This window comes from Bos mutus, chromosome 12 (assembly GCF_027580195.1).
Source record: "Bos mutus isolate GX-2022 chromosome 12, NWIPB_WYAK_1.1, whole genome shotgun sequence".
In the NCBI taxonomy this organism is placed as follows: Eukaryota; Metazoa; Chordata; class Mammalia; order Artiodactyla; family Bovidae; genus Bos; species Bos mutus.
The window spans coordinates 413198-485286 of NC_091628.1; the positions used below are offsets into that span (position 1 = coordinate 413198).

Here is a 72089-nt window from a genome sequence, read left to right on the forward strand (position 1 = left end):
AATCTACTATGCTACTTTCCCTTAGTTTGTTGATTTTGTGAATTATTTGTTGATATTTAATGATGCTAAATGACTATTTAGACTTCCAAGAGTTATCACCCTCTCTTTACTCATAAATACATATATAAGGGTTTTTAATTACCAATTTTATTGTAACAAGATACTGTTGCCAAATAACATGTTTTCTTTGATTTGAATAATCTGAAAGTTGTTGAGATGATTTATGGACTATCACACATTTAATATTTGTAATTGTGTTCAGTGTGCTTAAAAAATATGTATTCTATAACTGTTGGGTGAAATACTCTATGTAAGCTATTAGGTAAAGTCATTTAAACATTTTTTAGATTTTCTATACACATTGAGCTTTTGGCTTTTTTTGTTGTTGTTGTTAATTGCTAGTAGATGTCAGCTTAAATAGAAGTATTTTGTATGTTACTCTCTTGGTCAGGTCCAAGTCTTTTGCACCCCCATGGACTACAGCTTGCCAGCCTCCTTTATCCATGGAATTCTTCATGAAAGAATACCAGACTGGGTAGTCAGTCCCTTCTTCAGGGGATCTTCCGAAACCAGAGATCAAACCTGTGTCTCCTCCATTGAAGGTGGATTCTTTACTGTCTGAACCACCAGGGAAGAGGTAAAATAATGCTTAAAAATATCTGTGAAACTAAAAAGATCTTAATTTAGGTAAAACAATCTTAAGCAAGAAGAACACAAGTAGAGGTATTATACTTCTTAAATTCAAACTATATTACAAAGCTATAGTAATCAAAATGTTATAACACTGGCTTTAAAAACAGGCACACAGATCAATGTGATAGAACAAAGATCCCAGAAATAAACTCATAGAAATACATCAACTAATTTTCAACAGCAGTGTTAAGAATAGATAATAGGGTTAAAGATAGACACTTCAATAAACAGTACTGGGAAAAACTGGATAGCTTCATGTGAAAGAATTTGTATCCTTATTTTAACAGTATACGTAACAATTAACTCAAAGTAGGTTAAAGATTAAATGTAAGACCTGAAACTAAAACTCCTGGAAGAAAACATAAGGAAGAACTTCTTGGCAAATGAGTTTTGGATACGCATAGGCAAAACAAAAGTACAGGCAAAAAATTAAAAAAAAACAAAGTTGAACTATATCAAACTAAAATATCTTCTGCACAGAAAAATAAATAATCAACATAATAAAAAGACATCTTGCATAATTGGAAAAAACAGTGTTCACTAACCACATATTCTGTAGTTGCTAAAATTTAAAAAATATAAATAACTCTTGCAAGCTCAATAGCAATAAACAAACAACAAAATTTAAAATGAATTAAAGACCTAAGTAAACAATTTAAATAATTTATTGAGCATAGTATTCTTGATTATGTACATTTCTTAAAAGCAAAGTTCTCGTTTTACTGTATTCTGTAAAAATATATTACAGAACATAGTAATAGCTATATAATACAACATTTCATAGTCTTTTGTGTCTCATTTCTTATTCTGCATTTCCATATTTTCTCTCTATATTCTTCAATAATTCTGCTCAATAAATCTCATTCAGTTGTGTATAATCTATAGTTTTTAATTTCAGATTTTGTATTTTCCATTTTTAGAATTTCTATTTGGTTGCTTTCCAAACTGGTATTTTATTTTTAATAGTTTCTTGCTGTCTATAAATATTTTCATAAGTTTTCCCATCTCTTTAAAAGTCTGATTATTTTACAGCCTATACCTGATAATTTCATTATCTCATGTTTTTGTACTATTGTATCTTTTATCTATTTTTTACTGATTTTAATTCATTATGTCTAATTTTCTTTTACATATGGTTATTTTAATCTGTAGCTTCAGTTCAGTTCAGTTAAGGTCAGTCGCTCAGTCGTGTCTGACTCTTTGCAACCCCATGAATCGCAGCACGCCAGGCCTCTCTGTCCATCACCAACTCCCGGAGTTCACCCAGACTCACGTCCATCGAGTCAGTGATGCCATCCAGCCATCTCATCCTCTGTTATCCCCTTCTCCTCCTGCCCCCAATCCCTCCCAGCATCAGAGTCTTTTCCGAGGAGTCAAATCTTCACATGAGGTGACCAAAGTACTGGAGTTTCAGCTTTAGCATCATTCCTTCCAAAGAAATCCCAGGGCTGATCTCCTTCTGAATGGACTGGTTGGATCTCCTTGCAGTCCAAGGGACTCTCAAGAGTCTTCTCCAACACCACAGTTCAAAAGCATCAATTCTTCAGCGCTCAGCCTTCTTCACAGTCCAACTCTCACATCCATACATGACCACAGGAAAAACCATAGCCTTGACTAGACGAACCTTTGTTGGCAAAGTAATGTCTCTGCTTTTCAGTATGCTATCTAGGTTGGTCATAACTTTCCTTCCAAGGAGTAAGCGTCTTTTAATTTCATGGCTGCAGTCACCATCTGCAGTGATTTTGGAGCCCCCAAAAACAACGTCTGACACCTTTTCCACTGTTTCCCCATCTATTTCCCATGAAGTGATGGGACCGGATGCCATGATCTTCATTTTCTGAACATTGAGCTTTAAGCCAACTTTTTCACTCTCCACTTTCACCTTCATCAAGAGGCTTTTTAGTTCCTCTTCACTTTCTACCATAAGGGTAGTGTCATCTGCATATCTGAGGTTATTGGCATTTCTCCCTGCAATCTTGATTCCAGCTTGTGTTTCTTCCAGTCTGGCGTTTCTCATGATATCCTCTGCATATAAGTTAAATAAGCAGGGTGACAATATACAGCCTTGATGTACTCCTTTTCCTATTTGGAACCAGTCTGTTGTTCCATGTCCAGTTCTAACTGTAACTTCCTGATCTGCATACAAATTTCTCAAGAGGCAGATCAGGTGGTCTGGTATTCACATCTCTTTCAGAATTTTCCACAGTTTATTGTGATCCACACAGTCAAAGGCTTTGGCATAGTCAATAAAGCAGAAATAGAAGTTTTTCTGGAACTCTCTTGCTTTTTCCATGATCCAGAGGATGTTGGCAATTTGATCTCTGGTTCCTCTGCCTTTTCTAAATCCTGCTTGAACATCAGGAAGTTCACGGTTCACATATTGCTGAAGCCTGGCTTGGAGAATTTTGAGCATTACTTTACTAGCGTGTGAGATCTGTAGCTTAGACTGCTGCTGCTGCTGCTAAGTCACTTCAGTCGTGTCCAACTCTGTGCGACCCCATAGATGGCAGCCCACCAGGCTCTGCCGTCCCTGGGATTTTCCAGGCAAGAGTACTGGAGTGGGGTGCCATTGCCTTTTCCAGTAGCTTAGACAGTGTATAAAAATTAGTTTTTGGTATAATTTGTAGCCTAGATTAGCAGAACTTTTCCCATAGAGGAATTTTAAGCTTCATTTGGAATCTTTTGGGCACTACATATCCAGGAGATACTGAGTCCATTTATATTATGCTAGGTTCCATGGACCATTCAGGTAACAGAAGACAACTATAATTATTGCTGAAGTTCTGATAATCCCGGTTATTTTTAACATGAAGCCAATCAGTGTCCCAGCTTAAAGTGGGAAATACTTCAAGACTATATCTTATGCAAAATCTGAGTTTTACTTCTTTTCTTCTTGATGTTGCTAAAAATATAGCTAGGTTTCAGAGCTGTTTGCAGTATATTGTCAAGTGCTTAGTCTATAGGGAGCTATACCTATATGGTGTTAAGTTTGAATGTCTTTGTTCTTACCTTTTCCTAGAATGTGGATGGATTTATACTGATATTTGTTAGCATTCCTATAGTTTTTCTGAATTTTTAAAAAGATAATTACTATATACCTTATATTATTTTTATACAAAGAGAAATGGAATACATTGATGTCATGTAACTTGTTTCTTGTTTTTTTTTTTTTTTTTCCTATCATTTATCTTGTCAGTTTGTGCTGATAAAAATACATTGCTGCTTATTATCTAAAGTGAAATACAAGAGTTGAAAGACACGTGTGTACCCCAATGTTCATCGCAGCACTGTTTATAATAGCTACGGCATGGAAGCAACCTAGATGTCCATCAGCAGACGAATTGATAAGAAAGCTGTGGTTCATATACACAATGGAGTATTACTCAGCCATTAAAAAGAATACATTTGAATCAGTTCTAATCAGGTGAGTGAAACTGGAGCCTATTATACAGAGTAAAGTAAGCCAGAAAGAAAAACATCAATACAGTATATTAATGCATATATATGGAATTTAGAAGGATTGTAATGATAACCCTGTATGTGAGACAGCAAAAGAGCCACAGATGTATAGAACATGCTTTTGGACTCTGTGGGAGAGAGCGAGGGTGGGATGATTTGGGAAAATGGCATTGAAACATGTATAATATCATATGTGAAATGAATCTCCAGTCCAGGTTTGATGCATGATACAGGATGCTCAGGGCTGGTGCATTGGGATGACCCAAAGGGATGGTATGAGGAGGGAGGTGGGAGGGGGGGTTCAGGATGAGGAACAAGTGTCCATCCATGGCAGATTCATGTTGATGTATGGCAAAACCAATACAATATTATAAAGTAATTAGCTTCCAATTAAAATAAATAAATTTATATTTAAAAAATACAAGAATATACTAATGTCAAGAAACAATGACAAAATTCACCAATTTTCTCATTTTTACACACAAGAAAGTCAAATAAGCCTAAATCAACAGTCACTATTAACTCAGTTCTAAAAGTAAACTAGTTCACAACTTGACTGCTAATACTAGAGAGACTAAATAGCAAACTGTGCCTAAACTTGTTATACAGAAAATTTATATTTGCAAAAATAATTGTTAATATCCATAAGTTTATAATCTTCTCCTTAAAATAAATAATTGTTTTCCCTAGAAAAAATGTAATATGAAGAATGGAAAACAAGATAACTTCACTGTTTTACCAAACAGAGTTGAAATAGGCATACTCAGATGGCCTTGAGTCTTGTCTCCTCTCCGCCTCCATTTCACCTACTACCTAAGCAATCCCCTATAGTTTCAGATATTTAAAAGTACGTTGTTATTCAGTCAAGTTGGCAGTTAAGGGGAAGTCAAAATATATACCTCAATTCTCACTTTTCATCAATTCAGATTTACTAGTTGGGCAAAATTTGAGTTGTGAAGTCAACCTGATTAAGTTTTCAACTTGCTACTGGTAAAACTATGTTTCTCATAAGAGAGAAATATTTCATATTTATTTTAGAAGATTCATCCTGAATAGGAAATTTGCATGCTTTACTTTGTCCTAAAATAATTTTTCTTATAGAACATTAACCTCTGAAACTTTGTCTGGCAGTATTATATACTCATTAGATATTTCATGTCACAAAATTATAAATTTCTTTATATTCGTCCTCATTTTTAATCACTTTTAAAAGTGCAATCAAATCCTTCTTCATGCTATAATTTTCAGAAACAAAAGCTAGTCACTCTTATAGTATAATTGAGACTTGTTTGTACTGTTATATGGAGGAAATGCAAACAGTAGTTTTAGATATGTAAAGGGAATACATTTACAGTTTTCTAAATGACTTGTAGGTTTAAAGGATATCACCCTAGTGCCCAATACTGGCACATCTACTTTTTGCCTTTTGTAATGAAGATAAACTCCAATACATTTAACTTAATGCAAATAAATATTTCCAGAGAACAGTAAGCCATATTCACCATACCAATGCTTCCAATAATTCGTATTATTTATGAGACAAAAATAAGAATTAAATATCATTAAGAGCAAAATGTATACATGAATTAAAAACACAGCTTCACAAATAAAATGATTAGAATAACAAAATATGGCATGCTACTATAAGTTACTCTAAATGACTCCAATATTTTTACAAATGGATATAAAATTATATTAAAATGCATGACAGAATTTATTGTCTTCACCATTTCTAAATGTTCAGTTCAGTAGTGTTACGAATGGTCACACTGTTGTATAACCAATCTCTAGAACATTTTCATTTTGCAGAAATTCTATACTCATTAAAAGTGACATTGGTTCTTACCACTCAGAATCTTTTTCTCCCTTCTTTTATCTCAGTAGAACCTAAATTTAAATCAAGTAGTCTCTCCATTACCAATCTCAGGATGAATACTATCATATTATATATGATACCATACCATAATACCATAAACCCATAATAAAATCCATATTCCCAGTGATTGTTTTAGGAACCCAGGCTTTGGTCGATCACCATATAATATTCTCTTGTTAATTATTTTTGTTCTTTAGGAGTAAGCATTCATACTGAATTACTGAACAGAGTCTAAGGAAGAACTTATAATCTATAGTTGGGAGATCAGTTTTTTTCTCTCTCTAATTAAACTCAAAGAAAGAAACAGATGGTCTTAATTGCTACTGGAAATCACATAATAACAGATCAAGATAGTCTTAATGTTTTTCTCAGTGTGACTAATCTTTAGACAGGCTTCTGCTTGACTCATGGCCCCTGACTTCCCTTTTCTTAGAACATTTACTTAATTGTTTTTTTTTAATTGAAAATCGCTTCTTTATCCTTTTGAAATCTAAATATTTTTAAAAGACACATGCTAGTTTTATAAACCAGGTTTGTAATTTTCCAGGGTTTATGCGGCCATATTTTTGAAATGTAATTATTCAGGATGCTGGATACCCCCTCTTCTGATTTCTGAGGTAGAGTAGGAGCCTAATTTCTGGGTCACCTGCTCCAATTGTAAAACTATCGATACTTCCTTTCATGGAAATATGACAAAGTTCAGTTTCATTTAGGTACAGACAATTAGCCAGTTAACAAACTCAGAAGGTCTACTATACATTTCACTCTAGCTCTTAAAAATTCTTTTTTCATCATAGTTGAGTTCAGACTGAGTTCTGGCCTCTCTCTCCTCTCTCACAACAGCTTCAGATGAAATCTTATTACTTATTTAAGAATGCCTACTGCAAATTTTGCTTTGGTATAGTTATGTGATCTGTTAGCCTGGGGGCAAGGGTGTTGGTGTAGGGTAGAAAGTAAAGGCAAGAAAATAAAAAAAAAGAAATGAAACCAGAGCCCTGATGATACCATGTCTATACTCTACCTTATTGGTAGGTTTCCTGTTATATGAGATAATAAATGTCATAAAAGTTGAAGTCACTCGATTGAGGATTTTGTTATAGACACAGATTTATTCATGATAATCTTATATTTTAACATCATATAATAGATACTAAATTACTATTGACCTATAACATATAATAAATGAAATTAGAAGTTGAAGTAATTCTTATTTTTACTTATTAAAGTTTGATGGGCTAAAGATTCAAGCTGTGAAACTTATATGGAAAACACTATATCAAAGCTCTGATATTTTTTCCAGTAAAGATAGCATATATGAACTTCTGTACATCTAAAATGGAAAGATCTAATTAATAAAATTTAAATATACTGATTTTATTGTATACTTAAGGCAGGGTCCAAAGTCTGTTATCACTGAAAAAATATTAATTAATTGAATAATTATTGCTATGGTGAATCCACTACCCTAATACAAAATAATTTTGCTTAAACCAAAACAATTGTTCAAAAAGTGTATTTTTAAAAGAAATTATATCTCAGCCTTTAAATGAGCATCAGCACTTTTTTCCATGTATTAAATGAGTGTCTTACCTGTCTATTTTGCAAAAAGAAAAACTTACAAATTAGAAGTCACAGTAGAATCCAGATTCATTCATTGCTATTTTTTTCTGTCAGTGAAAAGATGTCAGATATACAGAATCACATAGGCAAATACAGGAAATGGCCTAGTGCCATGCAAAGGACTTATGCAAAACTATCAGCTTTAGGAGATCAATAGTAAACTGCTAAATTACTACATCCACAACTGCAAGAAAGTCAGCAAGAAACTTGGCAATGAAGAAACATAAAACATACATACCTCTGCTTTTGCTGCCAGTATGCAGCCTATTGGCTCTGTGTAGTGACTGGATGACACAAGAAAATATCAGAACAGAGAATCCTTGCCTATGCTTTTCTCTCAGGTTTTGTGCTTCTCTGCAGGTGACAGAATCTTCTTGAGAAAATCCAACTTTTGGAGGAAAAAAAGCCAATCTTAGCTATTGAGTGATATCACAGAGTCAACATGCACTTATTTTCACAAGGTTTAAATATTCATGAATCTCCAATAGCTGCAGGCAATGAGAAACTAAGCTGGCCAGGAAAGACATGCTGTCCCTGTGTTAATGTGATAAGAAATAGTATGAAAGACTTATGGTATTAAGCATTCTAGCTGTATCATATTAGCAGTGTATCATAGAACTTACTTTTTCCCAGTACAGTACAGAAATCATTATTAAGACTTTCTTCCAAAGAAATATTGGAAAAAGAGCTAATGGGATAAAAGGTCTAAAATGCACTGTGATTTCAACTTTTTCTTTAAAAACAAAAACAAAAAAAGTGTATGTTTAAAACTCTTCCCAAATCACTATGTCTGAAAATGTTTGGTTTGTATTATCCTCTGAAAATAATAAAATATTTTTGTTATTAAATTTTTATTACTCCATATTCTTACTATCTTTTGTCAGAAATGGGCAAGTAGGTATTTGACATTTATGTGTGTGTATGTATATAACTTCATAAGTGTGAAGGCCTGTGTAGGGTGTGAGTGTAAGGGTATGTGTGTCCAGGCTTATAAAACAGGTAGAATTAGAATAGTATTAGGACTGAAAAGGGTCTATAAAGTTATATAAGATATTAACCTTTAAGTTTCCAAATGACTTTTGAAGAAATCTAGATGTCAGTATATGTATTGCAGAATTCTTATTCTTTGTCTTAGAAAAGTGGACAAATTTTAAAATAAAAAATCATTAGTAAATCAACATTTAATAACCACATCAAAATTATGTAAAGTGACTTGTCCATAAAATGGTTTGTCTACCTTGTTTCAGCAATTATGATTTCTATTTACTTATTTCATCTTGAAAGAATACAAATTATGCTTAATCAGAATTTGAAGGTGAAATTTTATATATACCTTTCATATTTAAAAAGACAGTATAATTTACTTATTTAATGGCCACCCTAGCAAATATATAGAATTTGATATTCTTCACCGAGCCCAGCTTTGCTCTCTGTGATGACCTGGAAGGGTTGGGATGGGGAGACGTGAAGGAAGATGAAGAGGGAGGAGATATGTGTATAATTATGGCTGATTCACATTGTTGCACAGCAGAAACCGATATGACATTGTAAAGCAATTTTCCTCCAATTAAAAAAAAAAAAGAAGAAGAATTTGGTGTTCTCCATTTTTGTGTGTATATCTTAGCTAAATTGAAAACATGCTTTGGTGTCACTTATGATTTCATCTTCAGTGTCAATCTTAGAATCTTGCTAGTAGTAAAACAGGTAATTAAATGAGAATTAATTAATGATTGATCATTGAAAACTGACATAGATGGTATAGTCTCCCGGAACTGAAGACTAAGTCCAGTTTAATTTTTCACCAGTTTGCCTGGACATGTTATATACATAGATTACAAGATGTTTAGTAGATTTCTAAATTAAATAATTCTAGGTTATATAGTTGATTTTTAAAGATGAAATATTTTATTTTAAAGGGTGAATATTAAGATAGTTTAGATACTCTTTTCTGCCTTTTTTTTTAAGGGAATCTTAGGTTTGTATATCATTAAAACATTAAAATAGATGATATGCTCATATTCAGTGATTTGCATTTGTTAAATATATTTTCTCAATATTGTATACAGTGCATATCTTCAGTATTTAATATTTGAAAATATTTTCTATGTTATTTGTATCTGAATAAAGTAGCGAATCCCAGTTAAGTAGTGGATAGTGGAAGAATAAGAACAGTGAGAAGGAAATAGCCTCTCTGGCTGATTTGGAAGAAAGGTAGAAAGAGAGAAAATCGGGAAGAAAGAAAATAATTTAAAAAGGGAAAGTAAAAAGGAAAAATGGAGAACAAGGAAGGAGGAAGGAAGAAAGAGAAAGAAAAAAATGGAACAGAGAATGAAAGCTCTGATCCTTGTAATAACCATAGGAATTTGGAGGAGATATAAATATTCAGTCCATAACAAAGACTGAGTGATTTGTTCAAAATCAAACTGCTAGTTGGTGACAGAAGGAGAAGACCCTGACTTAGGTATTCTGAAAATTGGTCTGAGGTCACTTTCACTGCACAATGACCTATAATTCCTGCTTTTCAAAGGGGTTAAAAATGAAAGAAACAAATCATCAGGGGAATCACTCAAATCCAATCTTTCTCAGGAATATGACTCAGCTTTATTCTATCAGTCCTTTTCTAAGGCATTGCTCCGTAAATATTTCTCCAAAGCATTGCTCCACAATTATTTCCATCTTCAGTTTCTCTCTCTAAATATTCCATGAAAGATTCCTCCCTTAATTTCCATCATTCTATTCAACCATGCCCCCAGTATAATTCTTATCACTGTCAAACATTTAGAAAATTATGCTCCCATTAATGGTCTCCACAACTATATTGCTGAGTCTGGTTTTATTCTTCACACTCTTCAAAAGTTTCAGAGTATAATCACAAATTAGGGATGGCAAATAATATTCCTATTTGAAGTTCTACATCATCCAAGTGACAGGAGATTTTATGAATATTACTTAATTTATCCATCTAAAATGATTTAAGGATTATTTACATTTCAGAGGAGAAAACTCGTTGATCTATGAAGTAACTCGTTCATTATTGTTCAAAGTTTGTCTAATTATACAGATCATTGCTGCCTATCACAGTCACCTTATAAATTCCTTCAAAACCTTCTTACTTTCAAGTTACATTAAATATTTTTCCAAGAATTTATTGATTTAATTGATTTTTTATTCTAACACACCAAATTTTCTCTAAATGCTACATCTAATGATCTTTTTAAAATCTTGGTTTCTGATTACTTTTCACCAGGTTATTTTCTGGCTTTGGGCATTATCAACTCTCCATCTATTCTGGTACAGAGTGGAATTTAAGAGTGTGATTTGCAGTCAGAGAGACCAGAGTTTGAACCTAACCTCTAACACTAGATATGTGTAGTATTAAGTGAATTCAACTATTTGCTGTTTCACTCATTTCATTTGTAAAGTTAGCAATATAACATAATATTTCATGAGCCTATTAGTGAGGAGGTGGGGGGAGTGGGGCATGGTGAAAGAAAGGATATAAGAACTTAGTACAGTGTTTAACACCTAAATACTTTACCAAAGTTACCCTTCATTTCCACAAAAATGTCTGCTCCCTTTGTCTAATCTTTCTGGCTTTAAAGCTATACCGCTCTCATTTCTTTTTCTCAGTCTCTAGTGCAGATTCCTGCTTTTGACTCCTCTTATGCCTTTGAATACTATCTCTAGATGATTTTTTAAAAGCCCAAGGTTTCACTTTCCATGGCTAAGTTGATTTAAAAAAAAATTTTTTTTTAGTTTATTTTTTATTGAAAGACAATTGCTTTACAGAATTTTGTTGTTTTCTGTCAAACCTCGACATAAATCAGCCATAGGTATACATATATTTCCTCCCTTTTGAACCTCCCTCCCATCTCCTCCCCATCCCACCCCTCTAGGCTGATACAGAGACCCTGTTTGAGTTTCCTGAGACATACAGCAAATTCCAGTTGGCTATCTATTTTACATACAGTAATGTAAGTTACCATGTTACTCTTTCCATACATCTTACCTTCTCCCCTCTCTCCATGTCCATAAGTCTATACATTTCTAATTTTCACCTCTGTCCAGAAATTAGCCTGTATGTCTAAATACTCATAATTATTTCTCAAATAAGGAATATTAAATACAATTTCAACACATAACTTGTCACTTTTCCCCCCATAAAAATATGCCTACAGTTATCAAAAATAGAAATCATGATCATGCAGACATTTTCTCAATTCCGTTCCAATTGCCATTCATACGTATTAAATGGAAGACTCAACTCCTCACATCTTAGTTTTCTTTTCTACTGTTAACCCATCCCTATCATTCTACCCATGGCCTCAAAATATCATCATACTGACCAATTTGTCTTTCCTGAAGTGTTTTGCTTTACTGTTCCTGGGCATCTTTAACCCTTCTGTTTGTGCTACATTATTTTTCTGTCTAATAAATTCCTTTGTAATACTCTTAACTTTTAAATGTTCTCTTTTATTTTCCTCCATAAATTCTCTAGGACTTAACGAATTTCTTTTATGTGCTTCTATTACCACTTTGCAAGTGACTCTTACATGGCATGGTATTATAATCATTTTTATGTCCCTTTGCTTTCAGAAAAGAAGCTGAATATTATTCATTTTTATTTACAAGTAGATTTCAAAAATCTTTAATACAAAGAAATTGAATATTAATTTATCCCCCAGCTATTTTTTTTTTTTTTTTTTTTCATTTGGAAAGAAAATAATTCACTCTTATACAAAATTTCTTATAGTCTTCAGGGGAAAAAATGGCAAAACACTGAGAGTCACTTTATGAAAGTACATATTTGCTATAACTACTTGTTAATGCCTACATTATATAATGCTTGATACAAAAACAATACATCACTTTAAAAATTCTGAATAAAAGCAGTAAATCAACTCACACTCACCCTAAGAACTAGACAAAGCAACTATTCATGAATTTCTATTCTTTCCCTATGCCACTTGCTGCCTTCCTCTCAGGTATAACTGTTAGTCAGAATTATATGTTTACAATTCCTTTTTTTCCCCCTAAAATCTATGGCTCTTTTACATATATAAGTATCTTTAAACAGTGCTAAGTTGTGTTCTCAAGTAGAGGGGCCAACTGATCTAGTGCCAGCAGACCAGCGTATATGAAAATCCCTACGTGTTCACACACACTTGGTTTTATTAGTCTTGCTAGTTTTCACCAATTTATCAAGTATAAAAGTGCCTCAATAAAGTCATGATTTTAATTTATCTGATTACTAATGAGCTTTATTCTGTTTCTTTTTTCTCCCTTTGATTAAACCAAGAACCAAAACATCCTACCTGTTGCTTCTTACTATCCAACGTGACTTTTCAACAAAGGATTAGGGTTTTGATACAGTGTAACGAGATTAGTTTGACCAAATAATTTCAAAGGCTATGAAAATTTAAGAATCATTTGTCATTTAATTAGTGGAATATAAGGAAAAAGGAGTAGATTTTTAAGACAAAGTGATTCTGTTTTTAACTGTTGTCTGCTTAAATCATAAAAGGTGTTATGTAGACTCAAAATTAAAATTTCTGAGATTCAAAATTTTAATGTAAGTAATGAAAGTTAGAGTCTACTTGATCCAACATATTTTTAAATAAATTATAAAATTGCAGCACATAAGAAAGTCAAATGACCTGATCAATGTCAAAGTCATGGTTAGAGATAATCAGAGCTAAAATATATCTTCTTACTTTTAAGGATTCTATGCCCTCTTATAGGATCTATGTCAGTCCAAACTGAGAATAGTTTGTAACAGTCTCAGATAAAGAAGAATAGAAATTTGTGAGCAGGTAAAGTTCAATTTGAAAAAAAAAATGTTTAATATGATAGAAGTTCAATATTCTAGATTTATTTTTCAATAAAACATTTTAAAAATTGTTATTTATTTATTTAGGTGTTCTGGGTCTTCATTGCTTAGTGCAGGCTTTCTCTAGTTGCGGTCAGCAGGGGTTACTCTTTGTTGTGGTGCAAGCACTTACTGTGGTGTCTTCTTTTGTTGTGGAGCACAGGCTCTAACTAAGCACATGGGCTGTAATAGTTGCAGCATGTGGGCTCAGTATTTGTGGTACATGGGTTTAGTTGCTCAGCCACTGTGGAATCTTTCTGGACCAGTGATTGAACTCTTGTCCTGTGCATTAGCAGGTGGATTCCTATGCACTGCACCACTAGGGAAGTACTAGATCTCTTTTAACTACTGTTACATATTCATTGCAGACTGATAAAACTTATAAAGTCTTCTTATTGTAGAGCATAGCTTTGCAGCAATAATAATAATTTCTCTGGAGGAATGTAAAAGATATTAAAATAAATATTAAGAAAAAACAGAACTCTAGACCTGCTGTTGAAAATTGCCTTGTTACAAAAACATACAACCTTATAGTTATAGTACAGTTTTTCATTAAAAAGCCACGTTATACAGCTGGTTCACATCATAATCTCATAGGTCCCACAAGAAGAAAGTATTTCTTCTTCTAGACAACTAAAATGGCATTGCAACATATGGAATAAGAATGTGAGAAGCCAGTCAAGCCTTCTAAAGTCACAGCTAAATTTATCATAATATCAAATTAATCAATGCACAATTCATTATATGCCTCTGTAAGTTCACTTTTGCTTTGCTTCAAAACTTCTGTTGTTTTTTCTATGAAATTCAAGGCATTTGTGGTAAGCTTCTTCATGTTTAATTGTAAACTGATGAGAATATTCAAAATTAAAAATTTATGAGAACTATAATTCAATGAGAAGTAAAAGATAAATATGTAACATTACAAGATAACAGTAAATAACAGTAAATAGACAATTAATCCTACTTAGATATTAGTTAGATATTTAGTAGCATGACCTTCACTTCTCTAAGCCTAGTTTCCCCATATATGGAATAAGAGTTTTATAACATTAATTGGATTCTAAGGCATCTTACTCGGCTAAACGTGTATTAATCTGATAGGTAATGCTAACTTTACAAATTGTATAAGAAAATCAAATTTGAGTTTACCTCAATTAATTATATTTTGTATTCTTGTTTTTTTTAACTCAATATATGGCACTACATTGTTGCCAATGACTTCAATAATTTTTTCTCACAGTGTAATAAAATAATTGATTATAATGAGTTAAAATAATGCAAATCAAAAGAAATGCATGGATCTAGAAGCACACAAAAAACAGAAATGTCAATATCCTAATTTATTTCACTATTTCATATGCTTTTTTATACCAGGTCCATACAAATTTGTAACCTTATGCATTTCTGAAATTCCTTTGGCAATAAAATGTCTTTCTTTTTCCCAGTAAGCACTGTTTGGAATAAATCTAATACACCAGAAAGCATTTCTATCAATTCTTCCAAGAAATCCAGCATCTTCTTCAGACTTTATGATCCTCATCTTACTTGTTATTGAGCAGACAACAACAAGAAAATCTGAAATCCAATGTATATTTTAGTTTTTTGTTTTCTCTGGCTAGACTAATGGTATATATAGAAAAAACAAACTTTATAGCTTGTGGAGTATTTACATTTACATTTTGCATAGTGTATGTAAATTATAATATAGAAAATCTGAAATCCACTTGCTACTTAGAATACTAGACAAAAAATTGGTTCATGCTTAGAGTGACTCAAGCACTTTTATTTAATAGGCCAACACAAAATTTTATATAGCTCTAAGGTATAGGTATAATGATCTGAATACTTTGTCCTCCCTCTTGACTAGTAAACTCATAAAATAACTGATATAGTGTGACACTTAAGAATTTGAAGAGAATAAGCAATTGAGAGGCACTCCTTTAAAAAGTCAGGTAAACTAAACAGACACTGGAATAGTCAGTTATTGATGTCAGTTGTAAATATCACATATATATATATCTTAATTATGTATATATGATACATGCATGCTATTTCCTGGAAACATAACCAATATGTTTTCAGGAAATGGTATGTTCTTGAGCACATTCCTCATGGATGTGCATTAGATGAGACAAAGTTATAATTTTTCAATAAGTCATTTCTTTAATAGTTCTGAATACAATAGGTATTTGGAATAAATAATTCAAAGATAAATTAATAAGACTATAATTTTATTTAGAATGAGAAATAATGTTATCTTATTAAGTGCTAACAATAGTAAAGTTGTTAGTATGATTGACTTTGGAGCCAGATTGTCTAGATTTGAATTTCAGTTCCACTCAGTTCAATTCAGTCGCTCAGTCGTGTCCAGCTCTTTGCGAGCCCATGGACTGCAGCACGACGGTCTTCCCTGTTCATCACCAACACCCGGAGTTTGTTCAAACTCATGTCCACTGAGTCGGTGATGCCATCCAACCATCTCATCCTCTGTCATCCCCTTCCCCTCCCCCTCCCACCTTCAATCTTTCCCAGCATCAGGGTCTTTTCCAATGAGTCAGTTCTTCGCATCAGTTCCACTACTTACCAGCTATTTGACCTTGGACAAGCTACTTACATTTTGTTCTGAAATTATTCTATGTTCAAACCTGACTCCTCTTTCCTTCTTAAGTGTAAGAAAAGACTATTTCTCCATCTCTTGCAGATTGGCAAAAAATGTGATGAGTTTTTGGCAGTGAAGTATTTCCAGAAAAGATATCTGTACAGTTGGGCGAAGATTGGTATGAATGATCCATATTTTATTCTCCTCACTATAGTGGCCCTGAAAGCTAAAAGATGGGGCAGAGGAATCACCAACAATGCAATCTTCATCAACCTGGTGCTATAAGTGAGAATATATGGAGACCAACAATGAACCTGTGATTATATTACAGCAAGAAAAATAAAATAAACCTTTGTCATGTTAAGCTGAGAGTTGGAATTTATTACTGCATATGACCTTGCCTAATATGGCTTGTATACTCACTGGGTCTCAGTTTTCTCATCTATTACTGTGATAATAACAGTATCCTATTTTTATGGAAGCTAGCAAGACTTTATTGAAGTAAGAGATCAATACAGTTTTAATTCTTATTAAAATTAGCAGCATACAAATATCCTCACTTAGTAGATTTTAAATTATAGAACATTCTACCTGTTATAAAGCCCAGATTTAACTAGACGTGAGTTATCTCTGTAATGCCTACCACAACAAATTAAAAAACAAAACAAAACAAGGTCTCAAATTCTGATCTAATATTAAAATATCAATATTTCTACTAATGGGAAATAAGACCAACCTAGACAGCAGATTAAAAAACAGAGACATTACTTTGTCAACAAAGGTCCATCTAGTCAAAGCTGTGGTTTTTCCATTAGTCATGTGTGGATCTGAGAGCTGGACCATAAAGAAAGCTGAGTAATGAAGAATTGATGCTTTTGAACTGTGGTGTTGGAGAAGACTCTTCAGGGTCCTTTGGACTTCAAGGAGATCCAACCAGTCCATCCTAAAGGAAATCAGTCCTGAATATTCATTGGAAGCACTGATGTTGAAGCTGAAACTCCAATACTTTGGCCACCTGATGCGAAGAACTGACTTATTGGAAAAGACCCTGATGCTAGGAAAGATTGAAGGTGCGAGGAAAAGGGATGACAGAGGATGAGATGATTGGACGGCATCACCCACTCGATGGAAATGAGTTTGAGCAAGCTCTGGGAGTAGGTGATGGACTGGGAAGCCTGTGTACTGCAATCTATGGGATCGCAAAAAGTCAGACATGACTGAGTGACTGAACTGAACTGTTTTCTACTAAAATATGCAATATTTTTGTCATGTGAAACATTTTCATGTCCACAAATATTCCAGTTGCTAACTTAATAATAACACCATTCACCTTTAGAAACAATAATTTTTTTTTCCTATTATACAAAATAAAATACTGGCTAGGTAAGAGAAATAAGTGGGGGAGGGTAGAGAGAAACAATAATGAAAAATACAAAGGATTACTGCCAGATTCTCCTGTAATGCTCTGATTATAGCTTGATCTACCAAGCTCTAGAATTGCAAACTATTGTTATTTCGGACCCTAGGAGTGAAATAAAAATTTTCTTTTTGCTTCAGAAACTTAAACTGTTTACAGACATTCTTTTTACTTAATCTATATGACATCAGAGAAAGGTATTGTTTCCTGAATTTTGCAGCTAAGAAAAATATATCATAGACCACAGGAAAAATAAAAGAGAGTCACTCCTTACCCAAAGACATTTTCTTTCTGTGGGGAAAGCAATTCTAAGATCTTCATTTCCATTCAGTTTCATATTTATTGCTCTCTCTCATGGTTTAAAGTAGAGCCAAAAATGAAAAGAACTATTACTGAATGCATAAAGAAGAAAACATTTTCCCTGGAGGAGCAAAGTATTTTTATATTATGTCTATTTACTGAACTCTACTAAAGAGTATAGTGATCAAGAAAAGAACCAAGTGAATTAGAAGCTTTTGCTAGGCCAATAGTCTCTAGATCCTAGATGCCTCTGCCATCCAGCAGAGACAAAACTAAGAATATAAAATTTTCAATATGTTTACTTTGGAAGAAAAAAGAGTATCATATTTCTTCAATAAAGTTAATCATGTTGCATTTTAACTTTGGTTAATAAATATTGATTGATTTGTTTATACTCAAGAGAATTATATAATACATATTATAGTCAAAAAGCATTTATGTTAATACACATTATTATATCCATTTAAAAAAAATAAATGAGGACTTGAAAAATACCACATAAGTAGGCAGAATCTCCTGTACTTAGAAATTCATTATCCATGCTGCTAGTGAAACTTGAAGATGTTTTAGCGTATTTTAAAATTACCTAAAATCAAAGATATTAATGCTTTTGGTAACTTAATAATTATTAATTGTATTTTTACTGTCTTCCCAGTCTGTGCTAACTATTATCCATAAAGATCTTGTTATTTAGTTGGAGAAATGCAGGTCAAGATAGAGCAAAAAGTTAAGAAACCTATCTAACGTTTGCCAGACAAATCAGTTCTCCTATCACTTATGAATAGTGAACTTTATAAAGCAATAAGGAAAACTATGAATTGCCTTCCCAAATAAAAAAAGAAGAAAAAAGAAACTTTCCATTTAACAAGACTATTACCCTTCTAATAAAAACAATGATAAATGTTATTTGGGCCTATCGTATTGGAAATAAATAAAATAACATCATCTACTAATGATGTCAAAGTAAAGAAATGAGTGCCCTCATATATTGCAAATACCACTGCAAATTACTAAAAACATCCTTGGGATATATTTATTAATCTTCTTCTTCTTCATTGACTGTACTAAGCCTTTGACTGTGTAGACCACAACAATCTGTGGAAAATTCTTAAAGAAATGAGAATACAAGATCACCTTACTTGCCTTCTGAAAAATCTGTATGGAGGTCAAGAAGCAACAGTTAGAACTGGACATGGAACAATGGACTGGTTCAAAATTGGGAAAGGAGAATGTCAAGGCTGTATATTGTCACCCTGCTTATCTAAATTATATGCAGAGTATATCATGTGAAATGCTGGGATGGATGAAGCACAAAGGAATCACAATTGCTGAGAGAAATATCAATAACCACAGATATTCAAATGACACCATCTTTATGTCAGAAAACAAAGAGGAATTAAGGAACCTCTTGATGAAAATGAAAAAGGAGACTGAAAAAGCTGGCTTAAAACTCAACATTCAAAAAACTAAGATCATGGCATGCGGTCCCATTGCTTCATGGCAAATAGATGGAGAAACAATGGAAACAGTTACAGACTTGATTTTCTTGGGCTCCAAAATCACTGCAGATGGTGACTGCAGCCAAAAAATTAAAGGACCCTTGCTCCTTGGAAGACAAGCAATGACAAACTTAGATAACAAATTAAAAAGCCTAGACATTACTTTGCCTACAAAGATCTGTATAGTCAAAACTATGATTTTTCCAGTAGTCATGTACAGATGTGAGAGCTGGACAGTAAAAAAGACTGAGAGATGAATAACTGATGCATTGAATTGTGGTGCTGGAGAGGACTCTTGAGAGTCCCTTGGATAGCAGAGATCGAAGTAGTCAATCTTAAAGGAAATCAACCCCGAATATTCATTGGAAGGGCTGATGCTGAAGCTGAAACTCCAATACTTTGGCCACCTTACTTGAAGAGCTGAGTCTTTGGGAAAGACCCTGATGCTGGGAAAGATTGAAGTTAGGAGGAGAACGAGTCACCAGAGGATGAGGTGGTTGGATGGCATCACTGACTCAATAGACATGAGTTTAAGCAAACTCTGGAAAATGGTTAAGGACAGGGAAGCATGGCTTGCCGTAGTCCATGAGATTGCAGAGTCAGACAAGACTAAGATCCTGAACAAAACAACATACTAGTATTAAGGCTGATATATTTCATGGGCTTCCCTGGGGCTTCAGTGGTAAAGAATCCACCTGCAATGCAGGACATGCTGGTTCGATTCCTGGGTCAGGATGATCCCCTAGAGAATGAAACGGCAAGTCACTTTAATATTCTTGCCTGGGAAATCCCATGGACAAAGGAACCTGTCTGGCTACAGTCCATGGAGATGCAAAATGTCAGACATAACTTAATGACTAAATAGCAGCAAGTTATATTTCATACTAGGAAATATTAAATTTTTCCATCCCATTTTTCAAAAGTGTTTTTTTTTTTTTAATGTGGATCACTTTTAAAGTCTGTTGAATTTGTTACAATATTGCTTCTGTTTCATGTTTTGACTTTTTGGCCATGAGGCATGTGGGATGTTAGTTCCACACCCAGGGATTGAGCAGTATGAAAAGGCAGGAGGAGAAGGGAGGAGAGAGGATGAGATGGTTGAATGGCATCACCGACTCAATGAACTTGAGTTTGAGGAAGCTTTGGGAGTTGGTGATGGACAGGGATACCTGGTGTACTTCACTCCATGGGGTCAAAAAGAGTCAGACATGACTGAACTGAACCCTTGCATTGGAAGTGTGGAGTCTTAACCACTGGACCATGCAGGAAGTCTCCTGTACCCTATTTTAAATACATATTCAATGTTTAATAACTTCTACTAAAAATCATGAAAATTTACAAAGATGTGGATAAAGGAAGCTTCATTGAACATGTATATATGAAATATTGAAATACTTAAAATGTTTATATCCACCAGAAAAATTGTGTGAGTGAATTCTGTCTTGTCCGAAAATTATACAGGACAATAAGTAAAGATATACAATATACTCATAAAGCATTATAAAATATAAATAAAATGATTTGAAAAATCTAGTAGCAATCTGCACATCCAGGTCAAGAAGCAACAGTTCTAACTGGACATGGAACAGCAGACTGGTTCCAAATTGGAAAAGGAGAATGTCAAGGCTGCATATTGTCACCCTGTTTATTTAACTTATATGCAGAGTACCTCATGTGAAATACCGGGCTGGATGAAGCACAAGCTGGAATCAAGATTGCAAGAAGAAATATCAATAACCACAGATATGCAGATGATACCATCCTTATGGAGAAAGTGAAGAAATTAAAGAGCCTCTTGATGAAAGTAAAAGAAGAGAGTGAAAAACCTGGTTTAAAAGTGAACGTTCAAAAAACTAAGAGCGTGGCATCTGGTCCCATCACTTCATGGCAAATAGATGGGGAAACAATAGAAACAGTGACCGACTTGATTTTCTTGGGCTCCAAAATCACTGCAGATGGTAACTGCAGCCATGAAATTAAAAGATGCTTGGTCCTTGGAAAAAAGCTATGACCAACCTAGACAGCATATTTAAAAGCATAGATATTATGTTGTCAACAAAGGTCTGTCTAGTCAAAGCTACAGTTTTTCCAGTACTCAGGTATGGATATGAGAATTGGACTATAAAAAAAACTGAGCACAGAAAAATTGATGCTTTTGAATTGTGATGTTGGAGAAGACTCTTGAGAGTCCTTTGGACTGCAAGGAGATTCAACCAGTCCATCCTAAAGGAAGTCATCCCTGAATATTAATTGGAAGGAGTGATGCTGAAGCTGAAACTCCAGTACTTTGGCCACCTGATGTGAAGAACTGACTCACTGGAAAAGACCTGATAATGGGAAAGATTGAAGGCAGGATGAGAAAGGGATGACAGAGGATGAGATGGTTGGATAGCATCACTGACTTGATGGACATGAGTTTGAGCAAGCTAGCGGAGTTGGTGATGGACAGGGAGGTCTACTGTGCTGCAGTCCACGGGGTTGCAAAGAGTTGGACACAACTGAGCTACTGAACCTAACTGAACTGAATTCAGTAAAACCCATAGGAATAAAAATTGATATAGATAAAAGTGCCAAAAAGATGGAATACATTAAACACTGGACTGTGAAGGATAAGCATGTTGTGGAAAACTTAGTAGAAAATATAGGAATTTTTAATTAAAGAAAAGTGTATTTTGAAAAAGCAATAATTATGCAGTATGCTGGAAACAAAAAACAGCTATGGGGTTTATGGGGTAACAGCAAGTAGCTGTTACTATTTTTGTTACCACTCTAATTAGCTCTCAGAGGACTTTTGAAAGGTAGGTAGCTGATTTCTCAAGCAACAGTGTTCAGTAATGCTATGTGATTTCTTCAAACTTTACCTCTGCTCTGATCCAGGAGTAGTTAGCCTTCTATATGTTAAAATGAAAACAAAGCTCTGTGCCTCAGTTCTGCCTTTCTCCAAAAAATGGCAACAGTAGTTATTGGCTTCATAATGTACATGGACTGCCTTTTATTTGTGACTACAAGTATGGATATTTCTGTTTTATGCTAGATGCATTGTCATATGTTAGATCTAAAACAGACCATTTTTAAGAAAGAACAAATATTCATAGAAGGGAATTTTCACCCAGGAGAAAGGCATACTCAGGTCCAGATAACTTCTCCTTATTGTGGTTGTTCAGTTGCTCAGTCATGTCTGACTCTTTGCAACCTCATAGATTGCAGCACACCACACCAGGCTTCCCTGTCCTTCACCATCTCCCCGAGTTTGCTCAAACCTGTGTTCATTGAATCAATTATACCATCCAACCATCTCATCTTCTGTTGACCACTTCTCCTCCTGCCTTCAATCTTTCCCAGCATTAGGGTCTTTTCCAATGAGTTGGCTCTTCCCATCAAGTGGCCAAAGCATTGGAGCTTCAGTTTCAGCATCAGTCCTTCCAATTAATATTCAGGACTGATTGCCTTTAGGATTGACTGGCTTGATCTCCTTGCTGTCCAAAGGACTCTCAAGAGTCTTCTCTAGAACCACAGGTTGAAAGCATCAATTCTTCAGCACTAAGCCTTATTTATGGTCCACCTCTCACATCCAGTAGTACATGACCACTGGAATAACTGTAGCTTTGACTTATACGGGCCTTTTTTGGCAAAGTGATGTCTCTGCTTTTTAATCTGCTGTCTAGGTTTGTCATAGCTTTTCTTCCAAGGAGCAACTGTCTTTTAATTTCATGGCTGTATTCACTGTCCTCAGTGATTTTGGAGCCCAATAAAATAAAGTTTGTCACTCTTTACATTTATTTCCCCATTTATGAAGTGATGGGACTAGATCTTCCTTGCTCATGATCTTCCTTTTTTGAATGCTGTTATGTTTTGTTTTTAATTGAAGGATAATTGCTTTTACAGAATTTTGTTGCTTTCTGTCAAACCTCAATATGAATCAGCCATAGGTATACAGATATCCCAGAGAAGGCAATGGCAACCCACTCCAGTACTCTTGCCTCTAAAATCCCATGGGCGGAGGAATCTGGTAGGCTGCAGCCCATGGGGTCATGAAGGCACTTACTGAGCGACTTCATTTTCACTTTCATGTATTGGAGAAGGAAATGGCAACCCACTCCAGTGTTCTTGCCTGGAGAATCCCAGGGATGGCGGAGCCTGGTGGGCTGCCATCTATGGGGTCACACAGAGTCGGACATGACTGAAATGACTTAGCAGCAGCAGCAGCATACATATATCCCCTCCCTTTAGAACTTCCCTCCCATCTCCCTCCCCATCTAGGTTTATACAGAGCCCCTGTTTGAGTTTCCTTAGCTGTACAGCAAATTCCCACTGGATATTTTACATATGGTAATGTAAGTTTCCATGTTACTCTTTCCTTATATCTCACCCTCTCCTCCCATTTCCCCATGTCGACAAGTCTATTATCTATGTCTGTTTCTCCATCACTGCCCTGTAAGTAAATTATTCAGTACCATTTGCCTAGATTCTATATATATGCATTAGAATATGATATTTATCTTCCTCTTTTTGACTTACTTCACTCCGTATTATAGCTTCTAGGTTATTCACCTCAGTAGAAATGACTCAAAGGCATTCCTTTTCATGGCTTAGTAATATTCTATTGTGTATATGTACCACAACTTCTTTATCCATTCATCTGTCAATGGACATCTAGGTTGCTATCATGTTCTAGGTATTGTAAATAGTGCTGCAATGAACAATGGCATACATGTGTCTTTTTCAATTTTGGTTTCCTCAGGGTATATGCCTAGGAGTGCGATTGCTGTGTCATACAGTTTTAAGCCAGCTTTTTCACTCTCCTCTCTCAACTTCATCAAGAGACTCTTTAGTTTCTCTTTACTTTCTGCCATTAAGGTAGTGTCATCTGCATATCTGAGGTTATTGATTTATCTCTCTACAATCTTAATCCTACCTTGTGCTTCATTGAGCCTGGCATTTGGCATGATCTAATCTAAGAATAGCAAGGAGAGATAAGAAAGCTTTCCTCAGTGATCAATGCAAAGAAATAGAGGGAAACAACAGAATGGGAAAGACTAGAGATCTCTTCAAGAAAACTAGAGATAACAAGGGAATATTTCATGCAAAGATGGGCTCAATAAAGGACAAAAATGGTATGGTCCTAACAGAAGCAGAATATATTAATAAGAGGTGGCAAGAATACACAGAAGAACTGTATAAAAAAGATGTTCATGACCAAGATAATCACGATGGTGTGACCACTCACCTAGAGCCAGATACCTTGGAATGTGAAGTCAAGTGGGCCTTAGAAAGCATCACTATGAACAAAGCTAGTGGAGGTGATGGAATTCCAGTTGAGCTATTTCAAATCCTGAAAGATGATGCTGTGAAAGTGCTGCACTCAATATGCCAGCAAATTTGGAAAACTCAGCAGTGGCCAGGGCTGGAAAAGGTCAGTTTTCATTTCAATCTCAAAGAAAGGCAATCCCAAAGAAAGCTCAAAGTACCACACAATTGCACTCATCTCACACGCTAGTAAAGTAATGCTCAAAATTCTCCAAGACAGGCTTCAGCAATACGTGAACTGTGAACTTCCAGGATGTTCAAGCTGATTTCAGAAGAGGCAGAGGAACCAGAGATCAAATTCCCAACATCCACTGGATCATGGAAAAAGCAAGAGAGATCCAAAAAAAAAACACATCTATTTCTGCTTTATTGACTCTGCCAAAGCCTTTGACTGTGTGGATCACAATAAACTGTGGGAAATTCTGACAGAGATGGGAATACCAGGCCACTTGACCTGCCTCTTAAGAAACCTATATGCAGGTTAGGAAGCAACAGTTTGAACTGGACATAGAACAACAGACTGCTTCCAAATAGGAAAAGGAGTACATCAAGGCTGTGATATTTTCACCCTACTTATTTAACTTCTACGCAGAGTATATCATGAGAAACGCTGGGCTGGAAGAAGCACAGGCTGGAATCAAGATTGCCAGGAGAAATATCAAGAACCTCAGATATGCAGATGACACCACCCTTATGGAAGAAAGTGAAGAGGAACTAAAAAGCCTCTTGATGAAAGTGAAAGAGGAGAGTGACAAAGTTGGCTTAAAGCGCAACATTCATAAAACGAAGATCATGGTATCTGGTTCCATCACTTCATGGGAAATAGATAGGGAAACAGTGGGAACAGTGTCAGACTTTGTTTTTGGGGGCTCCAAAATCACGGCAGATGGTGACTGCAGCCGTGAAATTAAAAGACGCTTACTCCTTGGAAGGAAAGTTATGACCAACCTAGATAGCACATTAAAAAGCAGAGACATTACTTTGCCAGCAAAGGTCCATGTAGTCAAGGCTATGGTTTTTCCACTGGTCATGTATGGATGTGAGAATTGGACTGTGAAGAAAGCTGAGTGCCAAAGAATTGATGCTTTTGAACTGTGATGTTGGAGAAGACTCTTGAGAGTTCCTTAGACTGCAAGGAGATCCAACCCATCCATTCTAAAAGAGATCAGTCCTGGGTGTTCATTGGAAGGACTAATGCTAAAGCTGAAACTCCAATACTTTGGCCACCTCATGCGAAGAGTTGACTCATTGGAAAAGACCCAGATTCTTGGAGGGATTGGGGGCAGGAGGAGAAAGGAACGACAGAAGATGAGATGGCTGGACGGCATCACTGACTAGATGGACATGTGTTTGAGTGAAATCCGGGAGTTGGTGATGGACAGAGAGGACTGGCATGCTGTGATTCATGGGGTTGCAAAGAGTCAGACATGACTAAGCGACTGAACTGAACTGAATCTGCATATAAGTTAAATAAGCAGAGTGACAATAAACAGCCTTGACATATTCCTTTCCCAGTTTGGAACCAGGCCATTATTCCATGTTCGGTTCTAACTGTTGCTTCTTGACTTGCATACAGGTTTCTCATGAGGCAGGTAAGATGACCTGGTGTTCTCAACTCTAAGAATTTTCTATGGATTGCTGTGATCCACACAGGAAATTATTTAGCATAGTCAAGGAAGCAGAACTTCTCCTAATAGCAGAAAATGTCTGTGTTTGTAGAACAGGGTTAAATGGGTGAATAGAATCATAAGGAAAGGGCTCCCCAGTGAGTGATTGGAAGGAAACAAAAGACCTTTGGAGGAACCTGTGTTAAAAAGTTAGAAGAGAAAATTCGGCAAAGACAAAATAGGCTCGGAATAAAAGGTTGAAAATACATTTCAGTTTGGGGCATCCCAGATGGCACAGTGGTCAAAAATCCACCTGTCAATGTAGCATATAAAAGAGAAGCAAATTGAGTCTGATTTGGGAAGAAGCCCTGGAGTAGGCAATGTCAATCCACTCCAGTATTTTTGCCTGGAAGACTCCATGGACAGAGGACCCTCGCAGGCTGGTTGTGACTGAAAACTCATGCACATTTCAGTTTCACAGAATCAGGGAAAGTGTAAAATGAATGTGTAAAGTCAGGAAAAGTAGACCATAATTATGTGACAGCAACACAAAAATAAAAGTCTGGCACCTTCTATGTTGTTTCTGCCATCATTCTGTGCCTGGTAATTTGTAAGGAATATATTGTTTACTTGCCAAAACATATTGGAGGAGAAATATAAACGTGGTTCAAGATTTGTAATATTTTTTGATTAATGGTGTGTGATAAGTGTAAACATGTCCTTTTGTTAAAAAATGTCACTGCTGCTTCAATTATGGTACTAAGGAGGTTAACTGTAGCCTTTGCTATAAGACCTTGGAGAGCCTTGACATTAATGTTGATTCAAAGGACCCGTATCTAGTCTACAAAAGCTGCTTGTAGTTATTACATAAATATGTAGAGATGGCACCTGGAATCAATCTTGATCCAGAAATCTCACAGAAATGCTAAAATATTCACACAGGTATCAAGGGTACCTGAGATTTCTCAGCTTTGTGACTAGCGGATATTGTGTGTAAAATGTCTTTTACGATCATTATTAAATAGTTTAACAAGCTCTAGCAGGACTTTAGCAGACTCAGGGCTTTTGAAAAAGAGGTTTTGGAATATGGAAGTAGCGCTAACTGTGTTTAATGCTTTTTTTCCCCCCAATAAAGCATATCATATATATGCACATTTAGAATGAGGAAAATTGCTCCTACAAAAAATATATATCATGCTTATGATACATTTAGAAAATTCTTAATGCTTTTATTTAGAGGCTTCCCAGGTGGCACAGTGGTAAAGAATCTGCTTGCCAGTGCGCAGGACGCAGGAGGCTTGGGTTTGATCCCTGGGTGGGGAAGTTCCCCTGGAGAAGAAAATGGCAGCAAACTTCAGTATTCTTGCCTTGAGAACCCCATGGACAGAGGAGCCTGGTGGGCTACAGTCCATGGGGTCACAAAGAGTCGGACACGACTGAAGCAACTGAGTATGAGTATAATAAAACTCTGTGGGAGAGGGAGAGGGTGGGAAGATTTGGGAGAATGGCATTGAAACATGTAAAATATCATGTATGAAACGAGATGCCAGTCCAGGTTCAATGCACGATACTGGATGCTTGGGGCTGGTGCACTGGGACGACCTGGAGGGATGGTATGGGGAGGGAGGAGGGAGGAGGGTTCAGGAGGGGGAGCACATGTATACCTGTGATGGATTCATTTTGATGTTTGGCAAAACTAATACAATTATGTAAAGTTTAAAAATAAAATAAAATTTAAAAAAACAGTGCTTCTCAAGTGAATTTCTCAGTTTCTAGCATTCTTTCTTATTCTGTCTATATAGGGGTTAAATTGCTCAAAGTCTAAATTATGGGTAATAAAAATATTATTCCATTCATTTTAACTCATTTGCATTTCTTTGAGTTATTTTAAATTCTAAAAAATCATATAAATATTTAAAATAAAGTTGGTAATGCAATTTTGTCACTAAAAGCCAGTTACTCTTAGTGATGTTCTACTTTAATCTAGTTAATGAAGAAATTATTTATCCATAAAGAGGAGCAATCCACAAAAACTATAATTATTATTATTGATTCTATATAAAGTTGATACCAACTTGATCAGTTTTAAATATTATTTATGATTAAGAATTGGTGGGCCTTTAAGATGTTTATAATATTTTTTTTTTTCTCTCAAGAAGCACACTACTTTCACTAAATAAATGTTTTGGTGCCATATAATTCCAAGCCATTAATGAAAGTTTATTTACAAAATGTTTCTTTTCTTGATAGTCTAAATAAGAAAATAAAAAATATTTGTTATTTCATAAATTGGACTTATATATTTTTTTATTGAAGTTCATAATTATGCAATTTTTTCACAAGTTTTGTATTTTGGGAGTGATTCTGTTCCTGTCAGATTCTGCCCATTGTTGATAACACTCACATATTCAACACACAACATACGTGCTTACCTTAGTGAATATTAGATTAACACCAATATACAGAAAGAAGATTTATGAAATTAAAATAAAATACCAAATTTTCCTTATTTAATTTTAACTTGGCCTAATTCCTGGCTATATGACCTTAAGCAACCTACTACCCTCTGAGAATTTCAGATTTCTTCTCTTAAAAATGGGATTATTAACTTTCAGTTTTCTTGTGAAGATTAGAGATAATGTTCACCATGCACCTGCAAAACTTAGGTGCTCAATGATTGGTACCTGTCAGCAGTAAATGAAATTGAGATCAGCAGCTATACCTTCCTCCTACAAAGATACCCAGGAGGAAGCTAGTGGTTGTAGGGATACTACTATGAACATGTTGACTTTTTACATCATTGACAGAAACTTTGATTAATCCTACAGCACTAATTCAGTGTATGCCAAGATCAGAACAGTTATGCAGTTTTTAGCAATTCCACCTTAAATTCAAAGACTCAGATAAAAAAGAAATTTTCAAAAGCCAGGCAGAAGATCTGTCAATCTGTGTAAAATATTACAGGAGGACAAGTTTTCATTAAGCTTTTCCCAATGTAACACTTCAATCTGTGAGAGTGAAGAGAAGGTACCTGAGGATATAGGACACAGGATCAGTGTCCTAAAATGAAATTTCAAATGATTTCTCTCCTTCAATAGATTTGTTTTGTCCTTGACCTAATTTCTATGCTAATTTATAGGGTTTAAAATTGCTTCATTCTTGGCAAAGCCCATACTTCTCCCTGACTTCTGGCTGACTCTAGGGAACAAGGCTAGATGATACACATACATCATCAGTAAACTGCATTTAGTTAACTGTTCATTATTCAGCAACTGCTGATCCACTTTGTGGATTTTGCATGTCCTTCATTTAGTCTTCTCCTCAATCCTGCTACCTTTCTTTTGATGATTTCACTGCTCATTATCACCTCTACCAGAAGCAAGAAGGAAGAATGTGAAATTTAAATGAATCGAAAATGACTTTGAAATTTATTTTAAGGATAAGGAGAGAAAGTTGAGAATGTGATCTAAAATTAGATCTGGAGTTTTCTGATGACTTCATCCAGCTATACTTATCCCTTTTAAAGTGCTCCTAATGGAGTTCTGGAAATAAAAAGACAGTTCAATTCTACTACATTCCTTCCTCTTGGAAAACAGGGGAAAAGAAGAGATATGTGAAATCTACTTATACAAAGTTTCTAAAACAAAAAGGAAAGTACTATTCAGAATCAGTTCAGTTCAAGTCAGTTCAGTCACTCAGTCATGTCCAACTCTTTGCAATCCCATGGATAGCAGCACGCCAGGCCTCCCTGTCCATCACCAACTATTCAGAATAGACCAATGCTTAACAAAAGTCACCTTTATAAGTTGCACAGTACAGTGGTAAATGTTTTAGAATACAATTTTGTATTACAGTAAATTAGCTTATGTGTGCCCCTTTCATACAAATAATGCAAGATAAATACATATTTATTTCCTAACTATCCAGTTTTCTTAGCTGAAGAACCAATGTGTTTACTTTCTATTAGCCTTACAATTAATTCTTAGTTGTGTAGGGAAAAACACAACAGGATTTTTTCAAAGTTTGCTTTACTTGAACAATAATTTACTGAAATTAGTGATGATGATTATTTAGACGGTAAGTCCATGTCTGACTCTTGCGACTTCATGGACTGTAGCCCACTGGGCTTCTCTGTCCATGGAATCCTCCAGGCAAGAATACTGGATATGGGTTGCCATTTCCTTCTTCAGGGGATCTTCCCAACCCAGGAATCGAACCTGGGTCCCCTGCACTACAGGCAGATTCTTTACCGACTGAGCTATGAGAAACGCTATTATTGTTTCTTTAAAACGTTTGTAAAATTTTAAAATTAATAAAATATAAAACAAAATAACCAGTACTTATGGCAATGTTTAACAGTAGGATTTGGGAAATAATAGATAGTAAAAAAAAAAAAAAAGTAAAGCTCTTTTACTAAGCTATCCTCTAATATTGGGGAGATAATCCTGAGGCCAAAATCTACTACTATTTTAAGAAATAGTGTTTTGAGGATTCTCATTAGCTAGGGACCATCTTTCTTGCTCTCAACTAATACATAAAATGAGGACTAACTAGGAGATTCATAGTTATTCAGACCCTCTCAAGTATACACATGCTTTCAAGTATACACATATTCATCAGTAAAAAAAAAAAAAAATCATAATATATGTTGTTTACAAGTTGTGAGAAGATCTAAGCTAGCACCCCACTCCAGCACTCTTGCCTGGAAAATCCCATGGACAGAGGAGCCTGGTAGGCTGCAGTCCATGGGGTCGCTAAGAGTCGGACACGACTGAGTGACTTCACTTTCACTTTTCACTTTCATGCATTGGAGAAGGAAATGGCAACTCACTCCAGTGTTCTTGCCTGGAGAATCCCAGGGATGGGCGAGCCTGGTGGGCTGCTGTCTATGGGGTCACACAGAGTCGGACATGACTGAAGCGACTTAGCAGCAGCAGCAGCCAAACACTGAGAAGTTCGTGTGTGTGTGTGTGTGTGTGTGCGTGCGAGTGCTCATGCATGCTCAGTCGTGTCTGATTCTTTGCAAACCCATGCCAGGCTGCAGCCCATCAGACTCCTCTGTCTGTGGAGTTTTTCCAGCCAAGAATGCTGGAGTGGGTTGCCATTTCCAACTCCAGGTATCTTCCCAACCCAGGGACTGAACCTATATCTCTTGCATCTCCTGCATTGGCTGGTAGATTCTTTACCACAACACCACCTGGGAAGCACATGTACATGTTTAGGAAACAATATTTGACTAAAGAGGTTTTTACTTCAGAAAGGTCTCAGATAGAAAATCTATGTCTACAATAGTGTTTTTCTCATTGTTGATGAGTGATAAATGCTTGTTGACTCAGCCCCAGGGATCGAACTGATGTCTCCTTCATTAGCAGGCAGATGTTTACTACTGAGCCACCAGGAAAGAATGCTGGAGTGGGTGAGCATGCCCTTCTCTAAGGGATCTTCCTGACTTGGAGATTGAACCCAGGTCTTCTGTATTGCAGGGAGATTCTTTACCATATATTTACAATGATTATATAATATATTTACATGTTATTAAATGTCCCACATATACTGTAATATTCACATTTATTACATATCTATGTGAACATTATACATATACAACATATTTTAAGACATCTAAAGTGACTGCTAAAATCTGTATACGAGACAGCAAAAGAGGCACAGATGTATAGAACAGTCTTTTGGACTCTATGGGAGAGGGAGGGGGGGATGATTTGGGAGAACGGAATTGAAACATGTATAATATCATGTAAGAAACAAATCTCCAGTCCAGGTTTGATGCAGGATACAGGAAGCTTGGGGCTGATGCACTGGGATGACCCAGAGGGATGGTATGGGGAGGGAGGTGGGAGGGGGGTTCAGGATTGGGAACACGTGTACACCCGTGGTGGATTCATGTTGATGTATGGCAAAACCAACACAATATTGTAAAGTAATTAGCCTCTAATTAAAATAAACAAATTTAAATTTAAAAAAATAAAAAATAAAATCATATATTAACACACAAAAAACAAAATAATCTTTTTTTTTTTTCTTTTTATTGAAGTATAGTTGATTTACAATGTTGTGTTAGTTTCTGGTATAAGTGATTCAGTTACACACACACACACATATATATATATATTCTTTTCATATTCTTTTCCATATTGATTTATTACAGGATACTGGATATAGTTCCCTGTCCTATACAATAAGACCTTGTTGTTTGTCCGTTCTCTACATAATAGTTTGCATCTGCTAGTCCCAAACTCCCAATCCAACCCTTCGCAAATCTCCGTACTCCTTGGCAACCCCAAGTCTCTTCTCTGTGCCTGTGAGTCTGTTTCTGTTTGGTAAGTTAATTTCTGTTGCATTTTAGATTCCACATATAAGTGATATCATTTAGTATCTGTCTTTCTGACTTACTTCACTTAGCATGATAATCTTTCGGTCCATCCATGTAGCTGCAAAGGACATAATTTCTTACTTTTTGTGGCTTAGTAATATTCCATGTCTTCTTTATTCAGTCATCTGTCAATGGATATTTAGGTTGTTTCCTTGTCTTCACTTCTGTGAACAGTGCTTCTATAAATGTAAGGGTGCTTGTGTCTTTTCATATCATAGTTTGGATATATGCCCAAAAGTGGGATTGCTGGATTATACAGCAACTCTGTTTTTAGTGTTTTGAAACCTCCATATAGTTCTTCACAGTAATTATACCAATTTGCATTCCCACCACAGTGGAGGTGAATTCCATTTTCTTCATGAATATTATTACTTATTTGTACATTTTTAAATAATTATCATCCTGAATAGTGTGAGTTGGTACCTCAATGTAGTCTTTATTTGCATAAAGTAGTCTTCAAATAAGGTCATATGCCTAATTTGTATTTATTTATAATCTTGAATAACCAGAATGTGGTTCAAAATAAGTTTAATTGTCTGTATATGCATTAATCACATGAAATGTTATGGATAGCATACTGTCATTTAAATACTTTAAATGATATTATCAGAGTTAACTGAAAAATACAAACAAAAACTACCTGGAAAACATAACACTTCACAATTTTAGGAGTTTTAGGGTATGTTTGTTAAATGTACGAAGTTTTATAGACACTTGCAAGGTCACAGAAAATAAAGAGATGAAACCTCAAGGAGAGAATGCTTGCAATAAATGAAAATTATTATTAACCTTCTGCATTATGCTGTAATAAAATAAAGATCAAACTAACCTATGTATCATTATGTAATTTCTATCAAAGACATATATCTGGTAAGCTAGTTCTATCATATATGTGTATGTAGTGTGTATGGGTATTTTTATATGAAATTGAAGCAGAGAGATCTGATGGCTTGCCTAAAGTCACACAGTAACTTCATAACAACCTAGAGAAGGTATCCAAATCCCCTGGTTCAGCTCAGTGTCATCTATTTCATCAAGTTGTTTTCTTTGTCTATAGAAAAAATAAGCTTGGGAGGCTTATAATCTAGCTATTCTTCTAAACTGATTTTTACAGAACACCTGGGAAGCAGGCCCAGAGCAAATGAGACATCTGAGAAGTTCATAAGTATTATTTTCAAGGGGTTAATAGCATAGAAGCTCTCTTAGTCTTCCTTAGAAAGAAATATGTGACACCAGATGCCAGGTCACAGAGCTGGCTCATAAGGAACAGGAGTTTGGGGACACTTTCACAGTGCCAAGTTAAGAAGATACAAGAGAAGAAAAAAAGGAATTTGCTCTTTTCTTTTTATTTCTAAGCTCATTTACAGTTTAAACCTGCATGAAATCTCTACTTAGATCTTCAGAGGAAAGATAATAAGTAGCTCAGTTAATAGTTTGGGATGTGTCATGTAAGATGCTACCCCAAATTGTGCTGGCCTTGATGACAAACTTCCATGAAGAAACTTTGCAATAACCACAACAACTTAAAGCAAAGGTGGTTATTACTGTCTCAAACATTATCTCCAGAATGTTTAATTTCTGTGTTTTGACTTATAATTTATATGGTCATGCTTTATAGAAACACTAGAGAAAATTATTGTTGATTGTAGTGTCCTTCTAGACAAAGGATAAACTAAAGAAAACAAATCCCAAATTTTCACCAAAATAGAAGGTCTTAACCTGTTGGGGAGGGGATAACCTGTAAGGAAATATAGTCTACCACTGTTGCTATCTGTACAGATGTAGAATTAATTCAGATTGTATGTCTAAGCTGTATGTATCCTGACTTTGGATGGATTGCCTAATTCTGCTCATGTGCCTCAAACTTCCAGAAGCTGTGAGTATTGTGTGATGACATAAATTAAACACATTTCAGAAGCAGCTTTCTTCTGATTTTTGAAGTTGGTTATGTTTCAACTTCAGATTCCAAAGTAATCATTTACCAATCATGTGGTAAAAGTTCAGCTGTAGGGCAGAACAAGCAGCTCAGGAAGCAAGGAGAGGCAAAGCATACTTCTCTGACTGTTTTGTTTACCAACTGTGTGATGGCCTTGCACCTACCTGTACATGTTCATGTGTGTTTACCACTTCATCAGCATTACAATTTCACTTCAAAGAGCTTAAAGGAGCTAATTTTATAAGCCAGACTTGTATTATAAGAAGTTTTGTTTGTGAACTCCATGTATAGCTACACTAACGCAATAAGAAGCTGTTACACACACCAGGTTTTCTGATGTAGTGTGGCATCAATATTTAGGACTTTTGTGTCTCTAGGATTGGTAGAGATGAGGAGAAAATAGGAAGTGTTAGAAGCAAAACAATTAGCTCTGCTAAGCAATTTATATTCTATTCAGCATACAGTAGAAGAAGAAAAAAATTAAAGTGGACCCTATGGAAAACATAGGATGTCAGATCTTTCTCCAAACCAAGAGAAAGACTTTTCTATTCCAGGCTCAGTGGTTAGTTACTCATCGGGAGGGCTTTATGTTTAAGACACTACGCAGGATATATGAAAACCTAGTGGTGAAGTGAAATGTCTACTCTGGGAAAGGCCAATGGTCTTTCCCATTAGGCACCCTGCAGATCAAAGAGTGTTTCACAGATTTAATACACTGTGGTTTCTCAGTGTATTAAGATACATACAGCCCTGATTGTATAAATTAGAATTTTGTCATATGTCTAGTGCCAGAGTCAAAGGGTCTATCCAGGCATTTTGCACCACACTCCTGCAGTATTCCTTTCCCAGTAAGCATTCCAAGAAAAAAAAAAAAAATAACCTGAAGTAGCCTTTATTTCTAAAAAGCCTAGACTTCAGTAAAGAAAAGGAAGAAAGACAGTCATGTCCAACTCTTGCGACGACCTTATAGACTATAGCCTGACAGGCTCCTCTGTCCACAGGATTCTCCAGGCAAGAATACTGGAGTGGGTTGCCATTTCCTCCTCTAGGGGATATTCCCAACCTAGGAATGAACCCAGATTTCCAGCATTGCAGGCAGATTCTTTACCAACTGAGCTATGCCGGAAGCCCCAGGCTTCAGTAAGTGCGCTGTAAAAAAACAAAAAACAAACAAACAACAACAACAAAAAACACCTCTTTTCCTTAGAGAAATATGGTAAAATTGCTTGCAGGTAGAACCACTTGTGCTACCAAGCAATAGTTTCCACCCTCCCCTTTGGCTCTTTACCTTAGCCAGAAGCCGCGACTCTCTTAAAAACCACAAGGCAGATACCCAAGGACGCTTGCGCCTACGACATGAAAAGTGCCGCCACCAACAGCCACCAACAGCGAAGCTTCAAAATTAAAGCATATTGAAATGTTCACCGAGTTCCCATATTTGCTTCTTAGCTTGAGACCGCCTTACAAAGAGCTTGAAATCCCTTCCCTCCGCAGAAAAAGTGGGGTTTCTTCCTCCTTGCAAATATTGCTGAATCCAAGTCTCCGATGAACTGGTGGCAAAGCTGGCATTTGGGGATCGCGCCTATGGTTGCTTTGTAGCGCGGACTTGCTATTCGGATATAAATGCATACTTATTCTCCATTCGGATATGAATGCATACTTATTTACTCGCTATGCTCTATTCGGATATAAATGCAGAGTTATTTATTTAATCTAATTTTCCCTCTCACATTTTCAACCTGTGGACTTGGGTCCTGACTGGTGCTGTGAGGAGAGAGGCCGGGGCCATGCTCCTGGAGCCGGACCAGGTAGAGCCTAGCCGCGGTCTTCCGAGGCAAGTCCCAGCTCCGGCTCCTCAGGCCGGGTCTGGACGTGCCCACGTGCGGAGCAGGAAATCACGACCGTGCCCCAGCGCCCCCACGCCTTTCTGGCCTCCAGGAACTGCTGTCCTTGATTGACAAGCCGGGGACTATTGGCTGAAGTTCCCCCCGCGATTTGCATGCCCAGAGAGGGAGTGTCCTCTGCCGCCCTCCTGCGCCACCGCGCAGCCCGCAGCCTCCCGGGGAATGCGCGGCGGCGGGGATGCGTGCGGCTCACAGGCCGGGGCAGTAAGCTGGAGTCGGGCGACCTGGCGCCCGCGCCCGGATATGGGGAGTCTCAGTCGTCCTAGCAGCAGCGCCAGCCACGGAAACCTGCCGGTAAGGGTTGAGATCCAGGAGTCCCGCGGCCCTGACAGGGTGCAGCACCGTGGTGCCGTTCCTACTCCTTTACGTTTTTCAAATCTTTTTACCTTATTCCAAACTTCACGGGAAGGTTGAGGGGAGGGAAAGGGAGTTTGGGATAATGTCTCTTCATGTTAGCAAGGAATAGGCAAGTCCTTGGGTAATAAGAAGTTTCTGAAGCACGAATGGCAGAAGACGAGGTGAAAGGGGTTAGGGTGTGCTCATATGGCTTTAAGATAGAGGGGTTTCTTTGGCCGGCATCTGGCTTTGACTGTCTACTGCAACTGACGAATTGTTTTTGCATTTCGTTTTCCGCGTTTGCTACTCTTTACCTAGGAAGGAGGATTAGTGAGAGCTTATCATTGGGTGGAAATTCAGATCTTTTCGATTTGATTTTAGGTACGTGTTAAAACGAAGATCAATTCTTCAGACCTAAAGGGTTTATTTAGTGGAGTAGGGAGTCCGAGGGGCTAGAGCGTCTATGTTTTTATTGTGGTTGTTGTTGTTATCGGTCTCATAGCAAGGGATGTAAGACATTTCGCGTTCCTGGGACCTTAGCTGTAGAAACATTTCAGTGGGAAAAAATAAAGAGCCCACTTCTCGGTCCTCTCCACTACCAGCCCCCTCCCTCCCCGTGACCTACCCTGCCGCGCGGTACAGTCCCTCCACCATACTTCCCGGGGCGCTTGATGGTTTGGGATTCTGAACCTTTACTGAGTGAGGGTGATGGGGAACCGGGCGAGAGCCGGGGTGGGTGGGGTGCGGTGCAGAAAGTAAACAGAAAATAAGTTTTGGAGACAGCGTTGCCGCGCAGATCTCTCCCTTGCAGCAAGTTTCCTCTTAACCCTGTTTTGACTGGAGCCTTTGCCTTTGAGAATGGGGATGGAGCCGGAAGAAGCCCGGGGCACGCGTTCTGACTCCAATTCCGCGTGTATGTAACAAGCCTTCTCTCCCCCCACTCCCTCGCCCCCCACCCCGCCCCATTCAGCATCTGCTTCTGTTCTTCCTCTTCGTGGGACCGTTCAACTGTCTGGCGAGTTACAGCCGGGCCACAGAGATTCTGTACAGCCTGAACGAGGGGCTGCCGGCAGGGGTGCTCATCGGCAGCCTGGCGGAGGACCTGCGGCTGCTGCCCAGCGCAGGGGGGCAGGACCTGCTGTCTCAGTCGCCTCAGCACAGCGTCGCCGAGAGGAACCCTCCTCTCTCCTTCAGCCTGGCCTCCCAGGGGCTGAGTGGCCAGTACGTGACCCTAGACAACCGCTCAGGGGAGCTACACACTTCTGCCCAGGAGATCGACCGGGAGGCCTTGTGTCTTGAAGGAGGCGGAGGGATTGCCTGGGGGGGCAGCATTTCCATCTCCTCTTCGCCTTCTGCTGACTCTTGTCTTTTGCTTCTGGATGTCCTAGTCCTGCCTCAGGAATACTTTAGGTTTGTGAAGGTAAAAATCGCTATCCGGGACATCAATGACAATGCCCCGCGGTTCCCTATTTCCCAAATATCAGTTTGGGTCCCAGAAAATGCACCTGTAAACACCCGGCTGGCCATAGAGCATCCCGCAGTGGACCCAGATATGGGCACTAATGGTGTTCAGACCTACCGGTTGCTGGACTACCATCGTATGTTCACCCTGGACGTGGAGGAGAATGAGAATGGGGAGCGCACCCCCTATCTAATTGTCATGGGACTGTTGGACAGAGAGACCCAGGACCAGTATGTGAGCATCATCATAGCTGAGGATGGTGGGTCTCCACCACTGATAGGCAGTGCCACCCTCACCATTGGAATAAGTGACATTAATGACAATTGCCCACTCTTCACAGACTCACAAATCAACATCACTGTGTATGGGAATGCTACTGTGGGCACACCAATTGCAGCTGTTCAGGCTGTGGACAGAGACTTGGGAAACAATGCTCAGATCACCTACTCTTACAGTCAGAAAGTTCCACAAGCATCCAAGGATTTATTCCATTTGAATGAAAACACCGGGGTCATTAAACTTTTCAGTAAGATTGGAGGAAGTGTTCTGCAAACACACAAGCTCACCATCCTTGCTAATGGGCCAGGCTGCATCCCTGCTGTGATCACTGCCCTGGTGACTATTATCAAAGTCATTTTCAGGCCACCTGAAATCGTCCCTCGTTATATAGCAAATCAAATAGATGGTATTATTTACCTGAAAGAATTGGAACCTGTTAACACTCCAATTGCATTCTTTACCATAAGAGATCCAGAAGGTAAATACAAGGTCAACTGCTATCTGGATGGTGAAGGACCATTTAGGTTATTGCCCTACAAACCATACAGTAATGAGTATCTTCTAGAAACGACAAAACCTATGGATTATGAGCTACAGCAATTCTATGAAATAGCCATAGTAGCTTGGAACTCTGAGGGATTTCAAGTCAAAAAAATGATTAAAGTGCAACTTTTAGATGACAATGATAATGCTCCTGTTTTCCTTCAACCCTTGGTAGAACTAACCATTGAAGAAAATAATGCACCCAATGCCTTTTTGACTAAGCTAGATGCTACAGATGCTGACAGTGGAGAGAGGGGCCAAGTTTCATATTTTCTGGGACCTGATGCTCCATCATATTTTTCCTTAGACAGTGTCACAGGAATTCTGACAGTTTCTACTCAGCTGGATCGAGAGGAGAAAGAAAAGTATAGGTACACAGTCAGAGCTGTTGACTCTGGGAAGCCACCCCAAGAATCAGTAGCTACTGTGGTTATCACAGTGTTGGATAAAAATGACAACAGCCCTAGGTTCATCAACAAGGACTTCAGCTTCTTTGTGCCAGAAAATTTTCCAGGATACGGTGAAATTGGAGTAATTAGTGTCACAGATGCCGATACTGGGCAAAACGGATGGGTTGCTCTCTCCGTGGTGAACCAGAGTGATATTTTTGTCATAGATACTGGAAAGGGCCTGCTGAGAGCTAAAGTCTCTTTGGACAGAGAGCAGCAAAGCTCCTACACTTTGTGGGTTGAAGCCGTTGATGGTGGTACGCCTCCCCTCTCCTCTACTGCAAAAATCACAATTCTCCTTCTAGACATTAACGACAACCCGCCTCTTGTTTTATTTCCTCAGTCTAACATGTCTTACTTGTTGGTGTTGCCTTCTACTCTCCCTGGCTCACTAGTTACAGAGGTCTATGCAGTTGACAAAGACACAGGCATGAATGCTGTCATAGCCTATAGCATCATAGGGAGAAGAGGGCCTAGGCCCGAATCCTTTAGAATTGACCCTAAAACTGGCAACATTACTTTGGAAGAGGCATTGCTGCAGACAGATTATGGGCTCCATCGTTTATTGGTGAAAGTGAGTGATCATGGTTATCCAGAACCTCTCCATTCCACAGTTATGGTGAATCTATTTGTCAATGACACTGTCAGTAATGAAAGCTACATTGAGAATCTTCTAAGAAAGGAACCAGAAATTAGCATAGAGGAGAAAGAACCACAGATTTCAATAGAACCAACTCATAGGAAAGCTGAATCCGTGTCCTGTATGCCCACATTAGTAGCTCTATCTGTAATAAGCTTGAGTTCTATCACATTCTTAACAGGGATGGGCATATATATCTGTTTAAGGAGAGAGAAGAAACACCATAGGGAGGATGAAAATTTGGAAGTACAAACTCCATTAAAAGGAAAAATTGACTTGCATATGAGAGAGAGGAAACCAATGGATATTTCTAATATTTGATTTTTTTTTTTTTTTTTGCTGTGGAATAGAAGAGATATTTCAACTGATTTCGGGGATTTCTCACCACCAAAACAAGAATGTGGATGGCAGTTCGAATGAAGGACATCTAATTTATAACTTGTACTATATTGTAAATAGCTGTTTACAGGTTTTTAAATTCAAAATCAGAAGTTATAATATGTGTACAGAAATTTTTAAATGAAATTGGTACTAACAGCTATGGAGCTGTTATTTAGAAAATCTTGGACATGATTTGCAGCTTTCATACACCAAGCAGATGATTGTTAAAACCTAGGAATAAGGTAAGAAAATGTACATTGCATTTTTTGTCTAAAAAGTCCTTTAACCACAAGAGGGCTTCAACTGCTCCTTTGCAGGGAACTATTTTAAGGTATTGTACATGACAGTTGTACATGAAATTAATGAAAGAGTCTATTTTAAATATATTGTTTTTAACATTAAACAAAGATGAGATTAAATGGGATTTCACCCTACTTAAATATATGATTAAAAAGAAAATAAATGCATTTGTAAACAGAATGTTTATTACTTCACAAATGCATCATGTATAATTTGAAATAGAAGGCATCTTTAATTTGAAAAAGAAGGCATCTGTGAAGAAGCACAGTTCTTTTTTAGCAAGGATAAATATTTTGCCATGTGTTAAAGATCTGATGTGCTGAAGAATAATCCACTTTCTGTGTACTCTCGTGGCTTTCTATTTGCTTTACCACTGCATTTACTGTTAATACAGGAAATTCTTTCTTAAAGAAAATGTAACTAGAAGCTATGTCCAAGAAAAACAACCAGAAGCAAAGATATGTTTCAATCCTTAGTTGCTTAATAGGTATTTATGACATTTTGATGCTTTCACAACTCGTCAGTAGTACTTTATATTTGGGCTTTGTGTTAGATCTTATATACTTAAATTCATGTGTTACATAAAAAAAAAAGAAACCTTATTAAAATTTTTCTAGAAGCTGGTGGACACTATCTGTTGTTTTAGCAGGACCTTTTCTATGAAAGTTATACTTATCATTTTATTGTTGTTTAGGTTTGTTGGCTACCATTTCTGGCTTCCTTTCTTTGGCTTTGGATTAGTTCCAAGAGTTTATTTGTAAGCCCAGCAGCAGACCTCTTTGATAATTTAGCTTTTACTGAATGCTTTGCAGTGAAGCAAGCTGGTTTATCAGTGATTGATCACCCTCACTTTATTGTGTGAGCTGGAAATTTTATTTTATATGAGAGCTATAGCAAAATTATCTGTGTAAACAAAGAATTTATTAGCTTAAATTGGATCATTCTACTTTTTGGCATCATGTGTCTGTACTGTACCAAAAGTGTTTATATATCTGCAAATTAAAGGTATATATTTTCATAATTTTCTCATTTTTACTATTTTATATTTGAACATGGGTTTGTTGTTTTACTGAAGTGCCCATTAATAGAATTCATCTGCTTTTAAATATAAATATGAGTAAATTTTAAATATTATGTTATGCTAAAGTTTACATTATACTAATTTATTACTTAAATAAACATTGGGTAAATTATTAAACATATGTGTAATTATAGACATATATATATGTCTGTGTGTGTGTGTGTATCATAGACAAAGACTGTGGTTATGTACTTGATAGTTCATATGAAAATTTATAGCCATGCATGTGTACATGCATATTTATTTACTATGACTTAGAAACAAGTATAAACACTCATTTTAATTTCATATTCTCTATTAACTCTGTTATAAACTTCAATTTTAAAATAAAAACACGTTGCAAAAAAAATTAAATACAAAAATTAAGATCTTTTGAATATGTATTAATTCATTTTCTTATTTTCAATTTGACAATTTAAATAAGTATGATAATAAGATATGAAACAGTAGTGCTTGCTACAAAAGGGAAATATACTTTTATTGGAAATTCCTTTCGTTTGAGACCCAACTGAGCTAAGAAACTAAGATTATTTAGCTCCCCAAACTTTTCATTCATAATTGATATAGCCCTCCAAACTTCATTTGTAATTAATATAGGGTAATGGAGGAAATCATTCTCCACCTGTTATTTTTATATCTATTTCTATTTTTTACACAAAGGAACTACATGTGAAAGAAGTAGCACCATTAAAAAAAAAAAAAAAACAGCCCTCCATAATTGCAATGATTTAATTATCAGTATAAATAGCAGAATACTTTACTCACTTCTGAATTTGAAGAGGTTCATGTGTTTGGGGATACAGATTTCATCTCTAGCATTAAAAAATGCCTTTAACATTAATAAAAGGACATATTTTGATAACTTCTTGTGCCAGGATTTCCTTTACAAAAACATCTCATTCACACTAAAAACATTTATAACAAGGGAAATTAAAGTAAATTAAGCTCAAAGATAAAAGCCCCTTTTTACTAACACCTTGTGCTAGAATGGCTGCCAAAATGTATGCTAATCATGTCAATGTTGCTAGTTGAGCTGGCACAAAAATAAATGTTCCATTCATTAAAAGCCCTAATATCCATTTAACAGTTTGAGGACCAGTGCGTCTTCTTTGCCCAATTTAATGAAGAGGATTGCTCTGATCTTTGCACTGCCAAATCCATTCTTATACTACAGAGAAAATTGTTCATTAATTTGGATTGGGAAATTTAAAGTAACAAAGCAATTTCAGCTACAAGTGAGGAAACAGTTTGCATTACTTGACTGTTTAGATGCCTTGACCCTATTAAAAAAAAAAAAAAAAAGGTTCTCTTGGAAGTTATGCTATCAATGGTAGTTAAAAGGAAAAGGAAAAAGAAATTCTTCTTTTAAAACAATTGTGTAGAATACATGTATTAAAAATCCAAAGCCTTTGTCTTTTTGAGTGCTTTACATGTGTTTTATGTAGACACCAGGCATAATCTTGCCTATAAAGTAGCATCACTGAAGCAATATTGTGTGTGCTAAGTCATTTCAGTCATGTCCAACTCTGTGTGACCCCATGGACTGTAGCCAGACTCCTCTGTCCATGGGATTTCTCAGGCATGAATACTGGATTGGGTATCCTGGTTCCTTCTCCAGGGGATATTCTCAACCTAGGGATGGAACCCATATCTCTCATGTCTCCTGCATTAGCAGACATGTTCTTTACTAATAGCACCATCTGGGAAGCAATACTAGGGACAGTGCATAAAGTGGACTTGACTGCAATAATACCTATCTTGAGAATTCTAATTTATACTTCTAGAACATCTCAATTGACAATTGCAAAAAAGGGAAAATACAATCCTCTCCTGAGCTTATGGAGACTCCAGTTCTAATCTATCTCAGCACAGAGAACTGGGGTGCTGACCTGTGGCAGAAAAAAGAAAAGAGTAATGAAAGGACAGTGTTGAGCATATGGAGCTCTTCAACTCATTGGACAGTCTCAGCTCACAGACAAGGGACACAGATACCTGAACATTGTCCTCACTCTAAGGAAAATTTGCTCACTGTAAGAAAGCAGTCAGTGCTACCAAATATCATTTTGCTGATTTTTACAAACTCTGCCCAGCAATGTGACTTTAGAGTGTGAGTAGTCAACAAATATTTATTGAAAGGAAGAGGATTGACAGTTATGCAAATAGAAACAAAAAAGGAAAAATCTATCAGTTAAAAATAAAAGTAATTCGTGGGCAAAATACCCACTGTAATTTTTTCTAATTATTTATAATTCTGATAAGAAAAGTTCATGAATAATTTTCAGATAATATATGTGTGAACACCTACAGTCTATAATCATTTTTTAAATGTCAGTTATTGTTGGTAATTGTTCTTAAAATACTAGTACTTTTTCCTCTGATAAAATTCTAAACTGGAAATGTATTCCATTAAGGACATAAAACAAAACTGAATGAACTTTAAGGCTTAGCCCACTGGTGTCAAGAAGTAGGAAGACTGCAATGACTAAAAAAATAATCAGTCATTCATATCATATATATTTATTTCGGTACTCTAAATATTATGGGCTTAACTGAGAACAAGACAGAGTCCCTTGATGACTTTAGATAATGGCATGAAAGGCTAACAAGAAAAACTTCAATCTGAAAACAAAAGCATTGTATGGGATAAATGCCTGTTCCCAGAATATCAAGTGAACAGGATCTAACTCAATCTTGGGAAGTCTCTGAGAAAGATTCCCGAAGGAGGTTATTTCTAAAGTGGACACTCTCAGGAAGATGATATCTAATCTGAGTATTAAAAGGAGAAGTTAGCCAGGGGAAACTGGACAGAAGAGAGAAGGGTATTTGAGGAAGAAGAAATAATGTGAAAATCACACATGTCCTAGTAAGCACATTATGACTTTTTGTTGGTGTTGTTCAGTCACTAAGTCGTGTCCAAATCTTTGCAACCTCATGAACTGCAATATGCCAGACTTACTTGCCCTTCACTATCTCTCAGAGTTTGCTCAAATTCATGTCCACTGAGTCAGTGACATCATCCAACCATCTCATGCTCTGTCGCCTCCTTCTCCTCTTGCCCTCAATCTTTCCCAACATCAGTGTCTCTCCAGTGCATCAGCTCTTCGTATCAGGTGGCCAAAGTATTAGAGCTTCAGCGTCAGCATCAATCCTTCCAAAGAATATTCAGAATTGATTTCCTTCAGGGTTGATCTCCTTGCTTTCCAAAGGACTCTCAAGAGTCTTCTCCAGCACCACAGTTTGAAAGCACCAGTTCTTCGGTGCTCAGTCTTCTTTATAGTCCAATTCCCATATCCATACATGCCTACTGGAAAAATCATAGCTTTGACTATATGGACCTTTGTTGGCAAAGTGATGTCTCTGCTTTTTAACACACTCTCTAGGTTTGTCATATCCATTTTTCCAAGGAGTAAGAGTTTTTTGTTTTTGTTTTTAATTTCACGGCTGCAGTAATGACCTGCATAGATTTTGGAGACCAAGAAAATGAAATCTGACACTGTTTCTACATTTTCTCCATCTATTTGCCATAGGGTGATAGGACCTGATACCATGATCTTCATTTTTTGAATGTTGAGTTTTCATGATCTTCATTTTTTGAATGTTGAGTTTTAAGCCAGCTTTTTAACTCTCCTCTCTTACCTCTTCACTTTCTCCCATTAAAGTTGTATCATTTGCACATCTGAGTTTGTTGATATTTTTCCTGGAAATCTTGCCTCCACCTTGTGATTCACCCAGTCCATCATATCACATGATATACATTGCATATAAGTTAAATTAGCAGAGTGAAAATATACAGGCTTTCATACTCTTTTCCCAATTTTGAACCAGCCCGTTTTTCCATGTCAAGTGCTAACTGTTGCTTCATTCCTTTTTTGGGGGGATTGGAATGGAAACTGATCTTTTTTAGTCTTGTGGCCAATGCTGAGTTTTTCAAATTTGCTGGTGTAATGAGTGCAGCATTTTAACAGTGTCATCTTTAGGGATTTGAAATAGCTCAGCTGGAATTCTATCACCTACACTAAATTTGTTCATAGTAATGCTTCCTAAGGCTTCCCTGGTGGTTCAGAGGGCAAAGCATCTGCCTGCAGTGCAGGAGACCCAGGTTCAATTCCTGGGTCAGGAAGATCCCCTAAGGCCTACTTAACTTCACACTCCAGGATGGCTACCTCTAGGTGAGTGACCACATCATCGTGGTTATCTGGGTCCTTAAGAACTGGTCATACAGTTCTTCTGTTTATCATTGCCACCTTTTCTTAACCTCTCATGCTTCTGTTAGGTCCTTGCAGTTTTTATTCTTCATTGTGTCCATCTTTGCATGAAACATTCCCTTGGCATCTTCAATTTTCTTTTAAAAAGTCTCTAGTTTTTCCCATTCTATTTTATTCCTCTATTTCTTTGAATTGTTCACTTGAAAAGGCTTTCTTATCTCTCCTTGCTATTCTTTGGAACTCTGCATTCAGTTGAGAATATCTTTTCCTTTCGACTTTGCCTTTTGCTTCTCTTCCTTTCTCAGCTATTTTAACCCCTCCTTAGACAACTGCTTTGCCTTCTTTCATTTCCTTTTATTGGACATGGTTTTAGTCACCACCTTCTGTACAATGGTATGAACCTCTGCCCATAGTTCTTCAGGTACTCTGTCTATCAGTTCTCATCCCTTGAATCAATTTGTCACCTCTACTGTATAATCTTAAGGGATTTGATTTATGGCATACCTGGTGACCTAGTGGTTTTCCCTACTTTCTTCAATTTGAGCCTGAATTTTGCAATACAGAGCTGAAAAAGGAGCTTAATTTTGCAATAATGATTTGAACCACAGTCAGCTTCAGTTCTTGTTTTTGCTGACTGTATCAAGTTTCTTCATCTTCAGCTGCAAAGAATATGCTGCTGCTTCTACTGCTGCTAAGTTGCTTCAGTTGTGTCTGACTCTGTGCAACCCCATAGACGGCAGCCCACCAGGTTCCCCATCCCTGGGATTCTCTAGGCAAGAACACTGGAGTGGGTTGCCATTTCCTTCTCCAATGCATGAAAGTGAAAAGTGAAAGTGAAGTCAGTCAGTCATGTCTGACTCTTCGTGACCCGATGGACTGCCGCCTACCAGGCTTCTCTGTCCATGGGATTTTCCAGGCAAAAGTACTGGAGTGAGGTGCCATCTAATGCATCTAATTTCAGTATTGACCATCTGTTGATGTCCTTGTGTAGAGCCGTCTCTTGTGTTGTTGGAAGAGAGTGTTTGCTATGAACAGTGCATTCTATTGGCAAAACTCTGTTAGCGTTTGTCCTGCTTCATTTTGTATTCCAAGGCCAAATTTGCTCATTATTCTAGGTATCTCTTGATTTCCTACTTTTCATTCCAGTGCTCTATGACAGAAAGGACATCTTTTTAGTTCTAGGAGGTCTTGTAGATATTCATAGAATTTTTCAACTTGAGCTTCTTTGCCATTAGTGGTTGAAGCATAGACTTGGATTGCTGTGATATTGAATGATTTACCTTGGAAACAAACAGAGATCATTCTGTTATTTTTGAGACTGCAACCAAGTACTGCATTTCAGACTCTTTTGTTGACCACAATGGCTATTCCATTCCTTCTAAAGGATTCTGCCCACAGTAGTATTTATAATGGTCATCTGAATTAAATCCACCCATTCCAATCCATTTTAGTTCACTGTTTCCTAAAATGTCAGTGTTTACTCTTGCCATCTCCTGTCTGACCACATCCAATTTACTTCAATTCATGGACTTACCATTCCATGCTCCTATGCAATATTGTTCTTTCTATCATCAGACTTTACTTTCACCAACAGATACAACCACAGCTGGGTGTTGTTTCCACTTTGGCTCAGCCTCTTCATTCTTTCTGTACCTATTTCTCCACTCTTTCTCAGAAGTATATTGGACATCCACCGACCTGGGGGGTAGGAGGTCGTCTTTCAGTGTTAAATCTTTTTGCCTTTTCATACTCTTCATGGGGTCCTCAAGGCAAAAATACTGAAGTGTTTGTCATTCCCTTCTTAAGTGGACCAAGTTTTTGTCCGGCCCTAACTAGCAGTGACTATGCTATGCTATGCTAAGTCACTTCAGTCGTGTCCGACTCTATGTGACCCCATAGACGTCAGCCTACCAGGCTCCCCTGTCCCTGGGATTCTCCAGGCAAGAACAATGGAGTGGGTTGCCATTTTCTTCTCCAATGCATGAAAGTGAAAAGTGAAAGTGAAGTCACTCAGTCGTGTCCAACTCTTAGCAACCCCATGGACTGCAGCCTACCAGGCTCCTCCATCCATGGGATTTTCCAGGCAAGAGTACCGGACTGGGGTGCCATTGCTTTCTCTGAACAGTGACTAAAGAGGAGCAAATATTACTGTTATCAGTTGAAGGGATGAAGAGATTAAAAGATACTATTAACAATGAATTTAGAAGTGTACAAGTCCAAGAAACCCAGAGAGTCCCAAACAGGATAAACCCAAGGCAAAACACCCCAAGACACATATTAATCAAATTAACAAAGATCAAACACAAAGAACAAATATTAAAAGCAACAAGGGAAAAACAACAAATAACACACAAGGGAATTCCCATAAGGATAACAGCTGATCTTTCAATAGAAACTCTTCAGGCCAGGAGGGAAGGCAGAACATACTTAAAGTGATGAAAGAAAAGAACCTACAGCCCAGATTACTGTACCCAGCAAGGATCTCATTCAAATATGAAGGAAAATAAAAGTCTTTACAGACAAGCAAAAGCTGAGAGAATTCAGCACCACCAAACCAACAAATGCTAAAGAATCTTCTCTAGACAGGAAACATAAAAAGGGTGTATAAACTCAAACCCAGAATTCAGCACCACCAATCCAACAAATGCTAAAGAATCTTCTCTAGACAGAAAATACAAAAAGGGTGTATAAACTCAAACCCAAAACAATAAAGTAAATGGCAACGGGATCATACTTATCAATAATTATCTTAAATATAAATGCATTGAATGCCCCAATGAAAAGAAAAAGACTGGCTGAATGGATAAAAAAACAAGACCCCTATATATGTTGTCTACAAAAGACCCACCTCAAAACAAGGGACACATACAGATTGAAAGTGAAGGGCTGGAAAAAGATATTCCATGCAAATAGAGACCAAAAGAAAGCAGAAGTAGCAATACTCATATCAGATAAAATAAACTTTCACAGTCAAACAAAGGCTGTGAAAGAGACAAAGAAGGACACTACATAATAATCAATGGATCAATCCAAAAGGAAGATATAACAATTATAAATATATATGCACCCAACATAGAAGCACCACAATATGTAAGACAAATGCTAATAAGTATGAAAGGGGAAATTAACAATAACACAATAATAATGGGAGACTTTAAGACCCCATTACACCTATGGATAGATCAACTAAACAGAAAATTAACAAGGAAACACAAACTTTAAATGAAACAATAGACTAGTTAGATCTAATTGATATCTATAGGATATTTCACCCCAAAACAATGAATTTCACCTTTTTCTCAAGTGCACACAGAATCTTCTCCAGGATAGATTCATATTCTGGGCCATAAATCTAGCCTTGGTAGATTCAAAACAATTGAAATCTTTCCAAGCATCTTTTCTGACCACAATGCAGTAAGATTGGATCTCAATCACAGGAGAAAAACTATTTAACATTCCAATATATGGAGGCTGAACAACATGCTACTGAATAACCAATAAATCACAGAAGAAATCAAAAAAGAAATCAAAATATGCATAGAAACGAATGAAAATGAAAACACAACAACCCAAAACCTGTCGGACACTGTAAAAGCAGTGCTAAGGGGAAAGTTCATAGCAATACAGGCATTCCTCAAGAAAAAAGTCAAATAAATAACCTAACTCTACACCTAAAGCAACTAGAAAAGGAAGAAATGAAGAACCCCAGGATTAGTACAAGGAAAGAAATCTAAAAAATTAGGGCAGAAATAAATGCAAAGGAAACAAAAGAGACCATAGCAAAAATCAACAAAGCCAAAAGCTGATTCTTTGAGAGGATAAATAAAATTGGCAAACCATTAGCCAAACTCATCAAGAAACAAAAGGAGAAAAATCAAATCAATAAAGTTAGAAATGAAAATGAAGATATCACAACAGACAACACAGAAATACAAAGGATCATAAGAGACTACTATAGGCAATTATATGTCAATAAAATGGACAGCTTGGAAGAAATGGACAAATTCTTAGAAAAGTACAACTTTCCAAAATTGGACCAGGAAGAAATAGAAAATCTTAACAGACCCATCACAAGCAGGGAAATTGAAACTGTAATCAGAAATCTTCCAGCAAACAAAAGCCCAGGTCTAGACAGCCTCACAGCTGAATTCTACCAAATATTTAGAGAAGATCTAACACCTATCCTACTCAAACTCTTCTAGAAAATTTCAGAAGAAGGTAAACATCCAAACTCATTCTATGAGGCCTCCATCACCCTAATACCAAAACCTGACAAAGAGGCCACAAAAAAAAAAAATAAAATTACAGGCTAATATCATTGATGAATATAGATCCAAAATCCTTAACAAAATTCTAGCAATCAGAACCCAACAACACATTAAAAAGATCATACATCATGACCAAGTGGGCTGTATCCCAGGGATGCAAGGATTCTTCAATATCCGCAAATCAATCAATGTAATACACCACATTAACAAATTGAAAAATAAAACCCATATGATTATCTCAATATGTGCAGAGAAAGCCTTTGACAAAATTCAACATCCATTTATAATAAAAATCTCCAGAAAGCAGGAATAGAAGGAACATACCTCAATATAATAAAAGCTATATATGACAAACCCACAGCAAACATTATCCTTAATGATGAAAAACTGAAAGCATTTCCCTTAAAGTCAGGAACAAGACAAGGGTGCTCACTTTCACCACTACTATTCAACATGGTTTTGGAAGTTTTGGCCACAACAATCAGAGTAGAAAAAGAAATAAAAGGAATCAAAATTGGAAAAGAAGAAGTAAAACCCTCACTGTTTGCAGATGACATGATCCTCTACACAGAAAACCCTAAAGACTCCAGTAGAAAACTACTAGAGCTAATTAATGAATAGCGTAAAGTTGAAAAATACAAAATCAACACACAGAAATCCCTTGCATTCCTATAAACTAATAATGAGAAAATAGAAATAAAGGAAAAAATTCCATTCACCACTGCAACAAAAAGAACAAAATACTTAGGAATATATCTACCTAAAGAAACAACAGATCTATATATAGAAAACTATAAAACACTGGTGAAAGAAATCAAAGAGGACACTAATAGGTAGAGAAATATACTGTGTTCATGGATTGGAAGAATCAATATAGTGAAAATGAGTATAGTACCCAAAGCAATCTATAGATTTAATGCAATCCCTAACAAGCTACCAACGGTATTTTTCACAGAGCTAGAACAAATAATTGCACAGTTTGTATGGAAATACAAAAAACCTCGAAATAGCCAAAGCAATCTTGAGAAAGAAGAATGGAACTGAAAGAATCAACTTGCCTGACTTCAGGCTCTACTACAAAGCCACAGTCATCAAGACAGTATGGTACTGGCACAAAGACAGGAATATAGATCAATGGAACAAAATAGAAAGCCCAGAGATAAATCCATGCACCTATGGACACCTTATCTTTGACAAAGGAAGCAAGAATATACAATGGATTAAAGACAATCTCTTTAACAAGTGGTGCTGGGAAAACTGGTCAACCACTTGTAAAAGAATGAAACTAGAACACTTTCTAACACCATACACAAAAATAAACTCAAAATGGATTAAAGATCTAAACAAGACCAGAAACTATAAAACTCCTAGAGGAGAACATAGGCAAAACACTCTCCGACATACATCACAGCAGGATCCTCCATGACCCATCTCCGAGAATATTGGAAATAAAAGCAAAAATAAACAAATGGGACCTAATTAAACTTAAAAGCTTCTGCACAACAAAGGAAACTATAAGCAAGGTGAAAAGACAGCCTTCAGAATGGGAGAAAATAATAGCAAATGAAGCAACTGACAAAGGATTAAGCTCAAGGATATACAATCAACTCCTGCAGCTTAATTTCAGAAATATAAACGACCCAATCAAAAAATGGGTCAAAGAACAAAACAGACATTTCTTCAAAGAAGACATACAGAAGGCTAACAAACACATGAAAAGGTGCTAAACGTCACTCATTATCAGAGAAATGCAAATCAAAACCACTATGAGGTACCATTTCACGCCAGTCAGAATGGCTGCGATCCAAAAGTCTACAAGCAATAAATGCTGGAGAGGGTGTGGAGAAAAGGGAACCTTCTTACACTGTTGGTGGGAATGCAAACTAGTTCAGCCACTACAGAGAACAGTGTGGAGATTCCTTTAAAAGCTGGAAATAGAACTGCCTTATAACCCAGCAATCCCACTACTGGGCATACACACCGAGGAAACCAGAACTGAAGGAGACACATGTATCCCAATGTTCATCACAGCACTGTTTATAATAGCCAGGACATGGAAGAAACCTAGATGTCCATCAGCAGACGAATGGATAAGAAAGCTGTGGTACATATACACAATGGAGTATTACTCAGCCATAAAAAAGAATACATTTGAATCAGTTCTAATGAGGTGGATGAAACTGGAGCCTATTATGCAGAGTGGAGTAAGTCAGAAATAAAAACACCAATACAGTATACTAACGCATATATATGGAATTTAGAAAGATGGTAACAATAACCCTGTCTGCGAGACAGCAAAAGATACACAGATGTATAGGACTCAGTGGGAGAGGGCAAGGGTGGGATGATTTGGGAGAATGTCATTGAAACATGTATAATATCATATGTGAAACGAATTGCCAGTCCAGGTTCAATGCATGATACAGGATACTCAGGGCTGGTGCACTAGGATGACCCAGAGGAATGGTATGGGGAGGAAGGTGGGAGGGGGGTTCAGGATGGGGAACACATGTACACCCATGGCAGATTCATGTTGATGTATGGCAAAACCAATACAGTATTGTAAAGTAATTAGCCTCCAATTAAAATAAATATTTATATTAAAAAAAGGAAGTGTACAGTACTGCAAATAATAAAGAGACTTGTGCCATATCTGGAGGTTGATATTTTCCCCTAGGTGTAATGAGGAATTTAAGGATTTGACCAAGGAATGTGTGCTTTTATTTTTTATTTAACTTTACAATATTGTATTGGTTTTGCCATATATCAACATGAATCTGCCACAGGTATACACGTATTCCCCATCCTGAACCCTCCTCCCTCCTCCCTCCCCGTACCATCCCTCTGGGTCATCCCAGTGCACCAGCCTCAAGCATCCAGTATCATGCATTGAACCTGGATTGGCGACTCGTTTCATATATGATATTATACATGTTTCAATGCCATTCTCCCAAATCATCCCACCCTCTCCCTCTCCTACAGAGTCCAAAAGACTGTTCTAGACATCAATGTCTCTTTTGCTGTCTCGCATACAGGGTTATTGTTACCATCTTTCTAAATTCCATATATATGCGTTAGTATACTGTATTGGTGTTTTTCTTTCTGGCTTACTTCACTCTGTATAATAGGCTCCAGTTTCATCCACCTCATTAGAACTGATTCAAATGTATTCTTTTTAATGGCTGAGTAATACTCCATTGTGTATATGTACCACAGCTTTCTTATCCATTCATCTGCTGATGGGCATCTAGGTTGCTTCCATGTCCTGGCTATTATAAACAGTGCTGCAATGAACATTCAGGTACACGTGTCTCTTTCCCTTCCGGTTTCCTCAGTGTGTATGCCCAGCAGTGGGATTGCTGGATCATAAGGCAGTTCTATTTCCAGTTTTTTAAGGAATCTCCACACTGTTCTCCATAGTGGCTGTACTAGTTTGCATTCCCACCAACAGTGTAAGAGGGTTCCCTTTTCTCCACACCCTCTCCAGCATTTATTGCTTGTAGACTTTTGGATCGCAGCCATTCTGACTGGCGTGAAATGGTACCTCATAGTGGTTTTGATTTGCATTTCTCTGATAATGAGTGATGTTGAGCATCTTTTCATGTGTTTGTTAGCCATCTGTATGTCTTCTTTGGAGAAATGCCTGTTTAGGTCTTTTACCCATTTTTTGATTGGGTCATTTATTTTTCTGGAATAGAGCTGTAGGAGTTGCTTGTGTATTTTTGAGATTAGTTGTTTGTCCTTTGCTTCATTTGCTATTATTTTCTCCCATTCTGAAGGCTGTCTTTTCACCTTGCTAATAGTTTCCTTTGTTGTGCAGAAGCTTTTAAGTTTAATTAGGTCCCATTTGTTTATTTTTGTTTTTATTTCCAATATTCTCAGAGGTGAGTCATATAGGATCCTCCTGTGATGTATGTTGGAGAGTGTTTAGCCTATGTTCTCCTCTAGGAGTTTTATAGTTTCTGATTTTACATTTAGATCTTTAATCCATTTTGAGTTTATTTTTGTGTATGGTGTTAGAAAGTGTTCTAGTTTCATTCTTTTACAAGTGGTTGACCAGTTTTCCCAGCACCACTTGTTAAAGAGATTGTCTTTAATCCATTGTTTATTCTTGCTTCCTTTGTCAAAGATAAGGTGTCCATAGGTGCATGGATTTATCTCTGGGCTTTCTATTTTGTTCCATTGATCTATATTTCTGTCTTTGTGCCAGTACCATACTGTCTTGATGACTGTGGCTTTGTAGTAGAGCCTGAAGTCAGGCAAGTTGATTCCTCCAGTTCCATTCTTCTTTCTGAAGATTGCTTTGGCTATTCGAGGTTTTTTGTATTTCTATACAAATTGTGAGATTATTTGTTCTAGCTCTGTGAAAAGACCACATTGCCCATGTGTGGAGCTTGTATTGAAGAAGACTCTGGAAACTGGCTAGAAGGAGTAGTGACAAGTTAAAGACATGGCCTTAACTAGGCAATATAAAAAGGATATACAACATACTGCTGCTGCTAAGTCACTACATTCGTGTCCGACTCTGTGTGACCCCATAGACGGAAGCCCACCAGGCTCCCCCGTCCCTGGGATTCTCAAGGCAAGAATACTGGAGTGGGTTGCCATTTCCTTCTCCAATGTTTGAAAGTGAAAAGTGAAAGTGAAGTCGCTCAGTCGTGTCCGACTCTTTGTGACCCCTCGGACTGCAGCCTACCAGGCTCCTCCGTCCATGGGATTTTCCAGGCAAGAGTACTGGAGTGGGGTGCCATTGCCTTCTCTGATATACAACATAGTAGATAGTAATTTGTAACTGATGAACTGTGGTACTAATAAGAATTAATGCACATGTAATATATAATAAAGTTTATAATTTTCATAATTTACTTTCAAGCCTATTTTACAAATAGAGAGCCTGTATACTAAACATTAAATCAACAATGAAAGCACTGTAGCCATAACTCCCATTCTAATATTGGGTTTTGTGATGCAGATGGAATTATAAAGAAACTAATTCACTAAGTTTATTTCATACTCATAACTCTCCGTTCTATTCAATTGTACAAATAGTACTGTGTGCCCATGTAGTAGATATTCCAACATGAGGTTGACTTCATCAAGAATATTTTATGCAAGACATTTACAATATTGTGCTCATAGTTGCTTCAAAAATCTCCACTTGAGGACTTCCCTAGTGGTCCAGTGGTTGAGAATCCTCCTGCCAATGCAGGAGACATGGGCTCAATCCCTTGTCCAAGAAGATCCTACATGCCACAGGGCATCTGAGCCGGTGTACCACAACTACTGAACCCATGCACCCTAGAGCCTGTACTTCACCATGAGAGATGTCACCATAATGAGAAGCTCATGCACCACAACCAGAAAGTAGCCCCACTTACTGCAACTAGAGAAAGCTCATGCACAGTGGCAAAGACCCAGCACAGCCAAAAATAAACATACATAAATATTTATCTCCACATGCATAAGAATCATGTTGGAAATTTAAGAAAAAGGCAATGAGATGTCAAGTGGACAATGTAAGATGTAAGTATAATTTCAAGTGTTGTGGAAGTATCAAGAAAAAATGCTATATCTGTGGCAGGAAATTCTAAATAAATCCAGGAAATACAAGCAGGTGAAAGAGGTAGTTGGGGTCAGAAATATAGATCTTCAAGTTTAACATCGTTTTTGGATGAAAGAAGTCATTTAACATATTTTATGCTTCAGTTTATCTTGTGTAACTGAAGAATTAAGTAGTATCTAGTACCCACTGGTGGAAATTTCAAACCCAGTCTAAATAAATCTATATAATAGATGGGGGTGGGGAACAGTATTGTATGGAGTCCTAGCTTTAAGAAAAGCCATTTGCCCTCTCCAAATTTGCCCCTCTTAGGGCTTATCTGTGTGGAAATTATTAACTTATTCTACTTCATAGTGTAATTTTGAAAATCAAATAAATTAATTTATGCAAAATATTTCACACAAATGAAATGTCCCTCAAATATTAGCTATCATTATTGCTATTTGTATTAAAAAGTGTGCTATAAGGTTGTCTTAGCAGTTTTTCACTCATTCTTCTTTCAAATTCATTCAATCCTTATTTTTATTACACAGGAAAATAACCCATAAATTTGATAGTGTTTTAGATTGAAGGCCTGTGTGCTCAATATCCTCTAATATGTTCATCCTAATTATTCGTTTCACAGGCCCATGGACTTTGTTTCCACAGTGACTTTGTATGTCCTTTTTCATTTGGAAATCTCATGAGGGCCAGAAACATGATATAAATTATCAGAACATGGAATTTTACATGATAATTTAGTGCAACCCCGTCATTTTACAGTTGAAGAAACTAAGACAGAATATCAAGAAAAAAACTCACAATTGAGGGGATTAGAATAGAAAACAACAATCATGAATGTAAAAAAATACAAAATCTTACTGAAAACAGCAGTTACTTTTCCTTCAAATCTTTCCTTAAAACACACATTTTTACATTTTCTAGAAAGTTAACCAAAATGTGATACTTAAAAAGACAATATGCAAAATATTTAAAAAATATTATGAGATAAAACTGCATTTAAAAATGAAGTCAATTAAAACTAATCATTAAAATGAATTAATAAGAATTGTATATCTTTCCTGCATACACTTGTAGAAAAAATATAGATAAAATTTAAACATAAAATTACTTCCCTGGTGGCTCAGCTGGTAAAGAATTCGCCTGAAATGTGGGAGACCTGGGTTCAATTCCTTGGTTGGGAAGATTCCCTGTAGAAGGGAACTACCCACTCCAGAATTCTTGCCTGGAGAATTCCATGGACTGTATAGTTCATGGGGTTGCAAAGAACTGGACTTGACTGAGCGACTTTCCCTTTCCCTTTCCCTGGCGGCTCAGTGGTAAAGAATCTGCCTGCAAGGCAGGAAATGAAGCATGAAACTATGAATCCCTGGGTTGGGAAGATATCCTGGAGGAGGAAATGGCAACCCACTCCAATATTCTTCCCTAGGAAATTTCATGGACAGAGGAGCCTGGTGTGCTACAGTCCAAGGGGTCATGAATGAGTCAGATATGCCTTAGGATTAAATAACAAGAATAAAAATGCCTCATAAAGAGAAAAATACTAAAAAGATTACAAAATTGTTTATTTGATGAATATAATAATAATTGCAGGAAAATAGTAGGGAAACAAACTTGAGGAGATGAGAGAATAAGTGAGAATAATCAAGGAAAATTGTGTGAGCCTTACAGAAAAATGAAGAAACTTGATTTATAAGATGGGAATAAATATTCACTTATGCAAAATTTATACACACACACACACACACACACACATATATATATATATATATAATATGGAAGATACCATTAATTTGAAAATGAAGATGACCAGGCTTTTATACAGTAAGGTAAATGAAGGTAAACCCAGAATGACTGAATGTAGAAACTAACTAAATCACAAACTTGACAACCTCAAAAGAAGTTTGGATTATTGTCCTTCTCCTTAAGGTTTTGGGTACAATATCCTAACACATTACCAAAGATAAAAACTATTATCAACTATTTATTTACTTAACATATTCACTATTAGCCAATACCTCTGATAAGCAAGACACAAGGATCGAACCCGGGTCTTCAATCCCTGGGTCGGGAAGATCTCCTGGAGAAGGAAATGGCAACCCACTCCAGTACTCTTGCCTGGAAAATCCCATGGACGGAGAAGCCTGGTAGGTTACAGTCCATGGGGTTGCAAAGAGTCGAACACGACTGAGCGACTTTACCTTCACTTTCACTTTCATGATATTCATTGACTACATATGTACATATGTAGCCTGTAGTAACTGTGCCACTATATTTCAAAGATAGCTGATTTCTGTTTTGCAAATATACTTATATATCATTTCAAATTCATGCTGCTAAGTCTGCTAAGTCGCTTCAGTCGTGTCTGACTCTTTGCGACCCCATAGATGGCAGCCCACCAGGCTCTGCCATCTCTGGGATTCTCCAGGCAAGAACACCGGAGTGGGTTGCCATTTCCTTCTCCAATGCATGAAAGTGAAAAGTGAAAGTGAAGTCGCTCTGTCGTGTCCAAATCTTTGCGACCCCATGGACTGAAGCCTACCAGGCTCCTCCATCCATAGGATTTTCCAGGCAAGAGTACTGGAGTGGGGTGCCATTGCCTTCTCCGTCAAGTTCATAGTTTTGAGCTAATAAGCTTTCTTAGGGTACTTCCTTGGCAATGTGAGGTTTTGATTTAATGGAGTGTAAAGTGTACTTTGGGAATTGTTATGCAAATCTTTCAAATAATAACATGCAACGGTATTTTTCAAAGTTATGGGATCTGGTGTAACGTGCAATGGGAGGATATTTTAACATTAATATAAAAAAAAAAATTCAGTTCAGTTCAGTTCAGTTCAGTCACTCAGTCATGTCCGACTCTTTGCGATCCCATGAATCGCAGCACACCAAGCCTCCCTGTTCATCACCAACTCCCAGAGTTCACTCAGACTCATGTCCATCAAGTCAGTGATGCCATCTAGCCATCTCATTCTCTGTCGTCCCCTTCTCCTCCTGCCCCCAATCCCTCCCAGCATCAGAGTCTTTTCCAGTGAGTCAACTCTTTGCATGAGGTGGCTAAAGTACTGTAGTTTCAGCTTTAGCATCATTCCTTCCAAAGAAATCCCAGGGCTGATCTCCTTTAGAATTGGCGTATTGGATCTCCTTGCAGTCCAAGGGACTCTCAAGAGTCTTCTCCAACACCACAGTTCAAAAGCATCAATTAATTACTGCATGTATATTCTGAATCCTCCATCTCATTATGAAAAAAAATATATACTCCAGAGAACTTAATTCTAGAAGATCATAGAAAAAAAGGTGTTGTACTTTAGAGTGAAATGGGCAAATACTATTTTTTAAAATCTAAAAACTTAATTTTTTTTTTTTCCTTTCAAAAAACCTCATCTACCTAATTTTCTTCCTCACCCCACTGTCTTATTAAATTTGGAACCTAGTTTCCTTCACATTTTTCTAGTTAAATTATAAAATCACAAAAATTTTCAGTCAGATGAATGAGGGCAATGCTAATTATAAAGTAGGTGCACAAATCACTATTGGTTTATATTGGGACAAATTTCCATTTATGATTTTTTCAATTATTATTTCACTGTAAAAAGTTGCATTTGATTTACAGATTTTCATGTAAGTAGCAGCAGTTAATGCTCACTGCAAGGAGAAAAGTTACAATAACAGGTATTTAGTTTATCCTTAAAATACTAACATTGAATTATTTAAGTATTCAAGTTTAACACAGCCAACTATCCTGTATATGTTCGATTTCCCAGTGTATTCCTACAAAGAATTTTTTCCTACAAAAAGCAATATAGAACATATAATTTTCCCAATCTCATTTACATATGTATTTAGCAATTGAATCAGATTTCTGTGAAGAATAACTGAGTATAAGTTGTCTTATAAGATTCTCTGAAACGGGAGATTTAATGTAACTTCAGGAAATCAAATCGATTCCTTTTTTGTGTTTTATGCTTGACTCAGGATGTACTGCTTGACATGCTATGACAAATCAGCATCAAACCATTTGGTGGGGAATGTCAACTCACACAATTAGAGATGATTTCTAAAAGACCTTACTAGTGAATGTACATATCAGGAAAGAAAGATAAAATATCTATGAAAATTTACAAAATGTCTGTCTCATGGAGTCAGGAGGAATCTTAAAACATCAAGTTTCTCTTATTTTCCTTACTCTATCATCCTACTGATCTTTAACAAGGAAAGTTCAATATTATCAGAATCCAGTGATTAATCTGTCTATGGTATCAAGATTGCTGGGAAAAATAACAACAAACTCAGATATGCTGATGATACTACCCTAATGGCAGAAAGCAAAGAGGAACTAAAGAGCCTCTTGATAAGGGTGAGAGAGGAGAGGGAAAAAGCTCACTTAAAACACAACATTAAGAAAACTAAGATCATAGCATCCAGTCCCAACACTTCATGACAAATAGAAGGGGGAAATGTGGAAGCAGTGACAATTTTTCTCTTCTTGGGCTCCAAAATCACTGTGGATGGTGACTGCCATCATATTAGATGTTTACTTCTTGGAAGGAAGGCTTTGGCAACCTAGATAGAGTACTGAAAAGCAAAAGTATCACTTTTCCAACAAAGGTACATATAGTCAAAGCTATGGACTTTCCAGTAGTCCTGTAAGGATATGAGCGGTGAACTATAAAGAAGGCTTAGTGCTGAAGAATTCATGATTTAAAACTGTGGTGCCAGAGAAGACTCTTGAGAGTCCCTTGCACAACAAGATCAAACCAGTAAATCCTAAAGGAAATAAACCCTGTATATTCATTGGAAGGGCCAGTGAGGAAACTCCAATATTTTGCCCACCTGATGTGAAAAGCCAACTCAATGGAAAGACCCTGATGCTGGGAAAGATTGAAGGCAAAAGGAGAAGAGAGTGGCAGAGGATGAGATGGTTTGGTAGCCATCCCTGATTCAGTGGACATGACCTTGGGCAAACTCTGGGAGATAGTGAGGGATACGGATGCCTGGAGTGTTACAGTCCATGGAGTTGCAAAGAGTTGGACACGACTTGGTGACTGAACAACAATGGTAGGCAAAATGGCCCCCCAAAGTTATACACACCTTCATGCAAGGAACCTATGAGCACATTATATTATGTGGCAAAAAGGATCTTACAAATGTAATTGATGTTATGGACTTTAAAACAGAGAAATATCCAGCCTGATAGTCAGCAAGGAATGAGCTTATAAGTGAATTAACTCACAGAGCTTCCAGAAAGCAATACAGACCTACTGATACCTTGATTTCTGCATTTCAAAGCACCAAGCAGGGAACCAGCTGAGTCACTCTGTACCTTGACATCTGGCTGCAATAACTTAATAAATGGGTTTATTTTAAACTTCTAATTTTATGACAGTTTGTTAAAGCAATGCTAAAATACTATCACAGTATCCTGAAAAATAATTTACACATCTATTAAAGGTGGAATTTAGTTGACCTATTATAACAAAATATTTGTTTTATTTTGGGTAACTTTCCCAATAATTTAATTTTTCTTTACAAAGCATGTGGGCTAAGTATACATTTAATGATAACTTGCTAAATGAACTAAAATCAAATCTGTATAATAATATATATATATGAAAAGAAAATATATATGAAAATACATATTATAGAAAATAATTTACACTGGCAAAATTATATTATTTTGCAATAATAGTCAATGTTTTGGATTTATATTAGAACTTGTGTGACTGAAAAGCTAAAATACCATCATTTTCCCCTCATTTTGCAAAAAAAAAAATTTATTTCTCAAATATGTACGTATCTCTTTCACTTTGTATGTCAATCATTTTCAATAAGTATAGGGTTTTGTACAAGTTCTAATCAAAGTAAATAATGATACTTATTTAAATAAATTCAGAATAAAGGAAATAAAATCAAGCATATTCCAAGAATTATTTTTTCATGTATTTAATAAAGAAATGGGGTGGACAGACAGGAAATTGTAAGTGATAATTTAGAACAGATTTTAGAAAAAAATTGGGATTATCATTCATGGAGCTAGATATCTCACTTCTAAATATTGTTGACTATACTTTCACAAAAAGAACATCTTTCCCATCATTTGTCTAATCACTCACTATGTTGTGGAATAATTTCTAGTCAAGTTATTCACCTATGAAACACATTACAATATGGAGAGGCTACAAAACTGGAATTTCACATGGAAGTGATAAGTCTGGCTCCCTCTTATCTTCCTAGAGGTTTGGTTGTGATTAAATATATGTCTAGGGCTTCCCAAGTGATGCTAGTGGTAAAGAACCTGGAGGTTCAATCCCTGAGTCAGGAAGATCCCCTGGAGGAGAACATGGCAACCTACTCCAGTATGCTTCCTGGGAGACTCCCATGGACAGAGGAGACTGGTGGGCTACAGTCCATAAAGTCCCAAAGAGTCAGACACAAACATAATGTATTTCCCAAAATCAGCATTTCCAGGTGCACATCTTAGAAGTCCTTCTCATACTTGGGTTGAGATGGGAGTTCTCCCAAAGTTGTGAGAGAAACGTATGGCATTAAATAGTCTCTTCTCTATGTTTAGGTGGTCCTTGTTGATGTGGAACATGGTGCCTCCACTATCCTTGATGAGCTAGATAACTGCCAATCAGAAAAGGACAGGCAGCTAGCTGCAGAGCCTTTACATGCCTGATAAGGTGATGTGTTGTTGCCTTTCTATATTCACTAGCTAGCATACAGTTTAACAGCAGAAGCTGTAGCAGTTTCTGGTTGCTTGTTGGACATGAAGAATCTAGGGCCTATCCCTGATCCATTGAACTAGAATATGTGTTTAATAAAATTCTTAATTGATTTGCCTATACATTAAAGATTGATAAAAAGGATATTGGATAATTGACTACTGAGTTTGTCTACATATTGAAATAATCTAGGGAGTTTTAAAATAACAACTGATCATTTCTTAACTTAATTGGTACAGGGCATATGGGCTTCCCTGGTGGCTCAGTGGTAAAGAATCCTCCGGCCAATGCAGAAGATGCAGGGGACTCAGGTTTGATCACTGGGTCAGGAAGATTCCCTGAAGGAGGAAATGGAAACCGACTGCAGTATTCTTGCCTGCAGAATTCTATGGACATAGAAGTCTGGCAGGCTTCAGTCCACGGAGTTTGAAAGACTCAGACACAACTGAGCACACATGCCCACACAGGGTATAGGGTGAAGGAGGGCTTCCCTGGTGGCTCAGATGGAAAAAAATCTGCCTGCAGTGTGGGAGACCCTGATTCTATTCCTAGGTGGGGAAGAGCCCCTGGAGAAGGAAATGGCTACCCACTCCAGTATTCTTGCCTGGAGAATTCTATGGACAGAGGAATCTGGCAAGATACAGTACATGGGATCACAAAAAGTCAGACGTGATAGAAAAAGTAACACTTTCATTTTCATAGGATGGGGGTTAGTATTTTTTAAAAAGTTCCCTAGCAGTTTTTTAATGTGCAGTAAAGATTGAAAATTACTAAGTTCAGTTCAGTTCAGTCGCTCAGTCGTGTCCGACTCTTTGCGACCTCATGAATTGCAGCACCCCAGGCCTCCCTGTCCATCACCAACTCAGGAACCTCACTGAGACCCACATCCATCGAGTTAGTGATGCCATCCAGCCATCTCATCCTCTGTCGTCCCCTTCTCCTCCTGCCCCCAATCCCTCCCAGCATCAGAGTCTTTTCCAATGAGTCAACTCTTCGCATGAGGTGGTCAAAGTACTGGAGTTTCAGCTTTAGCATCATTCCTTCCAATGAACACCCAGGACTGATCTCCTTTAGAATGGACTGGTTGGATCTCCTTGCAGTCCAAGGTGCTCTCAAGAGACTTTTCCAACACCACAGTTCAAAGGAATCAATTCTTTGGCGCTCAACTTTTTCACAGTCCAACTCTCACATTCATACATGACCAGTCGAAAAACCATAGCCTTGACTAGATACACCTTTGTTGGCAAAGTAATATCTCTGCTTTTGAATATGCTATCTAGGTTGGTCATAACTTTCCTTCCAAGGAGTCAGCGTCTTTTAATTTTATGGCTGCAGTCACCATCTGCAGTGATTTTGGAGCCCCCCAAAATAAAGTCTGACACTGTTCCCACTGTTTCCCCATGTATTTCCCATGAAGTGATGGGACCAGATGCCATGATCTTCGTTTTCTGAATGTTGAGCTTTAAGCCAAGTTTTTCACTCTCCTCTTTCACTTTTATCAAGAGGCTTTTTAGTTCTTCTTCACTTTCTGCCATAAGGGTGGCAGATATGCAGATAATGTCATCTGCATATCTGAGGTTCTTGATATTTCTCCCAGCAATCTTGATTCCAGCTTGTGCTTCTTCCAGCCCAGCGTTTCTCATGATGTACTCTGCATAGAAGTTAAATGAGCAGGGTGACAATATACAGCCTTGACATACTCCTTTTCCTATTTGGACCAGTCTGTTGTTCCATGTCCAGTTCTAACTGTTACTTCCTGACCTGCATATAGATTTCTCAAGAGGCAGGTCAGGTGGCCTGGTATTCCCATCTCTTCCAGAATTTCCCACAATTTATTGTGATCCACACAGTCAAAGGCTTTGGCAGAGTCAATAAAGCAGAAATAGATGTTTTTCTGGATCTCTCTTGCTTTTTCCATGATCCAGAGGATGTTGGCAATTTGATCTCTGGTTCCTCTGCCTCTTCTGAAATCAGCTTGAACATCTGGAAGTTCATGGTTCACGTATTGCTGAAGCCTGTCTTGGAGAATTTTGAGCATTACTTTACTAGCGTGTGAGATGAGTGCAATTGTGCAGTAGTTTGAGCATTCTTTGGCATTGCCTTTCTTTGGGATTGGAATGAAAACTAACCTTTTCCAGTCCTGTGGCTACTGCCGAGTTTTTCAAATTTGCTGGCATATTGAGTGCAGCACTTTCACAGCATCATCTTTCAGGATTTGAAAGAGCTCAAGTGGAATTGCATCACCTTCACTAGCTTTGTTCGTAGTGATGCTTTCTAAGGCCCACTTGACTTTACATTCCAGGATGTCGGGCTCTAGGTGAGTGATCACACTGTTGTAATTATCTTGGTCGTGAACATCTTTTTTGTACAGTTCTTCTATTTATTCTTGCCACCTATTCTTAATATCTTCTTCTTCTGTGAGGTACCTACCATTTCTGTCCTTTATCGAGCCCATCTTTGCATGAAATGTTCCCTTGGTATCTCTAATTATCTTGAAGTGATCTCTAGTCTTTCCCGTTCTATTATTTTCCTCTGTTTCTTTGCATTGATCGCCAAGGAAGACTTTCTTATCTCTTCTAGCTGTTCTTTGAAACTCTGCATTCAGATGCTTATATCTTTCCTTTTCTCCTTTGCTTTTCACTTCTCTTGTTTTCACAGCTATTTGTAAGGCTTCCCCAGACAGCCACTTTGCTTTTTTGCATTTCTTTTCCATGGGGATGATCTTGATCCCTGTCTCCTGTACAATGTCACGAACCTCATTCCATAGTTCCTCAGGCACTTTATCAGATCTAGTCCCTTAAATCTATTTCTCACTTCCACTGTATAAATCATAAGGGATTTGATTTAAGTCATACCTGAATGACCTAGTGGTTTTCCCTAGTTTCTTCAATTTAAGTCTGAATTTGGCAATAAGGAGTTCATAAACTGAGCCACAGTCAGCTCCTGGTCTTGTTTTTGCTGACTGTATAGAGCTTCTCCATCTTTGAGTGCAAAGAATACAATCAATCCTATTTCGGTGTTGACCATCTGGTGATGTCCACGTGTAGAGTCTTCTCTTGTGTTGTTGGAAGAGGGTGTTTGCCATGACCCGTGGGTTCTTTTGGCAAAACTCTATTCGCCTTTCCCCTCTTCATTCCGTATTTAAGGCCAAATTTGCTGGTTACTCCAAGTGTTTCTTGAATTCCTACTTTTGCATTCCAGTCCTGTATAATGAAAAGGACATCTTTTTGGGGGTGTTAGCTGTAAAAGGTCTTGTAGGTCTTCATAGAACCATTCAACTTCAGCTTCTTCAGCGTTACTGGTTGGGGCATAGGCTTGGATCACCGTGATATTGAATGGTTTGCCTTGGAAACTAACAGAGATCATTCTGTCATTTTTGAGATTGCATCCAAGTACTGCATTTTGGACTCTTTTGCCTATAATGCAGGAGACCCGGATTCAATCCCTGGGTCAGGAAGATCTCTTGGAGAAGGAAATGGCAACCCATTCCAGTATTTTTGCCCCCTCCCCAAATAAAAGTGACTCAAAGAAATATTTTTCTTCCCTGGTGGCTTAGATGGTAAAGCGTCTACCTACAATGTGGGAGAAAATTTAGTCTAGGAAAATTCCTGGGATATAGCCTGATGAGCACAGCGACTTTTTTTTTTTTTTAAGTGTAGTTCTAGAACCTAGGAAAATATTTGGTACATAATAGAGCATTCATAAAAAGTATCTGGGGAATGAATGAATGCATGAACAGCAGGTATTCCTAATACATAGATTAGTATATTTATGTACTTCCAGGCTTCCCAGGTGGAGATACAGGAGATGTGGATTCAATGAGTTGGGAAGATCCCCTAGAGTAGAAAATGATAATCCACTCTAGTATTCTTGCCTGGAAAGTTCTATAAGCAAAGGAGTCTGACAGGCAACAGTCCATGGGGTCTTGAAGAGTTGGACACAACTGAATGACAGAGTACACATATACTTTAGAAAAACAAATAAACAAACAAACAAACAAAAAAAACCAGCAACACCATGTTTTGACTTTAAAAGACAATATAAAAAACTATACTCAATATTTCATAATAATATATAAGGGAAATTATTTATTTATTTATGTAACTGAATCACCTTGCTTTACAACTGAAACTAGCAAAATATTGTAAATCTACTCTATTTCAATTTAAAAAAAATAAATAAAATAACTTAAAGGAGACAATGTGGCAGTCTTGAAACAGAGTTGTGCTTTGAGAAAGAATTGCAATTAGAACAGCTATGATCTTCCCCATCATCTTACATACCCTTAGTGTTCTGGTTCTTGCTTGGGAGGGGAAAATAAGGAAGTGGGTAGCAGAAATATCATGTATTGGCCATTGAGACAAGAGATGTAATTATTTAGGAGTTTCTCTTTTCTAGGTGCTATAAAAGCTATTTCAATTATCAATATGTGAGGTACCTACTAAAGCAAAATAATAGTGGAAAAGAACAGAAAAGTATATTCTAGGTGTGAAAGTCTGAAATAAACAAAAATGAAATTACTAGCAATTTCTATTGTTAGGAATGAAAGATGTGCTGATGAGAATTTCAGTACTTATCCTTCCATTTTATAAGATTGAAAACAAACAGAGAAATCCTATCTAGCTTGATTAGAAGTGAAATAAAACTGGCAAACCTGGAGAAGGAAATGGCAATCCACTCCAGTATTCTTGCCTGGATAATTCCATGGACAGAGGAGCCTGGCAGGCTACAGTCCACAGGACCGCAAGAGTTGGACACTACTTAGTGACTAAACCACTACCACCACTAAAACTGGCAAAATCCAACAAGGTAAAGGAAACATGTATTTAAATCCTTCATCTTCTGACTACTGGTATTAAAAACTAGGGAAATCTTCATGAATATCCAGCCACCTTTTCTCCAAATGCACCCAGGATTTGACCTGGTTTTGTTATGGGTCTAGAAATAATGCATGTAATGTGACCTCACTCTGTCTTGAATGTGGGAGTCAATAATTCAAATATTATTTCCATCTCAGTTCCTGTTTGCCTGCTCACCTTATTTAAAGAATGACACACCAAAGGCATAGATATCTTCAGTGTCAACTTTTCTTCAAATCTAGCACTAAATGCTTGTTCAATGTACAAATAATAAAGGTGGCTAGTATCATTTTAGGCTTCGATTGCTTTTAATGTGGGTTGGGGAAAAACAAACTAAGATGCAAAAATTGATTCTTAATTTATTAAAATTATCATTAAGCTTCCAGTATGTAGAATGTACAGAGATATTTTAAAATGTGCAACTGGAAGTATTTTTGCCACACAGAGTTTATCTAAGGGCACTGAAATAAAACTGCAGTTTAATGGGATAAATTTCTCATTAGGGGATGAATAAGGCCAAGGGAATCAATTCAAGCATTTGGTTTACAGTATTTTTCGATGCAACTGGTTTCAATTCAAAAATTATTAATAGTCTCAAGGCTGAGAACATTTCATTGAGTGTCCACATATATTGTTATAGCAGAACAAGCAGGAAAGGCAGGCTGAAAGATTTGAAGATTTTGGGCTAGAGGCATTACCCATCTGTTCCTTAGTTTTTCTTCCTTTTCTCTCTCCTGCTTTGTTATTACATCCAAATGGCTTTCTCCTTTGTTTTTTGGCCCTTCCATCTGAGACATGGAAGTAGCACATGCCATCTTCATCTGACTCCTTTCTTTTTAATTTATACTGTTAAAGATATAGGATTTGTCAATTCTCTCTTACACTTGACTTTATCTTTGAATTAGATATACATGGATATCTTTTATGATTAGAAATTCAGTCACAAGATAGTAAATGTGCTGACCAACTCTCTTTGCCACCCTTTAGCAACCAAACCATGAAAAGACCCAGAAGACAGCTTTAAATGTATCTTACTTTGCAAAAATACACACAAAGAAATTATCTTCCAATGAAATTGCACTATTATATTGACAGTTACAAAGATACATAAGTTCAGGGGGTCTATTCTGCTAGAAAATTAATACAAATAGATTGCTGATGAAAGTGAAAGCTAGGGTATTTTTTCTTAAGGCTAATTATTGGCTGATATGTATGATATGTATACATTTATAAATACACATTATTCTTTTCCTTGCATTTCAGCTTCTAAAACTACAAACAAAATAGCTTCCACAAGCGTACTTACTGTAGAGCTTAATAGCAATGGGGAAAATGTTACATTTACATTAATACATAGTTGCCTAAATAAATTTGTTAAATTAATTATTATATAAATATAGTAAAGATAATATGTTTCAATTATCACAAATGCCTCAGAATTTTTTTGTTTCCCTGTATTATCCCTCTAGTTACTAGAGTTACCTTGTTTTTCTCACATTAATTCACTGCATTTCTGACAAAGGCTCACCACTTCTCTATATCAGTTTCTTAACCTGATATGTATATGACAGAAATATGGGTAAAAAAAAATAGAAAATAAAATGGGACAGGGTAGTAGGGGACATATTATCAGGAAATTTACATCATCCATGGGAGATTAGTCATAAAATGAATACACACTTTGTGATCCAGGATGATCTTAGTTCAGCACTTCTGGTGGTGATTTTGATTTCTCTGTAGTAAGAGCCTGTTTGAGGATAAGAGTAACTCAGAAGCCAAAAGAAAAAAGGAAGGCAGAAAGAAAGAAAGAAATGGATGGAAAGAATGAGAAGGGAAAAAATGAAACAGAGAACTGATGGCATCTTTTAAATCTTCCCATCCATCTGTGCTTGAAAAGAGCCTATGGAGATTTTCCATTGTTTGAACAATAAATTCACTCTGCTGTTTTTGTTCCTCCAAACTATTTTGAATTGTCATCCTGGTAATTTTATTCTTTAAAGTCTTGACTTCATTGGAACAACTGATTGTAGTTCTCTGTACACACCATGATATTTATGTCTCTGTATTTTGCACATCTGATCCTCCCTTCCCTCATCCACCTGGAGAGTATCTACAGTCATTAAATCTTAGCTCAAGGGTCCTTTCTTCTGGAAGCCTGCCCTTGAGGGCTTATCTTCTTCTGCTCCCAGGGCACTTAATTATACCATAGCAACAAACTAGAAATTCTTGTGTATTTTAATTATTCTTCTGCATAATTTTATTATTAACAAAATATAAGTTCCTCAATGAAAAGAGATACTTTTTAAGGAAAAGGAAAAAAAAAAAGGAGAATTGTTTCCCAATCAAATTAGAGATACATCAGAGATCTATCACTCAATACTTGGCTTTAAAAAAAAAAAAAAAAATACTTGGCTTTTTAGGTCAATCAAGCCAGTTACTAACAACAAGTGAGATTTTAAATCTTTCAGTGTTCCCTTTTGTACTTTTGAGTCAATTTATATTACTTAGAAGGAATAGTCTGTTTCTAACATATTTAGTGCCCTTATTTTTACTAGGTAATTCATGAGGCAAAACTTTCCTCATTAGTTTCCATGTTCCCCAGAAATATTTGGATCACATTGTTACTAAAAACTTCAGATGTTTTGGCCTGTGTTATCAATGTAGGCCATGAAAATCTGCAATATTAAGTAAAAAATAAATTGTAAATATCCACAAAATAATGAATATGAGGGTATAATTGATTCATCTTATTTTAATGTAGCAAAATATAGGTTCCTAAGTCAGAAGCCCTCAATTCAAGATCAATCTTTGCCACTTATAGCTACAGGCTTGTCATCTTGACCTAATTAACTTTTAGAATATAAATTTCTTTCTCAGAAAATATGGATAATACTACAGGGTTGAAATAACACTAAAAGATCCAAAGGTAAGTAGAAATGATTTGTTTATTCTGAAAATGCCTGATAATTCTAGCAGCACCAAAATTACAATGGTCTTGACCAGAGGAGTTTTATTGGAGTAGTGAGTGTGAAAGTAAAAATGCAATTGAATTTGGAGTTAATTGAAAGTGGATAAAGAGAGAGAATTCCTACCAAAAGAAATTTGGCTTTGAGAGAGAGGAGAGATATGGGGCAAATTTGAAGAGCCATGTCTGGTCAGGGGAGGTTTTCTTTTCTCCTGCCTCCAGTAAAAAATACTGGATGTGGTGGAATAGATAGAAAAGAAGATTTGAGGGGAGAAAATAGAGAAAATCAATGTCTCAAGTCAAAGATAAGCCAATAAGGCATGTTATCCAAAAAAGTGTAGATTAGAGACTGGAGGCAGGATGAAATATGTATTTCATTGTATTGAGAAAGGCACCAAAGATGCAATCATAGATAGGTGAAATTGTAGAGCTCTTTGGAGGAATTTAAGGAATTATCTATTCCCTTTGCGAAATAGAAAGAAGTAGAAAGGTGAAATCATCTGTTGAAAATTAAAAGAAGATGGGAGAATAGAAATTTGTGGACAGTGGAAGATGTTTGAATTAATTGCTTTCAAGGAAAGAGAATAGGAATCATTTATAGAAAGTGAAACTCGCTCAGTCGTGTCCGACTCTTTGTAACCCCATGGACTATATAGTCCATGGAATTCTCCAGGCCAGAATACTGAAATGGTAGCCTTTCCCTTCTCCATGGGATCTTCCCAACCCAAGGATCAAGCCCAGGTCTCCGGCAGTGCAGGCAGATTCTTTACTAGCTGAGCCACAAGGGAAGCCTAAGAATACTGGAGTGGGTAGCCTATCCCTTCTCCAATGGATCTTCCCAGCCCAGGAATTGAACCAGGGTCTCCTGCATTGTAGACAGATTCTTTACCAACTGAGCTATCAGGGAAGGCTTCATTAATGGAAAGGATAACATGAATTGGGATGATTGTGTGACCTGATCTAAATCACTGCTCAGATGCATAGATGAACTTGACATGGAGAAACTGAGATACAAGTGGTGAAAACAGTGCAAAAGAGATAAAGATACCAGAAAGAGGGTGGTTGAAATGGTTAATACTCAGGGAGATGTTTAAAAAAAAAAAATTCTGATGAAACAGAGCTGCCATGGAGAAATTAGAGCTGCCATGGAGAAATTAGAGGATTCTATTGATTAAAATATAGAATAAGGTGGCATAATTGATTTATTTTAATTAAAAGAGAGTGTTAAAAGTTTATGACCAGACAAAATGATGTATTTTAGAATTTGAGTAGCTTTGGTTGGCCACAAAGTCAACCATTGATCAAAAGTGATCAATGGGGAAGGGAGGTTTAACAGTGGCGATGGAAGAGAACTTGACAGAAGGTAATAGATTACTAGAGTATTGTCAGTATTAACTATGTGGACCGTAAAGTAACTTGTAAAGTGGCTGCTACTGCTGCTGCTGCTGCTAAGTCGCTTCAGTCATGTCCGACTCTGTGCGACCCCATAGACGGCAGCCCCCATCTCTGGGATTCTCCAGGTAAGAACACTGGAGTGGGTTGCCATTTCCCTCTCCAATGCATGA

At 36.9% G+C, this 72089-nt stretch overlaps 1 protein-coding gene across 1 annotated transcript; it reads left to right on the forward strand.

Moving 5' to 3' along the window:
* The first annotated feature begins 36636 nt into the window (after positions 1–36636).
* On the forward strand, positions 36637–42110 carry PCDH20 (protocadherin 20). Its single transcript, XM_005896163.2, has 2 exons — positions 36637–36768; positions 37781–42110. Exons 1-2 carry the CDS (start codon positions 36637–36639, stop codon positions 40502–40504), a joined length of 2856 nt encoding a protein of 951 aa, XP_005896225.1. The 3' UTR covers positions 40505–42110.
* The last annotated feature ends 29979 nt before the right edge of the window (positions 42111–72089 follow it).

Bases quoted from the DNA above. Each gene is read 5' to 3' on its own strand.
- PCDH20 (XM_005896163.2), top strand. From the start codon at position 36,637: ATGCGCGGCGGCGGGGATGCGTGCGGCTCACAGGCCGGGGCAGTAAGC. The intron at 36,769-37,780 runs GTAAGGGTTGAG...CGCCCCATTCAG, and splicing joins CCAGCCACGGAAACCTGCCG to CATCTGCTTCTGTTCTTCCT.